The 69155-nt window shown below is 56.1% G+C and overlaps 1 protein-coding gene and 1 long non-coding RNA gene across 2 annotated transcripts; both read left to right on the plus strand.

The window, feature by feature from the left end:
• The first annotated feature begins 263 nt into the window (after positions 1 to 263).
• On the plus strand, positions 264 to 24132 carry GFRA2 (GDNF family receptor alpha 2). The gene is made up of 9 exons (XM_040538456.1): positions 264 to 798; positions 5336 to 5650; positions 9242 to 9325; positions 13073 to 13421; positions 20906 to 21015; positions 21112 to 21252; positions 21349 to 21524; positions 22419 to 22472; positions 22636 to 24132. The coding sequence occupies exons 1-9, from the start codon at positions 759 to 761 to the stop codon at positions 22762 to 22764; spliced, it is 1398 nt and encodes a 465-aa protein (XP_040394390.1). The 5' UTR covers positions 264 to 758; the 3' UTR covers positions 22765 to 24132.
• A 2256-nt stretch (positions 24133 to 26388) lies between these two features.
• Positions 26389 to 33570, plus strand: LOC121060593. Its single transcript, XR_005814885.1, has 2 exons — positions 26389 to 26671; positions 30696 to 33570. It is a non-coding gene; the product is annotated as an uncharacterized LOC121060593 (long non-coding RNA).
• Positions 33571 to 69155: the final 35585 nt, after the last annotated feature.

Consider the following 69155-nt stretch of genomic DNA (forward strand, 5'->3'; position numbering starts at 1 on the left):
GCTGGAAGGACACAGGGATGCAAGGACCCACGGATGAAGAGCCGTCCCTCCGCCACATCCCCCGGCCCGCACCCCCCAGCCCCTACCCCACCGAAGGGCGGCACAAGGGCGCCCGCAGCTCCTCTGCCCCCCTCCCGTTCTTCTCCCGAGCCCCGCCGAGGGGCGGAGAGGGCAGGGACGGGGAGGAGCGGGGCGGCCCCGGCGGCTCTGCCCCTTCTCCTCCGCCGGGGCTCGGCGGAGCAGCGCAGCCGCCCCTCGCCGCGCCCCCCGCCGGCAGCCAGAGGCGGGCGCGCAGCCCCCGCTCGGCTCAGAGCCGCCGGCAGCCGGCGGTGCTCGGTGCCCGGTGCTCGGTGCCCGGTGCCCGGTGCCCGGTGCTCGGTGCCCGGTGCTCGGTGCCCGGTGGCCGGTGCCCGGTGCTCGGTGCTCGGTGGCCGGTGCCCGGTGCCCGGTGCGCGGTGCCCCCCGAGCGCGGAGCGGGCCGGGGGTGCGGGGGGGCTCCGAGCTCCGAGCCCCGCTGCCGGGCGGAGCGCCCCCACACCCCCCCACCTCGCCTTTCTTCGCGGAGCCGTGCGGATTTGGGATCTACCTGCTCGTCTGGGGGCTTTGCTTCCTTCCCCGATCCTTTTTTTCCCCCTTTTTTTTCCCCCTTTTTTTCCTTCCTTTTTTTCCTTTTTTTTTTTTTCCTTTTTTCTTTTTTTTTTTTTTTTTTTTTTTTCCTTTTTTCCACCGCCCGTGGAGGAGCTCGTGGATTTACTAACATGATCTTGGCAAACGCCTTCTGCATCGTCCTCTTCGTAGGTGAGTGGCAGCCAACCCTGCCCTGCCCTGCCCTGCCCTGCCCTGGCCCGCCCTGCCCGCGGGCTGTGGGCGCTGCGCATCCGCTGGCTCTTCGTCCGGATCAGGAGGGGGATGAGGCGAGACACCGCACGGCGGGATTTCCACTAGGGCCAGGAGATTCTGCCTATGCTCTACCCAAGCTTAAAGCAGGGGGGTAAACCCCGGCCAACCCCTCGGAAGCCCCCCAGGGGCACCGACGGCGGGGACGTGGCTCTGGCCAAGGCACCGCGCAGGATCTGCGGCCGGTGTGCGGCAGCAGAGCCCCCGCACGATCCCGGTCCCCTCTCGCCTTGGCAGCACCGTGAGGATTTGCATTTCGGAGGATTTGCCCACCCCGAGCCCCCCAGCGCCCTTCGTGCCCCCCGTTCCCGCAGGCGCCTTTGAGCTCGGCGTGGAGCAGCGGGCTCGGAAAGTTGAGCTAATCGCATGTGCGTGTGCTCGGGGAATCGCCGTCCCCGCTGTTGCAATCCGTGCGCCTTGCTTTCGATCATGTGTGAGTTATTTAGGAGCTCTGGTGGCTGCCAGGAAGAACGCTTCGCATTTCTAGGGCAGCCTCCTGCGGCGATGGGGAAGGTGCAGCTGGAAAGGGATGGGAAGGGGAGAAGTCAGAGGTTGTATTGGTCACGGGGTGTAGAAGAAGCAGATGAGCAGGGTCCCGTTTTCCCCCCGGGAGGCCAGCGAGCTGCCCTGCTGTGTGTAGGGCTGCGGCTCGTGTGCTGTGTTCCAGCCGTGGCTACGGCAGCGCCTGCACCCCGCTGGCTCTGCGTGCGAGCGATCCCGAAAGCTCTACAGCAGCCTGGAAAAACTCCGCCGAGCTCGCCTCGGCTGCGAGGCCGAGGAGAAGGGACGGGGAGCTGCAGAGGGCTGGCACACGAACCTCCCGAAAGGGCACCCGCGGCGGAGGACCCACCCTGTGCAGGGTGCTCAGCACCTTCCGGGGATGCTCAGCGCCCTGGGTGAAGGGGGGGGCAGGTGCTCATCCCCTCTGCTGCTCCCCGATGTAATCCTGCTGGCTGGGGGGGGGATGCTGTGCCGTGGTGGAGAGGGGTCTGCGTGCCGCCCCCACGCTGGTGTGGATGCGGGTCTGGGCGGCGGGGGGCTGAGCCAAAATTTGGGGTGTCCTTCCCTGTGACCTGCTGGGGACTGTCAGGGTCCGGGCACAAAGCTGAGCCAGAGGGAGCGAGGTCTGGGGGCACGATGGGGGCTGCCGGGGGGGCAGCCCCATTTGTAGGCACGGCTGAGTCGCTGGTGGAGGTCTCACGAGGGGGCTTCAGGAGGGCAGGGACCGCCGGGATGCTCCACCTGAGGCATCCAAGCCGCGGTCTGTCCTCCTCGCAGGGCTGGCAGCCCAAAAGCCAGACCCCCAGCCCCTTCCCCGTGCCCCTGGGGCTTCCTGGGTGCGTGGCGGGGCCGGGCAGGGAGGAAGCCCAGCTCTTGGTTTAGCTCTTAACATCTGGGCTTTTCTTTCCGGAGAGACAAAAAAAAAATATATATATATATCCCTCTCAGCTGGGATAACGCAATTGCTACCACGACAGCAAGGCTGGGAGGCTGCATGCTCCTCAGCAATTCTTTTTTTTGTTGTTGTTTTTAGTCAAGTTGCAAGGATAAATATTTCCCTCTGCCTGTGGCCAAAGGTCTCTGGCACGACCAGTAAGAGGAAAAAAAGCATTACAGCTAAAAGGGAATGGTGGCTACGGAGCCTGATGCTGCCTCGTTCCCTGGCTGGCGGAGGTTTGTGCCTCTGCCTGCGAATCCGTGCTGCGCTCTGACCCCCCCGAGCCGGCCGAGGATTACGTTGAAATTCCCTGCGGGTGTTTTATTGATACGGGTTTAGCCAGTGGTTTGTCCGTGACGTGATTCGGTTTGGGTAGGACGAAGGCTCAGCCTGCCCCACCTTGCACCCCTGCAGGGTTTTGGGGGGCTTTGCCCGGCCTGGCCGTGCCGTGGGGCAGGAGGGGAGGGGGGTCCCAGAAATAACACCTTGATTCCAGCCTGTCCGGCCGGGGCTGAGCGTGTGGCTGGCTTTGGGGCAAAGATCCGGGCTGCTTCGCCCTTCCTCCGGAGCAGGACAGCTCCGTGCCCTGCTCCGCGGTGCTGCTGGCATCCACAGCTCGGACGTGGTGGTGCTGGCTGGATTTACTGCTGGCCTTCCCACCCCGGCACCACGCCGCCCAGGGTGCTGGGCCCCTCGGGAGGATGCTCCAGGAGCTCCAGAGCTTTTTGCATCGGAGCAAAGCTGTCTCCCTTCCCCGCACCCTCCCGGCACCTGCGGACCCTGCCCGGGAGGCGCACGGAGGCGGCGAGGAGAGGGGAGCGCGGCCGGAGGAGAGGCTCGGGACCTGCAGCGAGGCTTCGTGGAGGCAGGAGCACGAATTGGAGCCGAGCTCTGGGCTTGGGGCTGGAGCCAGAGGGATGTGCAGCCGGGATGAACGAGGAGAGACGGCGTGGTGCCGAGCCGTGGGATGGCTCTGCCTGTCTGGCAGCGCCCTGCAGGAGCAGCTTGTCCCAGCTCGCTGGGAGGCTCAAGGCTGTGGTTTCACGACGTGCGAGGATGCAGAGCCGGCCCCTTTCTTCTCGCAGCGCCACAACTTCACCCGTCTCGTGGCGAAGAGCTTGCATTTCGGCCCTGGGGAGCGTTTGGGGATGCCAGCTTCTCCCCCGCCGTGCACGGACCCTGCCTGCTTCCCCTGTGGAATATAATCCCGAGAGGCCGAGGAGAGCCGTGGCCAGGGACACCTGCCACCCCACCTTGGATCTAACACGGACAGAGGGGCCCTGTGGCTGCTCCTGCTCACCTGGACGCCCTCCAGACCTCTCCAAGCACACCGATGGTCTTTTGGGGCCACCAGCTGAAGCCCAGGAGGACGCGGTCCCAGCCCCGCGTTGCTCTGTCCCTCCTGCAGAGCCGCCCGAGCCCCCGGTGTCCCCTCTCGTGCGGTGGCAGGGGACGAGCCCTGCTTGCGTGGAGCTCCCTGCGTGGCCCCGTGGGTGGGGGGACACGGGTGGCCCTTGTCACATGCCTGTAGGTGTCACTGTCCCCACGCCGTACCCGGACGAGTGGCCACGGAGAGGGAAAGGGGCTTGGAGCTGGAGGCTGACATTTGCTGCTCCAGGAGCTGCTCCCCGTGGCACCACGGGCAGTGACACCCACGGCTCGTGGCGGGGGCGTTGCACGCAGTGGGGTGTCCCTGTGCGTCACCCCCTGGGGTGGCCGAGGATGCCCCCCACGTCCCACCGTGCCCGTCTTTGCTTGCTCCAGGGCTTTCCCTGCCTGCAATTGCAGGCTTGAAGATGGGGGCCCAGGAGTGGCAGGGGCTCTGCTGTCCCCTCCCTGTCCCCATCGCTCGGCTGGGGACTGTTGCAGCCTGTCCCCCTTCCCCATGCGCCCACAAAGGGACACCCGCCTTGCCCGGGGTTCTGCTTAGCCAGAATTTTTTTGGAAAGCAAAAAGCGAGCAAGCGATGGGAATAACGGGAGAGCTCAGGGAGTGCCTGGCAGGACGGGGAGAGCTCGGGGCCGACGGCCAAGGCAGGGCCCGCGGCGAGGGCAGGAGCTGGAGCACGGCCTCCTGGAGGGGTGCAGCACAGAGGCAGGCAGGAGGCCGTGCTGGGGGGAGAGCTCGTGCCGAGCTGTGCTGCTCTGCAGCCCTGCCGAGCCCGGGAGCTCAAAACCCATGAGTCAGACGCCCTGATAATCCCGTGGCCGGGCTGAAAATGCTGAGCCCCAACCTAAAAAAAAACAAACAAGCCAGCAATGCGCATGGGGAGTTTGGGTTGGCTTGCTCTGGAGGTGTCGTGTGCGGAGGCTCGTCTCCGCGGGCACCAGGGCTGGAAACACGCCGTGTTTGTCCGTTTGCTTTTTGCTTTTCATGAGGAATGGAGGGGCCGGTGTCCTCCTGTGTCACAGCCCCCTGGCGAGGCTGCAGCTGAGGGCAGGGGCTGGGAGCGGAGGAAGGATGCGATCCCTCTCCGGGCTGCTGCGGGGTTTTGGGGGGGTGCTGCAGGGTTTTGGAGGGTGCAGCTGAGGACACGTCCAGGCAGGGGCCGGGAGTGAGGGAAGGATGTGATCCCTCTCTGGGGTGCTGCATGGTTTCGGAGGGTGCAACTGAGGACACATCCAGGCAGGCAGGGCCTGCGAGCAGAGGAAGGATGTGATCCCTCTCTGGGGTGCTGCGGGGTTTTGGAGGGTGCAGGAGAGCAGTGGGGAGGTGCAGGGGAGCAGCGGAGAGGTGCAAGGGAGCGGTGCAGGGGTGCAGGGGAGCGGTGCAGAGTCTGCTCGCATCTCTCTGGATTTCGGGGCTGGCATCCCCCCGAACCAACCCCAACCCTTTTCCCTGCACCCACCCGCACCCCATCTGCACCCCGCTGCAGGGCACCTGGCTGGGGGCTGAAGTTCGGCGTCTCGGGGCGGGTGCGCACGGGGCAAGGACTTCTCCCCACCAACACCCCCTCACCTCTCTCTGCCCTCCTCTCTCCTCCCGCCTCCCCTGGGCCAGATGAGACCCTCCGCTCGCTGGCCGCCCCCCCGTCCCCCCCAGGGCAGGACCCGCAGGGCTGGCGGGCGCCCGTGGACTGCGTGCGAGCCAACGAGCTGTGCGCGGCCGAGCCCAGCTGCAGCTCGCGGTACCGCACGCTGCGGCAGTGCCTGGCGGGGCGCGACAGGAACACCATGCTGGCCAACAAGGAGTGCCAGGCGGCGCTGGAGGTGCTGCAGGAGAGCCCCCTCTACGACTGCCGCTGCAAGCGGGGCATGAAGAAGGAGCTGCAGTGCCTTCAGATCTACTGGAGTATACACCTCGGGCTGACCGAAGGTATGGGGTTGGGTGCTGCGGGGTGGCGGTGGGGTTGGGGGTGATGGGGCGCGGGGGTCCCGGACCTATTCGGGGTCTGGGGGGTCTGGGGGTTGCTGCTTTCTCCAGCAGAATGGGGCTGGGGGTTGCGCAGGGGTTGGTGCCCCCCTTGGTCGGAGGATGCTGGTGTGGGATGGGATGGGGGCGGTGTGCCCACGGTGGGCTTGGGGCAAGGGGGAAATGGGTTTGGGGGCTGTGCTGGCAGCCACAGCTGACTGCTACCACGTGGTGGGGAGGGAGCTGAGCGTGGGCGCAGGGCTCCTCTCCTGCCACTGCCTCCCTCCTGGTCCCGAATCGTGTCCCCCAGAGGCTGCGGGGTTGTTCCCCACGTGTGAGCAGGGTTTGCAGGCTGTACCGACCCCGTTCCCCCCTGCAAGAGGCTGGGGTGCGGGGGAGCCTTGGAAGCAAGCCCCACAGCCTCGTCTGCCACGAACGCTGGAGGAAACGGGGGCTTTTTCCTGTGGTTTTGGGCAAGCCCCAAGTCTCCTCTTCCCATCTGAAAGGCAAAGTGCTCTGAGGTCTGCAGACAAAGAGGGTAGGAGGGAGTTTCTTGAGAGCATCCGGCACTTCCCCTTCTGTCTGCCCTTTCCAGGGGCACCAGGACTGGCACCAAGGTCTTTGCAGCATCTCAGGGGCTGTGGGGATCCCCTTGGGGTGCAGAGGTCCTCGCTGCCCCCCAGACCCCCCCAGTCCTTGCTCCGGGAGGGCTGGCAGCAGGGCGGGCTCGCTGGGGTCGTGCCACGCAGGGGCGATGCTCCAGAGGCTGCCGTAACTGCAGCCTGGTGGAGGAGTAAATCAGAGGCTGGAGCAGCGCAGGTAATTGAAATTGGATTTGGCCAGGCCGGGGCTGGGTTGTGCATCGAAGGCAGGATTAGCTGCTGCCTGCGGGGGCTCCTCCTCGGCCCCTCGCCCCTCTGCGAGGCCACCACAGGGGCTGGGGCTGCCCCATCACCCGGCTGGCTCCTGGCCCAGGGCTCAGAGGGGCTGGGAACTGGTTGGAGAGGGAGAAACTGGTGGGGAGGGGCTCGCCTGGGGCTGGGGCTGCTGCTCACGGGGTTTGCTCGGCTCTCCGACCACCCCTGCGCAGCTTTGCCAGGCTGGGGACGGGCAGAGCCAGCACCAGCTTGACAGCACAGATCCCTCTAATGGGCTTACGGCCGGCTCTGCACATGGAAGCTCTTAAATCCAGCTCCAGCCTGTGCAAAAATCTTGCTCCAGAGCCGCCGGGTCACGGCACAGCCCATGCAAGGGCATGCACCCGGCTGGGCAGTGGCAGCTTGTGCGCAAGCACCTGCAGCACAGCGTGTGGTGGCAGCTTGGCCCCATTTCCACCGGGAATCTGGGCGTGGAAAAACTCCTGGTCCTCTGCTGTTTGATTGTCCTGGCTTATATCCACCTCCTCAAGAGGAGTGCAGGGGATGGGGGCACATTTTACAGCCCACGGAGGAGAATCTCTCCCTGGCAGGGGGCAGAGCATCCCCCCTGGCAGACCCCACAACCATTCCCGCAGTGGGCACGGGGCTCTGCCCACCCCCGGGAGCTGGGATTGAAGGCAGAGGAGAGGCTGGTGATGCTGGGAGCCTTCGGTGGCAGGGATGAGGAGTGCTTGCACCCCAGCACGCAGCCCCCTGCGGTGAGCCCTGCTGGAGTTGCCTTCAAATCTGGGTCAGCTCAGGGATGAGCGAGCCCCCAAACCCGCCCAGAGCAGGAATTAGTGCTTAATTGTTCTCTACCCCTCATTAGCAGCCTTCCTTCAGCGGTTTCAGAGGGCTTTGCAGACATGAATGGAGGGAGCTTTAGTGCTCGATGGGTACTCCAGGACCTGTGCTTTGACTCGTGAGGGAAAAACAGGAGATTTTACCAGGTCTAGAGACTCTGGGGAGATGCAGCAGCTCGTAGCTTAAAGATGCACAAACCAGCGAGTGGGAGAGCCACGAGGAGCCAGGGGTAGGCCCCGACCTCGTGCCTTTAGCAAGGATGCTGTGCCCCGGCCGCCTCCATCCAGCCCCTGGGCTGCGGGAGCGAGGCAGTCTTGCCATTAAGGAGGGCTGCTTTCACTCCAGCCTCGTTCCTGGAGGTTAATTGCATCTCAGCGAGCTCAAGAAAAGTCCTCTGCCCTTTTAATGCTCGGTAATTTTCCTAGCAAGCAGCAGGGTTCAGCTAGTATTTAATTATTTATTGCATTGGCAAAGCAATATACCGTGAGGTTACAGTGTTTCCTAAATGCACTTTAATAAAGGTGCTATTTGTCACTGGAGCATTAGGAAACCCAGCAAAACGGGAGGACACGCTGCCCGGAGCCTGGTTCCTCCGGGACCATCATCATCATCAGTCCCTGGTGGGGGCTCTTGCCCCCCCGTAGCATCACGCAGCATCCCCCTGAGCACGGCAGGGCTGGAAACCCACGGCCACAGCCCCAGCTGGGGTCTCCCCATCTCCCCTCCCGGCTCTGCCCTCCCCAAAATTCCCCAGGGACAGCGCTGAGGGGCTGCAGGGCTGGGTTCGTGCCCTCCCCCATCGCTCCCGACCCCATCACGAGCTTGTTTTCCAGCACGTCAAGTGGCTCCTTAATAATCCTTAAATATCCTTGAAATTACTGGGCTAAATGCTGCTGCCTTGGGCTAATGGTGGCCGGGAGAGCTGCAGCCGTGGGGCACAGCGGGGTTACCCCCAGCGAGGGCACCAGGGTGCAGGATCCGGCCCCGAGGGCTGCCAGGCACAATGGAAATCGATGCTCCAGGCTGGTGCTCAGCCTCTGACCGGGGCTTTCCAGGTCCGGCCACTGATTTATTTTTATATATATATTAAATATATAGTCTGTGTTGTTTTTTTTTTTAATCTTGCGGCTCATGGGGTTTGAGGAGAGCATTTCCTCCCCCGAGAGCTGCGGTTCTCCTGAAATCAAATTTCTCTGGAGTTACACGAAGGGCGCGCAGCAAAAGCACGTGGGCTTGTGCTTAGGGCAGGGGGGGAGAAGCGGCTGGGCTGGGGATTCCCCTGGCAGGTGAGGAAGGAGGAATTTAGGGTGGGTAGGTCGGTGCTGAAACGATTTGCTTCTCCGGCCAGCTCTGCGTCCCCCCACCCCACGACAACCATCCCATTTCTCCAAAGCGCACCAGAGGCAGAGCGGAGCGGAAGACATTTTTTACAGCCTTCTTTTTTAAGGAAATGCTTTTTTCGTTAACAAACAAACAACAAAAAATCCGGCCTTGAGTCCAGACCCTTAAAGCTCCGGCGTGCAGCTGGCCGGGGCTGTGCGGCCGTGCCGGCGGGACGTTGACCTTGTGCGTGTGAATTCGCTGAACCGTGGGGCTCAGCCCGAGCTCAGGCCAAACCCAGCTGGGGCAAGGAGCCGAGCTCATGGCAGCCAGCAAAAATCACCCAGAGCATGGCCCAAGCGGGCTCCTCCTGCCCCGCAGGGCTGTGCTTGGGGTGCTTCTTGCTTTGCCCTTCTCCAGCTGGAGGTGGCCGTGCCCGGCGTGGCCGCGCTCGCTCACTGCGCTCTTTTAATTTGCTTCCTCTTCCCCTTCTCTTTCCTCCCTCCCACTCCAGGAGAAGAATTTTATGAAGCTTCCCCCTACGAGCCGGTCACCTCTCGTCTCTCTGATATATTCAGACTCGCTTCAATTTTCTCAGGTAATAAAAGCAACATGCTTCCGCTGGTTTGGTTGCTCCTGCCTGGGAATACAAACCTGCAACCCAGCTCCCTGCCGGTGAAACCCTGCAGCTCCCTCCCCTGCAGCTCACTCCAGCACTCCCCCAGCCCACCTTTGGCCTGCCCAAAATCCCCCTGCCTGAAATTTCCCTGCCCGAAATCTCCCTGCCCACTTCTCCTCCATCTCCTCAGAGCTGGTGCTTGGGCATCGTCCGGTGCTGCCCCTGCCCGGAGCACCGACAGCGTCCTCCTGCTGGGCTCTAAATTCCCCCCAGGCTGTGATTTAGGTTTTTACCTTCTGGACTCTAGCCATGGGTGAATAATAAGTAGAGAAGGTGGGCTTTGGGATTTGTAAGTCACTCGTTTGTCTTGCCACATCCACTGGGGTTGTGGCATGAGATGGGGGAGGCTTGGACGGGGCGCAGAGCCTCCCGCTGCCCGTGGGTCCTGCATGAAAAGCCCTTTGTGTCCTGGGAGCCGAGGGATGCCCTGTCTGTGGCCTCGGAGGCTGGGAAGCCGGGGGGGGGACCCTGTTTGTCCCTCCCTGGGGTTGCTGGCCTGGAGCTGAGCCCTGGGATGCTGCTCGGAGGAGGAGCAGAGCCCTTGGGAGCACCTCTCCGCCCTACGCCCTCCTCTCCAAACCCAAACCCAACCACCACGGTCCATTAGGAACTTTTTTTTTGCCATCTATTTCCATGACAACCCTCAGCTCTGCCACCACCCCTCTTCTGAATTAGGTCAGCGATGCCTTGGCTTCTTTCTCCTCTTAACCCTTTCCCTGAGAGCCACCCAGGGGTTTCGGGGAGCCTTGCGCCCCCCCCGGCACCCCTCACCGTGCACCCAGCTCATGGGTGCACCTCGGGGAGCCCCTCGCTGCCGTCACCCGCCGGGTTTTGGCTCCTGGAGCCCCTCTCCGAGGCTCCCCGTGGGGAGTTCAGTGCCGGTTCGGGATGCCGATGCCACCCCCCTCCCATCTCCCGCGTGCCTTTTTGGATTGCATTATCGTCAAGGAAATATTTCAGCCGCTGGAAAGTCGGAAAAGCGGAGTTTCTGGAGCGGGGATTTTTAGATTAAACGCTCACGGCTTGATTTATTCAGAAATGCAAGGCGAGAGGGGAAGGAAGCCCCTCCGGCTTTTGGGGAAAGGGGGAACCGGGGGCTACGCTCCGCAGATGTGCCGTGGCCACCGGGGTGGCCTCGCTGCTGCTTCCAGCCCCTCTCCATCCCCCTCGTGTGGGGCTGGGGGTGCGGAGAGCCCGCCGGGACCCCCAGCCCTGACCCGCAGCCCAAGCGGCTGAAGCAAATGAGTTGTTGCTGTTGTTTCTGGATAACAAGGCTGAGCCGGCGCGCTGTTAATTGCTTGTGGGGATAGCGCAGGGATTACGTTACCTTGCGAGGAGGAAGGGAGGGAGGGAGGGAGGCGATGCTCGATGCTCGCGGCTGGGCTCTGGTTTCTCGCGCCCCAGCTGGGAGCACGAGGGGAGCAGGGGGCTGGGGGCAGAGCCCCCTGAGCTGCACGGGGCAGAGCAGAGCGTCCCGGTGAGGATGGATGGTGCAAAACAAGAGCCTTGCCCAGTGCCCTGCAGGAACAGAAGCCGTGGTGAAAGAGGCAGGCGTGGGCAAGAAGGAATTGGGGGAACTGGAGCAGCGAGATCAAGAGGCTTGCCCAGCACCAGGGTTTGCAGCAGCTCCCCGCCAGGCTCGGCCCCTTGCTTGGGAAGCACGGGGCCAGCACCCAAGAATTGGTGGGCACCGGGTGGCCAGGCTCAGCCCGTGCTGCCTTCCTCATTGCCCTCCTCCTCTTGTCCCCAGCCCCGTCCTGTTCCGATCGGGCAGGGACAGCCGGTGGCACCGCTGCTCCCGAAGCTCCTTGGCCCCCGTCTCCTGCCCGCCTCATGAAATTTTCATGCCTGTGCTTTATTAATGAGCTCCCCAGGAACCCTGCGCTCTCAAGCATCGGCTCTATTAAAATGCATCCAGGTCCCTGCAGGTCCGGGGCAGGGCAGGCGCGGTGCTCGGGAGGATTAGGCAGTAAGCCGGCACTTTGCACAGATCCCACGCTCGTGCTGGAGAGCTGCCGGCTGCGAAGGCTCCCTGCATCCCCCTGCAGAGCCAAGGGCTGCTTTGGACCAGCAGAAAGGAGAACTGTGCTCCTCCTTCCTCTTCAAACACTTCATCCCCTCCTGCTCCTCTGGCATCAGCCCTTGGCTGGAGGGACCCCGTGGCACCGCCAGGCTAGGGGGGCTCCTGCAGCCAAATTCCCGCCCCGTCCCCTCTTTGGGGTTGCACAGGAGGGCGCAAAGCTCCTCTTTGCTCCTTTCTCCCCCTCTCACAGCTTTATTCCCATCACCCTCCATAAAACATCTCTCTCAGCTCCGGCGACCTCCTTGCCTCTTGCACCATTTCTCGAGGCAGATGTGCTTATAAATCAAATATCACGAGAAGCACTCACTTTAGGTGTGTTGTATCAACCCCCCCATCTCAGGGGGCATTAACCCCACCGGTGATGTGTTTGACGACACGCTCAGAGCAGCTTTCCCAGGGATGCTGGCGGGTGGGCTTGGGGGCTGGCAGCACCCCTTCTGCACAGAGGGTGGGAGCCGGGGGGGTTGCACGGGACAAAACTGGGGAGAAAGCAGGTTTTGTCTTCTAATTAGGACCTATTAATGCAGGTGTTGCTGCTTGCAGGAGCTCCAGGCTGGGGTGCTCATGCCAAGCTGGATAAAACTGCAGGAAAATGAGCCCAGGTTGGGTCCTGGGCTGCAAATGGTGCCCCCAAAACTCTCCTCACCTGGGGAGCCAGATCCTGCACGCCCTGGGTAGCAGCAGGGCCATGGGCATCACTGCACTCAAAGAGGCAAAGCGAGGAAGGGGAACCATGCTCCCCAAGGCAGCTGATTGCCATTTGCTAATTACCAGGGCCTTACAAACACGCCCGGTAGGAAACCCTCCTCAGTGCTGTCATTTGTCTTTGCCAGTGGAAGCCAGGAGACAATGGAAGAATCCACGAAATTGGCTGGGCTGCGAAGGAGAGGAAATTAGGGAAGAAATTGCTGGTGCAGTCAGGTGACTTTTAAAATAGCACCTGGCCTGCCAAGGGCAATTCATCATTTTGACAAAAACAAAGCAAAAAAATAGAAAAAAATCAGCGTTTGTTCCCACTTGGTGGTTTGGCTCTGTCCATCCTCTCCCTGGCTGCTTTATTTGCTGACACCTGGGATTCCCAGGGTGGATGCAGGACACGGCTGGTGCCTAGCTCTGTCCCCATCGTCCCTGCCAGGGCAGGACTTGGCCCTTTTGGGGTCATGGCTGGGGGTGACCTGGCTTTTGGGAGCCCCAGGAGGGGATACAGGGGCTGGCTGGGCCCCGTGAAGCTCATCAGATTATTCTGCTTTGGAGCAGGCTGGATAATTAATAATTATTCTTCGAATAATTGACTGGAGGAAAAAAAAATGTTGTAAATTCATGGCATGAATTATGCACTGAGGATGGTTTAACCAGGTCCCCGTGTGTGCTTGGTGTGTGTGACCTCCTTCCTTGTTGGAGGAAGGCTTCCAGATCGTGCAGGGGGTGAAAGGATGGGGGGACCGTGGCAGTACATCCCCTCCCCACCTCCAGCACAGCAGGGACACGGCAGTGCCAGCCCCTTCCTGGTGGCACCTTGGGGCTCGAGGACGTGTCCCCAGGGACCAGGCTCACCTCTTCCCCTTCTCTCGCTCTCGGGGCAGGAATGGACCCGGCCACCAACTCCAAAAGCAACCACTGCCTGGACGCGGCCAAAGCCTGCAACCTAAACGACAACTGCAAGCGCCTGCGCTCGGGCTACATCTCCACTTGCAGCAAGGAGATCTCGGCCACCGAACACTGCAGCCGGCGGAAATGCCACAAAGCCCTGCGCCAGTTCTTCGACCGCGTGCCCAGCGAGTACACCTACCGCCTCCTCTTCTGCTCCTGCAAGGACCAGGCTTGCGCCGAGCGCCGGCGGCAGACCATCGTCCCCTCCTGCTCCTACGAGGACAAGCACAAGCCCAACTGCCTGGAGCTGCGCAACGTGTGCCGGGCCGACCACCTCTGCCGGTAGGGGATCCGCGACGGCTTCTGCTCGGTGCTGGAGGGGGATTTTGCACGGGGCCGTGGCTGGTTTTGCATTGCTTTCTTGTTGCACGGCTCCTTTCCATGTTTGTGGGTTGCCCCGAGGCTTTTGCATCCTCCCAGCTGTGTGTGTTCACTGGCTGGGTGTCCTCCATTAGCCCAGCTTTTTTTTTTTTGCCGTGTGAAATGGGGAGGGTTAAGGGTTTCTGGCCACTTGTGGCGAGGTTGGTGTGCTGGGAGGGGGCCCAGAGTCTGGTGCCCCCCCCCCTTGTTGCGGGGTGAGCCCACGGGTTTGTGCAGGGCTGTGTATGGTTTGTGAGCTTTGGGGGCTCTCCATCTCCCCGAGGCGTGGGGAGGACAAACATTCATCTTGAGGCTCTGTGACACTGGGGACACCCACACCCAACAAAATCCCTCGGTGTGCTTTCAGCATCCACAGCGAAACCCCATCACTGGCAAAACGTGCTCCTCTCCCGGTGCTGAAGCGAAGTCGGGGGAGATCAGGCTTTTTCTCCATTATGAAACTCATTATTCATAGGGCAAAAAACCTCCTGTCACCCTCCAGGGTCCGGATCAGCCTCGTAAAGAATAAGTTTGCTATGAGGAGGAGGGTCTTGTTGCCATCACGGTGATGGAGGTTCCCACAGCCCAGTGACAAAATAAATAACGGCGCTTTGGGTCCTCCCCCGGCTGCGAGCAACTGCGTTTGAAGTGTGGGAATGTGGCTTTTTATCAAAAAGTAATACAATACGCCAATGTCTATGAATAAAAGATATCAGGGCTGCACTGAGCCGCGGCCAAATTAATGGCAGCACCTCTCTGTCAGCAGGAGAGGCTTGCTCAGGCGTTAAATGCTGTGGATGTGCCCAGCTAGTGGCGGGGAACAACCCATTTTGGGGGTTTGGGGCTGTTTGCTCTATGGGGGAAATGCATTTTCCGGCAGTAAATGATGGTGCCCGGCTAGGGAGAGGTGCCCCAAACCCTGATTTATTCCTGGATCCAGCTTTGAGCATCGGTGTGCAGAGATTTTTGCCTTAATCTTGGCTGTTTTCTCCCCACAATGGGACCTGGCAAGGCTGTGCATGGTGCGCACTGGCCTGTGCTGCAGGAAGGTCCCATCCTGTCCCTTCTGCTCGGGGGCGGGGGGGCGCTCCCCAAACCTCACACCCCCATCACAAGCAGCTGCATTAACCAGGCTGCAGCACGGGGGTGTAAGAAGGGTTAAGAGCCTGCGGCGGGGAGCCCGGGGATGCTGGGGATGCTGACACGCTCCAGCAGCTCGCTTGACCTCCTCGGTTTTGCAGCTGCGAAAGTGTTTAAAAGCGGTGACCTATCCGGGGTGAGCAGTGCCTGCACCTGAGCTGAGCTCCCTCCCCGGAGGCCAGCAGGAAAACAAAACAAACAAAAAGGTTTTTTTTTTTTTGCTGTATTGATGCTGCTTTGCAAGTGAGAGAGGGTCTGGCTTTTTCATCCCAGGTATTTGGGATGGGAACAGCTCTGGCAGAGGCTGGGTGCGCTGTGTGTTCCCAGCGAGCAGGCGTGCACGCACGGGATGTGCTTTATTGCCCCGCTGCTGGTTTGGGGTCTCCTCCATCCTTCCCCCTCCATCTCTGTGCTTCTTCCCCTCGGTGTTCAGCCTGATCCAAGCTGAGTCCCAGCACTGCGTCCTGGGGCTGGTTTTGCAGGTGGGGAGTGGTCTGTGGGGCTGATGCTGGGGGCCTCCGCTCTCCTCTGCCTGTAGAAATAACGAAGGATTGGCGAGAGGATAGCGGCCGGGGTCATCACCGAGTGCTGGGATCGTGTCTAAGCAGTGTGCTGGCTTTGTCCTGCTTCCCACAGCATCCGCCCCCAGCTTGCACCCACCTAGAAGCAACTGGGCATGAAACCCTCTGCACCTTTGCGCCCCTGCCCGTGGGCACATGCAGCTTTCAGTCCCTTGTGGGATAAGGAAATATGCCTGCACTTATCAGATCAGGATCACAGACTGATGCTCATCCTTATTAGAGCATGGGACTGGCAAGGGCAGCGAACTCAGGAGCAGATCGGCTGCTGCTCCACCAGTGATGGGAGATGAGATAACACTCCTGCACGGGCTCAGACCCTAATTAGGCCTCCCAGCTGAATGCCTAATGAAGGGTGAAGCCCTCAGTACAGGGATGTGCCTTTATGGGGACATTTCCTCTGCACTTTGCAGTGATCAGCACCAAGCTGGGTGCCTGGGGATGCTCAGAGCAGGAGCACCTGCGAGGCCACCGAACCCCTCCATGAGGTTCCTGGTCCCCAAACCCAGCTCCAGCCACGAGGGCAGGGTGCAATCAAGCCCAGATGGCTGCAATTTGTGCAGCTTTTCGTGCGGGGAGCTCTTCCCGGCACAGCAGAGGAGCCTGACAAACTCCCCGAGCTCTGTGCCTGATTGCAACGGACAGGTTTTAGCTCCCAGAATATAAAAACCTTTTGCAAAACACTAACCTCAGCTAAGGGGAAAGGGAAGGAGAGGGGAAAAAAAAGAGCTGATTTCAGCAGCTGCAGTTTGCTGTATTTTTCATCTTGCATCAGCAAGTCGGGAACACAAATAATCTGGTCTTATATGCTTCACTGATGCTGGTGCTGAAGAATTTCCCAGCCTCCACTGGCTCTTGCTCCTCAGCATCCAAAGGCAGGGTGGCTGTTCATTTTCCTGACTTTTCTCTAGTTTTCGGTGTATTTCAGGCAGTGTTTGTGGTGGTGGTGGGGGATGGATCTTGCCTGGCTCCTAGCAGGACCCCTGTGTCCGTGTGTGTGTGTTGGTGAGGTTCATTTTGGTAAAACTGGGCAGAAATAGCCTCATTTTGGCTGTGGTTGTGAATCCAATTCCTGAGCTGTGCCCAGGGGAGGGGAAGCCCTGCTCCATCACCGATGACCCAAGGGGGAGACTTGGCTCCGTATCAATTAAACACCAAAACACGGGAGCAAAATGCTTTCTTTTAAGCCCGCGTCCTCGCCTTCACGCCCTTTGCTGAGCACAAAGTGCCATCTGTAATGGATGTCGCCTTGATAAACAGCGGCGCGCAGCTCAACTTTCTCATTATGCCACATAATGAGAGCAGCTCGGAAGCGTGGCTCAGCTGTCCGTGGTCGGGGAGGAGCAGGAGGAGGAGGGAAAAATGCTCCTGGATTTAGCAGCAGCTCCGGGAGAGGCAGAGGGGAGCAGTGCTAGCGTCTCAAGGGGGAACAGGGCATGGTCAGCGGGGTCCCCAATGTGGGTGCCTGCATCAGGGCTGCAATTACCTGCAAAAACCTCTGAATTGGAGCTAAAATATCAAATCTGTGAGGGCTGGGGGCTTTGGCTTCCCACCGAAGGAAGGAATGGGGAGGAGAGAGGATGTAAGTGGGGTGCCTCTCCCCGGGGACCCCGTGGGCACCCATGTGCAGAGGCAGCCGGGAGCGATCTCAGCTCCGTGGCCACCTTGCTCAAGGCTGCCCACACTCTTAACACAATAATAAGTCAATTCGCACTGAATAATTAAATAGAGAGCCTTCATAAGTATTGACTTAATGTGACAGCAAGTCTATACTGACTCAGGGTTTGCTTATGTAAACACAATCTCCTGTTCGGCTTAGTTAGCAGTTCAATGAAATAGAACAGTCCTTCAATTAAAATCAAATGATGCGTGTGTTTAATTCTTCCCTTCACTTACCGGGTAATGATAGGGTTTGAGCATAGGCAAGAGGATAAAAAAAATCATTCAACCACTCTTACCCGTGATGAATCAACACGCAGTGTCCTAAAATACATCTGGTAACTAAACTTCTTAACTAACAACTTCCAACCTAGCCCCTGGTCTCTCTGTCCTCGTTTCCTTTTTCTCAAGCTAGCTTGGCTCTTCTTACTCTGTAATTTTGGGGTTCTCCTTTGTTTTGTTCTCCTTTGGTTTGTTCTTTTTGCCTCTTTCCTGCTGTCCCCATCTCCCTGGGCAGCTTTGGGCTGGTTATGAGCACCGGTGCTCATCCTCCAAAGACGTGATTTTCACTAAATCAGGTATAAAGCCAAGTTGGCCGATAACTTTTCCTGGATAAAACAAGTATTTCCACCCATCCTTTTTTCCCCTGTGAACTATTTCCTAGCTTTTGTAGAGGGTCATCCAGAGCAGTGGAGTCCTGCTCTGGCTCCTCTTTTGTTCCCTTAGCCGATGCCATCCCCACGCCTCGCTGCGTTACCTGGCCATGCCGCCCTTGCTGTCAGATGCTCAGTTTTTATTTCTGCATCCCCTGGCTCCAAATGCATCCATCTCCAGCAGGACAAGCGACCGGGAGGAGGGCACCCAGTGGGTCCCGGGAGCTTTTTATGTCTTGCTGGGCTTTGTGTGTTGTCACAGCTCCTTGAACATCCACCGAGCTGTGGGGAGGGGGGGCAGGCATTTTTTCTATGCCGCCTCTCTGCGCTGATGTCTATTAAAGCCATTTTTCCTTGGTCCCTGTAAATTGCCTGTGAAAAACATGTCTTGAGTAATCTCTGCAGCTCGGACATTTTCTGCATGAAATATTCGAGAGCCTGATGCTGTTCGCTTTGATGGGTAGAGAATTATTACCAGCGCCGGGCTCGGACTTCTTATAGGCATGTGGTGATGGGAACAATTAGCACCCAATTAGGCACCTCGCATCTGTTCCGGGGATTTTTCTGCTCAAAAATCGCAATGTACCAACAAGTGGAGAAAAAAAAAAATCTGAAATTCTCTGCTGTGCAGGTAACTTTTAATGTTGGAGAGAAGGTGTCACGTTGGCAAGCTGCTGAGGCTTTCCTGCGTGGTACCAAGGCAGGAGATGAGTTATCTGGGATGGGTGCCCAGAAGGAAACCCCACTGGGGTTGTCCCTGGTGCTTAGGGACATGTGGTTGACGTTGGTAGCAGGGTGATGGTTGGACCAGACGATCTTGGAGGGCTTCTCCAACCTTCATGATTCTATGACCTTGCAGAGGGGCTGGCATGCACCTAAAATGAAAAATGCAAGTCCTGCCGTGGAAGGGTTGGCTTTGAAGGATGTATATCATTAGAGGGTTGTCCTGGAGGCCCTTCAGGAAAGCAGACATGGACGAGGTCATGCTCGGTGTCTTCCTTTTTTCCCCATCACTGACCCCAGCTGCCAGCCCCGCTCGCTCCTGCCCAGCTCTTGCGTATCGAGGCAGGGACTGGCTGAGCCCACCTGCACCTCGAGCCACGAGCCAGCAGTTTGGCACAAACTCCTCCTGTCTCTGCTCAGATGGACTTGGCTCCATCTCCTTTTTGCCCAGGCACTTAAAAGCAGAAATCTGAGAAGCCGTGGGCTGGTTCCAGTAAGGTTTATTCCTGGCAGTTCGAGCCTCATCCACCGACTGCGAACTCATTGTATACAACGGAAAGAGTGACATCTGGCTTGGATATTCTGGAAAGATTACCAGCTGGCTTGTCATGTATTATGAAAAGAATAACATTTGCCTTAGAGGATGCTACAAGCCAGGAGCAGGGCCCCGGGGAGCAGCGTGACAAATTTTCATGGCACTCGGTGATGAACTTGCCACAGTTCTTTAAGAGAACTGACGTGCCTTCGCCTCTGATTTGGGCAGAGGGAAATGCTGTTGGAAACTTTATCTCCCGCGGAGCGAGGGAGGGAGTCCAAAATACCTCCCTGCGGTGGGAACCACGAGCAAGGAGCAGAGCTGGGGCTTTGCTGCTGTGTGATGCCCACCCAGGCTCTCCCCTCTGGGCCCCAGACCCCAAGGTTTCCCCGCACAAGCGAGCAGACATCCCTGGCTGCGTGTCTTGGTAAAAAGGGTGCCAGCTGCCTTACTGCTGATTTTTAGCATTCCCCACGTCTAGCGAGCGGTGCCCAGGAGTCCCATCTTCTCGTCACGAGTGCTCCAATAACCCAGATGAAGAGGCCGACCTTGCCCTGGAAATTTGTGGTCTGTTGGGAGGCGCTAAGTGGGTCAGACAGCTGGTGGAAGCGGGGAAATAATCCAACTGGCACCGCCAGCCGCCGGTTGATGGGCAAAAGCTGCGCGCAAGCCGGCCGTGGGAAGCAGCAGAAGGGATGCTGTGGGGTGATGCTGGGGTGTGAAGGGTGGGGGAGTTCCCAAAAAGAGACTCAGCTGCTCCATGAGAGATGGATGCATCGGTGGTTTGGAAAAAGCCCCGGTCACGGGTGGCTGGAAACAGCAGAAGTCTCCAGGAAAAAGGCTGTGCTGCACCAAGCGCTGCGCTCCGGCATGGAGCAGCCGGTGCCCTGGAGCAGCCCCAAGCAGCTGGGCTTTGTTCCCTCCTCTGTCCTTCCCCCGGTACGTAACACGTGAAGCTGCAGCAGGCTTCTGGCCGCGTGCTGGTGAGCAGGATCTGTCCCCTTCCCTGGCACTGGCTGCGATTAGGCGGTGCCTGCGCCCTTTTCCCTTTAGTGTGCTCAAGAGCGGTTGTGATGAAAAGTGCTGGATAAATGTAAGGTATTGCTGCAGATCCCTTCTACCTCATTCAATCACTGCTTCATTTGTTCCTCCATTTAATTTGATCAAAAACCTCCTGAAAACAAATCATTCCTATTTAAAAAACAACAGTTTCTAGCCTTTACTTTCATCAGTTCTCGTGGCTTTAGGCAGGTACTGCTGGATGATTCAATCACCGGTTGGACAAAGATGACATTTAATTAAGAAGGAAGGAAAAGGAAGCTAAAGAAAATAATGTATGCTTTCTTCTTTCTATATGACGCGTGAGAAAAAGAGCCGAGGAGGTTTTCTGTTGTGAAATGCAAGGTCTCATCCACAGTGTCAGCAGCTTGGCCGCTTCGAAGCGATTGCTCCTTGTGATTGAGATCCAGCCCGGGCCACAGTTCAGCCTCGTGTCTATCCATCTAATGACCGAGTCAATTTGGAAAACTGCCCTCCATCCGTCTGTCTGCCCAGGCCATCTGTCCATCCCCTTCTACATCCTTCACATTTCTTGATCCTTCCACTGCGGTGACTTGGTTTGTCCCAAGGAAAGGGACGTGAGACTGTCCCAGCCCCTGGGCTCTCTGCGAGGCTCCCGTTTGTTTTTTTTTTCCCATCTCAGCCACAAAAGAAAAACATACAAACCCCAACCTCCGGCATTTTAATTGCACTCTGAGTTTTAACGTTTCGAGGGGAAGATAAAAACAAGCAGTCAAATTTTACAGTCGCGTAACGACGCCGGGAGCGGCGCAGCCAGATGAGGTGGGGAAGTTTTATGGGGTGGCAGCGGTGGGGTGGGGACTGGGGAGCAGCAGGGACAGGGGTGGGGGTCCCTGGGGTGGGGGGTACCTGCCTGGGGGTGGGCGCCTGCTGGGGTCACGCTGCAGCTCTGGAGCCTCCAGCTCTCACTGAGCTCTCCTCTATATCCTGTTCATCCTCTTTCGTTTCCTTTGTTTTTTACAAATTTCGCTGCTGAGTTGCTCGGTGCCGGCAGCGGAGGTGAAATCCCGTCCCTCTCCCTCCTGTTTCTGCCCCCAGGTCCCGGCTGGCTGATTTCCATGCTAATTGCCAAGCCTCCTTCCAGTCCCTGACGAGCTGCCCCGGGGACAACTACCAGGCGTGCCTGGGCTCCTACGCAGGGCTCATCGGTGAGTGCTCGGACAGGAAACGGCGAGGAGGGCTCTCTCCATCCACAGCCCATCCTCAGCCCCTCATCTCTCCTCCTCTTCCTCTCCCGGGCGCAGGCTTCGACATGACGCCCAACTACGTGGACGCCAGCACCACCAGCATCACCATCTCGCCCTGGTGCTCCTGCAAAGGCAGCGGCAACCTGGAGGAAGAGTGCGAGAAGTTCCTCAGGGACTTCACGGAGAACCCCTGCCTCCGTAAGGCGCTCCCCCATCGCCCTCCTTCCCCTGCCCGTCACGGCCAGCAACCCGTTCGCACGACCCCCACGTAAATGTCTTCTCCTGCCCACCCAGGAAACGCCATCCAGGCCTTCGGCAACGGAACCGACGTGAACCTCACCCCCAAGAAGCCCTTGCTCCCCATCACCGTGCTGCCCAAGACGGAGAAAACCCCGTCCCTGCCCGATGAGATCAGCTACAGCAACACCATGTACGACACGAGCGTCATCACCACCTGCACCTCCATCCAGGTAGGAGCCCAGCCTGGTCCCTGCTGCAAACTGGGGGTGCTGGTGCAGTGCTGGGCTGCTCTGGACCTCCAAAAAACCCTTCTGCAATTGGCACAGCTCAGTGCGAGCCACGAGCGCACGGCTTGGCTTGCATGGGCTGTTGGTACCCAGGTGCCTGGCAGGATCTGCCCCCCCGGTCCTGCTCCAAGTGGTTCTGCAGCACAGGCGGTGCTGTGCCCGCTGAGCACCCTTTGCACGGCTGCAGCCAGCACCGTGCCAGCGGTGGGTGCACGCAGCCGGGGGAGCATCGCCTCTGCCCGCAGCACGTGCGGGCAGCAATGTCACCCTTGGGCAGTCTCTAATTAGATCCAGCACGCTCGAGTAATTACCTCTTCTGTCTTCTAGTTGCCGCCCCATGAGACAATCAGCGGCTCCATTTCACGCTGGAGCACAGGGACCCGGCACTGCCCCACCTGGGGCAGCACCCCCCTCTCTGCTGGGTGGGACCGGGGGTCCTGGTTCAGGGAAGGGAGGACTTGCATCCTGCTCCATGCTCAGCACCCGTCCCGAGCCCCACTTCTGCCCCGGGCTTGTTCAGGGTGCAAACAAGCGATTGCATTCCATGTGGTTTTGGGAAACTGGGAAAATGAGTTTTCTCATGTTTTGCTGGGCTTGCGGCTGGGTGCCTTGCTCTGGGGATGGGGGCACCGATTCCTGTGGGTTTCACAGTGGTGCTGAGCAGGGTCATTTGCAGGGGGAATGAACCTGGAACTCAGATGGGGCTGCGTCCACGCTTGCAGCTTCAGTTTTGGTTGCAAAAACAAGGGGTCAGCAAAGACCCCAGGGAGCCCAGCCCTGGGGTTCAGCCCCGGGTGCAGGAGCCTGCCCTGAGCCTGCCTCCTTCCTCCCCTCCAGGAGCATGGACAGAAGCTAAACAAGTCCAAAGAGCAGAGCCTGTGCTACTCAGAGGTAACCTGGGGGCAGGGGAGAGCCTGGGGAGGGGGTGCTGCTGTGGGGACCTCATCCCAGGGACTGCATTTCTCACCGACCCATGGGCAAAAATAATAGGCTCCTTCCCCCCAGAAATAAACCTGAGGGTGTTGCTGACTGCCTGATCTTCCCTCGCCCGCAGACCCAGCTGACCACGGACACCATGCCAGACCAGAAGACCTTCGTAGACCCCAAGGCAGGCGGCAGCCGGCACTGGGCGGGCCGGATCCTGCCCGCCGTGCCCGTCCTCCTCCTGGTGCTGGTGCTATAGAGGGACGGGGACGCTCGCCCCAGCCTCGGCCACGCCGCCGGTGCTGGCTCGGGAGCATCGGAAAGCGAAGGCTCACCTCGGGCTCCGGACTGCAACGCTCCCAAACACCGGTGATGCCACCACGGCACGGCGGTGGAAGGACCCTTGTGGCGCTGGGAAACTTTTGGTGGTTTTCTTCCCCCCGTTGTGTTTTTTTTTTTATTTTCCTTGCCTTTTTTTTTTTGTTGTTCGTTTTACGGTGCGTTGGGTTTCTCTGCTGAAGCAGGAGCCCGATGGCTCGTGGCAAAACCCACCCGCGCCCCCCCCCCCCCCCCCCCCCCCCCCCCAAAATGGGGAGCCAAAGCTGTGAACGGCACCGGGGAGGGAAAACGAGCATCGAGCAGAGCTCGGGCAAGGGCTGGCTGCAGGAGCCACCAGCCCGGGCACGCTGCAGGGACTCCGTGGGGACAAGGGACGTATCCTCATCACCCTGCTCCGGAGGACGACCGTGCTACCGGAGCCTCTCCGTCTCCCTCCGGCCAGGGAACTCGCTCCAGCTCTCTACATCATTACTGCCTTTGGTTTTTTTTTTTCTTGTTCTTTTCCCGTTGTCGGTGAGAATTTTAAACCAGAAAAGAAATCGGTATCCAAGCGGTGTGAGGTTGTCCTGATGCTTTCAGTCTGTCACTTGGAGAGGGAGATTTTTTTTTTTTTGCATCTTTTTATATTCCATCCTTCGTCCTGTCGGATTTGGGTTGGGATGGGCTCCGACCCCAGCAGCGGTTGGAAACCTCTATATGTTACTCAGTTTTCTTTTATATATACATATATAGTGTATGTATATAGTGTTCACCTATACCTACATATATGTATGTATATACATAACCATATACATCTACAGTGTGGCTTTTTTAAATTTCATTTCCCCTTTATTTTTAAAAAAAGAAATGCTCAAGTGGCAACGACTACAAATGTATTATTGTAAAGTTTATTTTTTTTAAATGATGTCTATAATGGAGGAAAAAAAAAAAAAAGAAATAAATCAAGAACAAAGAACCAAGCAGAAGCAAGAGCCGAGCTCGGAGGGCCGGGGGACGGCCGGTGCTGGAGCTGTGGGGTGCAGGATGGGGTCCATGTCCTGCAGAGCACCCCAAATTCTGCTCACCCTGCTGCTGCAGGAGGGACACCGGGTGGGCTGGGGGATGCTTGGCTACCAAAACGCGCGGGTTCGGGTCAGTGGAAATGTTTTGCAAGGCTGCGAACAATTCCCTGTCTGTTTTGCTCCAGGAGACAAGCAAACAAGCAAACATTTCAAAGGAGCTGACACGTTCCCATGTGGCAGGGCCTTTTTTTTTTTAATGCGAAATAACTTTGGTTTTGAAAATATCATCTCCTTTCCTTTGTGTGTTGTGTTTCTTTTTTGTTTTGTTTTGTTTTTTCCACAGCCACCTGACAGCACTTAAAACCCAAATGAAAGCTTGGAATTTGGGTCATACAAAACCTCAAGTTTCTCGAGTCGGACGCCCCTTCTCCCACATCACTGCTCGTGCTGGGGAGCAGAATTAGGGATTTGCAGGCAGGGGCATCTCGGGGGGGTTGGAGGGTGAAGCAGGCTGCTTGCAGGGGCTGTGGTGCCCCCCCGGGATGCTGCCGAAGGGACCAATATTCCCCTTTGCGAGGCAGAAACCCAAACCGCGTTTGATGTGCGAGTTGGCGCGGGGAAAATAAACATGTCACGTCTCTCGCAGGAGCCGCGCTGCAAAGCCAGGCTGCTCTTTAACATATCCTCTCCTCTAACAGCCAGGAAAATGACAGCTCGGAAACTGAGAGCCAGATGTGCTAAGCTGCTCGGCACCGAAAAAACATCGGCACGGCTCGGTGTGCGGGGGGGAGGGCGGCGTTTGGGGGGGCTCTGCGGCCGGGTTCGGGGTTCCTGGTGCATGGGGTGTGCCGAAAGCCTGCTGCCAAAATCAGCCCTGGCTGGGATGTTTCTGCAGAGGGTGGAGGCAGTGTGTTTCTGTAGGAAAGGGGCTGAGCATAGATGTGGCGTGGAGTGCTCCTCTTGGCAGCGGCGTGATTTCCTCCGCTGCTTATAAAGGTCAGAGGGAAACATCTGATGCCACATCTGCCGAGCGTTTCCCTACCCTAACCCCATCTGCAATCCTGACATTTCTATCTTCTCCTTCTTGCTCCCTCCTGACTGCCAGCAAGGCATCCGTCCCGTTCCCTGCAGCTCTTTGGGTCCTCCATCCCCAGCACAGAGCTCCGGGTGTCCAGGCTATGGGTTGTCCCCCCTCTTCTGGTGGTCCCCAAGTGCCAGGGGGACAAGAGGAGGGCAGTGCTTGGAGATGCTCCGTTTGCTGGTGCTGTGCCCTTGCTGGCAGGGTGCGAGGCACTGACGATGATGATGAATATTCACCTGTACAAGATGAAGGCATCAGTGGTGCGGGTGAGCCCTCGCCCTGTGCCTCCGACCTCCGGCTGCTGGGAGCTGAGCTCCTCAAGGTGGAAATGCTGATGCTGGGCTGGGCACGCCGAGGCTGAGATGCAAAATCCCGTCGAGTTATCCTCCCAAAGCCTCGCTAAGTCTTTTTATTTTCTGAACACAAAGCCTTTCCTAGAGGGAGGGCAGTGCCAGGAGACACCGTCGGCTTTTGAAGCAGCAGAAGGCGGAGTGGGAATTGTTCTGGAGGATGCGGCGGAGATGATGCAGCGTGCTAAGTCGCTAACTTTCCTCCTGACAGCAGCTGCAGGATGCGTAAGGGGATTTCATTTGCATGGCGTTGTTTTGGGAACCTCCGTGAGGAGCAGCGCTGAAGGCACCGGGCGGGCGCGGGGTCCCCAGCCCCTTGCAGCCAGAGCCAAGCCTCACCTCACCTGGATCCAGAGCGACCCCAGGGGCATTTTGGGGACCTTGTGCAGGCTCCTCTGGGGCCCCCCAAATTTTGTGGTCTGCGTTGCAAACCCAGCACTGAGCTGCTCTGCACCAAGCCTCGTTGATGCAAGGTGTCCAGGCAGTATGGTGCCCACAGGCAGCACGGGCAGCAGGGATGCCCTGGTGGTTTTAAGCTCGCTGCAGCTTCAGCTCAACGGGAGGAACAGAACCCAGCCTGCAAAGCCCCTGCTGAGAAGCTACCACATTTGCTCTGATCTCCTTGCAGAAAGAAGAAAAAAAAAAAAAAAAAAAAGGATAAAGGATTAAGGGCTGTTCAGCTCCCTGCAAGCAAGTTCTCTAGTGTGCTGATTTGGGATTTGGACATCTGCGGGACAGCCCACTTGGATTTTGTCTCTTCTTTCACAGCAAAGGCAGCTGCAGCAGCGCTGGAAGACTTCCGACAGGAGAGGTGCTTAGAAATGGACGGGATGGCCCCTCTGCCCCCGGTGACAACTTGATGTTCTCCTTTAGGCACAGAGAGAGCACGGTGGGGCACAGAGGTGCCACCTTCCTCCTCCCTTAATTCACAAGTTTTCACCTCGGGGCTCTCCTGACACCTCCAGCTTTCCCACAAGCAGATATTTTTGCCTCATTAACTTTTCCAAGCTGATTCACTTCACAAAGAACACCCCCTCCAGACCCCCCATTGTACTGTGTTTAATTTTAAAGGCATAAAAATAACATCTTGCACTTGCGAGGTGGCCGGGGACATGCACAGAGTGGGGTGTTTGGGTTTGGGAACCTCTCCATGCCCAAGCTCTCAGCTGCAGCATTCCCCCATGGCCGTAGGAGCGGGCACGTTTCTCTCAATTACCTCCCCGATGGCCTCGTTCCAGCAACAATTAGCAGCCTGAGAGGGACTCTGGTGTCCTGCCTTACAGCTTCCTAATATAATTACCGCAGCAAATGAGCAGCGAATTAAATCAAGGAGAAAGGCAGGGGGAGGAACCCGTTGTGTGTGCTGCCAGGGGTCAGCGCTCTGCTTGTCTCAAGGTAGGCAACCCTCGGGGCTCGGTCAAGGCTTTTCTCCTCCAAATGTGTTGTTTGGATCAGAAATAAAACCCTCAGCTAGAGCAAGCTCCCGGCATGGGGTCAGCTTCCCGGGCTGCCACCGTGGGGAAAGAGCAGGGTTTAGCTGGTGGCTCTGAGCTGGCGATGGATGGATGGATGTGTAACACTACTGCGAGACCTTACAGAAGCAAAAGGGTTTTTTTTTTAAACTTTAAGGCAGATTTCACTCACCCACAGACACACAAGCCTCCAGCAAGGTACCCAGCCTGCTCAGCACCCACACAGCCCCACCGGTGCCAAACAGAGGGGCATAATCCTGTCCTCAAGCTGCTTTCTGCAGCTTTGCAAGAGCAATGTGCAGCCCCCTCTTCCTCAAATCTTGCTGGCATTTTCGCTTGTGTTTCCTTGCCTGCATGCCCTGACAAGGGGCTCTTGTGCATCAAGGTGTAATCGGGGGCTGGCACACGCAGTGCATTAAGGAGAGGAGCGCCCTGTGCTCACACGGAGCTCCATCAAGTGATGCTTGGTGTCCGTGTGCCCAGCACAGTGCAGGGGGAGCAGCAGGGAGCAAAGAACCGCAAGGTTTGAGTCCCTCCCTGCTGCTGGCGTGCTCTGGGACTCGGGACAAGAGCCGTGCCTGTGCAATCGGGGTTCCCTTGCACGGGGAAGGAGGCTGAAAGGATCCCTTCACCAGAAATTCCCTCCGTGGAAAGTGGCCACGGGCAGGGACGGCGTCGGGAAGGCTGCGTGCGCCCTCCTGGCTGGCGGGGCGCTTGGAAACGCTGGACCGGTGACAGCAGCAACTTCTGCTGCCCATATAACTCATTTTTTTGGAAACCCTAACTTTCACCAGAGCGCACAAAGGGCTGCAAGCAAGCAGACTGCAAGGCGTGGAAATCCCAGGGCTGGAAACCTGCCCAGGGAGTGCTCGGTCTGCTCCATTCCCCTGGTCCCCGTCCCCGCTGCTCGGGGAACTGATGCCTCCCCAAGCAGTAACCCCGGCTGCTTTCTGCAGTGCGTTCTGAGCACATTAATTACAGGAAAGAAAAATGCCTGTGCTTCCAGTTACTGAGTGGTAGTGAAAAATGACTGAGTGTAAAACATGTCTGCTAGATAATTAACTTCATAGATAATTTCTTCTTCATTTTGACTCAATTACTTCCTTGATATGAGAAAGTGCTGAAAACACTATTTTTTTTTTTTTGGATGTTGCATAAAACAATAATTGAAGAAAGCTGCTAAAGCTTTCCCAGAGAGAGCCTTCCTTTTCTTAGATAAAGGAGGCAGAGGATAAATTGCCTTTAATTCTTGCTCTGGAGTTACGGGGTACAGCTCAGCACTTCCACGCTCCTGCACCTCGGTGGATGAAAATTGCTCCGCATTTCTCAGAGCGGTGCCAAAATCATGGCAAGGGCCCGGAGGCACCACAGGAGGGTTTGCACTGAATGGCAGCAAGAGAACCACGTGCAGGGAAATGTTTGTGCTGGCCTGTTGGTGACTTCGGGGAAGAAAGGCTGAGCTGAAACGGAGAGTTTGCTCGTGTGCACGGCTGCTGCTGCTCCTCACCTCCTGACGTGCCCCTTGCACCCCCCGTGCCCTTTGCAGCCATCTCGCGGCTCCTCCGACTCCACACTTCTGCGAGCTCGGTGTCAAAGTGGCAGCAAATCGACTAATTATAACAGATTAATCCATTAGGGTTTCCTCCTCTGTTCACTGGATGGAAGTCGCCACTCCGCAGCTGTGCCTCGCATCCAACCAGCCAGCAGGCAATTTAAATATAGAAAGCAATTTAACCTAGTTGGAGACCAAAGCATCTTGCTTAATGCCGTGCATAAATTCCCCAGCTCTTTGCTCCTGGCCATCGAAGTCGCGGCCAGCTGCTCTGTGCCCCAGACACCGGCAGAGCAGCGAGTGACATTTGGGGACAGGGCAGGGCAGAGGGGACGGGATGCTCGTGGCTTCCCCTTCAGCCTCCTGGCGTGCTGGTTTTTTTTCTTTCCTTCCCTCCCCAGGGTGCCCACCTCTGCTCTGCCCCTTGCTGCCATAAATTGAGCTCCATGCTCAGGCTGGCATGAGGTCTCTGAGCCTGTTTTCTGCGTATTTTTTTTAAAGCACTGACAAAACTCTCTGAGCTACTTGCAGGAAATGCCAACCGGTGGGAGCGCTGAAAAAAAAAAAAATAAAGTGTTTTCAGAGATATTTTTAAAACTAGCTTCCGTTTGTACCAAAAATAGAAAAGTACAAAGCTAAGGTACCATCCGAGTTGGGGGACAGAAGCACTTTCTAGAAAACTGGCTTTCTGTGGGGAGCTGAAATTTGCTGGGATGGGGCCAGAGCAGAGATTTCTCAGGGGGTGGGTGGGCACAGGGCACCCCAGGGTGCTCTGAGTCCTGTGCAAGATGGTAACGGGGTAAAAAAAAAAAAAAAACGGAATGAATTTTCTTCCCTCCTTCTTCCTGGCCAGAGGGTCACGGTGGAGCCAGGTGTATGGGGGCTGGAAGGATGGATGCGAGGACAGGGAGAAGTGGGAGAAGGGATTTTAAGTCCCATAAAACTGCCCGCCTGGTGTCTGTGTTAAAAGCACGAGCCCCTCATCTTTTACCAGGACGAGTTACAAGCACCGAAGCTCTTTGCTTAACCTTTGGCTTCGGGAGGAGCTCGTTTGTACAGGAATTCCTTGGTTTTAGCTGGGTTTTTGCCTTAAAGGGCTGGATAATTTGGTAAAGGAGGCTCAAGAGCCTCTGCGGTGGTGGGTGTGAGGTTTTGCCGCGGTGCCAAAGCCGGAGCGGGGGCGATGCCGCGCGGTGCCTGCCCGACTCCCTCCTGCCCTCGGGAATTATTCCCCAACGCCAGCTCGAGTGCCACGTCCTCCCGTACGTTTAATTAGACTCGGCAGGTAAAATAAAACCGAGCAAAGGTTCTCCTAATTCCCCGTCTGCGCCTTCATTACTGAAGCAGCAGCAACTGGGATGTCAAGGAGGATTAAGTGGAGAGCCGGGAAGTCACAGGTGGTTGCAGCAGGCGTTGCAAAACCCTCCAGGCGTGCATGGGGAGCTGCTATGGGATCGTGGTGGGGCAGGGAGCAGCGAGGGCTGCCTGAGGGCCTCCCCCTGATGACCCTGGCAGCATCAGCATCACCCCATCGCCTCCCCTTCGAGGAGCACGGGCTGCTCGGGTCCCGGTGCCCTGCAGAAGGGGAAGCAGCAGCGCGCTGGTTAAGGTCACTTGGTTGCAGCCCGTTGCACTTGGCAGCCCCGGCGCTGACAAATGGGGCCGGGGGCCCCGTTCCCAGGCCTCTCCGCATAAAGGCAGCATTTTGTGGTGCGCCCGACCCCTGGCCTGCGGGGCGCACAATGGGGCCGATTCTTCCCCGAGCTTTGAGCTTTACTGGGAGCTAAAATGGAACAAGGGCTTTAATGTTTCCCTTGGGCTCCGCGGCCCCGGGGTCCTCTCGGTGACCTTGCACAGTCCGATGGGGAGAAAATCAAGTTTAAGGGGAAGGGGGAGATGATTCCCAGTGGGTCTGCCTCGCTCCCGTGTCCTTCCCATGCCTGGGTGATGCTGGGGGCACCCAAGGGTGCCCTGCTGGTACCCATGGAGCTGCAGCTCCTCTGCTTTTGGGGTGCACACACATCGCTCGCCCCTTCTAGCCAGGCATGGCCCAGCATTTTTGGGAGCCAAACCACAGCGGGACGGGGGCTGGAAGCCATCACCAGAGCCCAGCTGCGTCCCGCTGGCCCCGGCAGCGCGCAGGGGTCCCCGCGAGCGCGCTTGGCCGGCGTGATTTAATTAGCTGCCGAGCATGACGCTGGTTTTAATTCCGTGCGTTCGGAGACGCATGTTGCTGCCCACACATACCAGTTGCCATAACAACTTTAATTTGTTTTGTAGCCTCCGCTCTGATGGATTTGGGGATTTTTGTTTGTTTGTTAATCTCCTCGCTTTCCTCCCCGGTCCCTCCTTCTTTCCAACTGCACTTGTTTCCCCCTCTCTTTTGCATTAATAGGCAAAAAGGCACCACTTGGGCCCTGCCCAGCCAGGCACCCCCAGCCTGGGGACCCTCCTGCCGAGCTGGAAGGATGCTGCAGTGGTGATTTACCCTGGGCATCCTGCGTGCCATCATCCCCACCGCCAGGGGTGAAGCTGTCACCTTCCCAACTGGCCGTCCTGCTGCTGAAAGGCACAAAATGTGCAAGGCTTCCCCTTCGCCCACTGCCCTGACCTGCAGACCTTGGCTGAAAACCGTGAACAAACCTCTCGGAAGGCAGGGCTGGAGCATCGGGACCTCGGAGGGATTGTTTGGATTGTTTTACAGAGATTGACCATCTGCTGAATTATTTAGAGAAGTAAATACAAGGCTCGGGAGGGAGAGCCCTGCCCCTGCCTGCGCGGGGCTGGGGGAGCTTGGCAAAGTCTCCGTGCTTTCTGCAAGGCTTTGGGGAGGGGGCACCCAAAAAATGAGGGGTCCGTGGACCATGGGGGGCTGAAGCCAGTGACCACCTTGGGCAGCCTTTGCATTGGAATGGATGTTTAGCAGTGACAGGGGCAGCTCCAGGACTCATTGCTGGTGGGTGTCAGGCTGCCTGCCCCTTCCCCGTTCCCTTCAGCCCCTTCCCCTGCTCCTGCTGGTGCCTGACCCCATCCCACAGCATCTCCCCGGAGCCCTGGTGTGATGCCAGCCAGGGAACGAGCCAAGAACCTGCTGCCAGCGGCTCGGTTTGTAGTTCCTGGCTTGCTCTGGGATTTCTTAGGCTGGAGGCAGGGAAGGGCTATGCCTTTTTCTTGCATCAGTGCAAAAGGACAAGAGGTGCCTTGCTGGCCAAGTGGGGCATAAAGCAGGCTGTTCTCCCACGGGCAGAACAGGGAAAATAGTTCTCCACAGCCCCTCTGTTCAGCAGCTGGGACGGAGCTGTGCACCCTGAGGAAGAAGAGCCCTGTGGAGAGGAAGGTCGGGCTCTCGCTTGGACTTACACCGGCCGCAAAGGGGTCCGGAGCCCCTCGCTCCCCTTCCCCAGAGTCGTGGGCACCGGGAGCGCAAAGAAGGGAGCAAGTCCTGCGCACACATCCTCTGCCCCGCAGGTTTCTGCTCCCCGAAGGATTAATTTGCGCAGGGAGAGGTTTGCAGCGGAGCTGACGTTAATAACAGGCTGAGTTAGAGCCCCGCCGCGGAGCGGGATGTTAATGGCTCTGCGCGGCGATGGAAGGGGGCTGTTATTGAAAACGATCTCTGGGCTGTTGGGTTTTGCTGAACCCTGGAATTACAAGGAGTTTGTGGGGAGGTCAGATCTCCCCTGCCGCCACGGCAGGCAGGGGGGACGGATGGCTGCTGCCCCAGCCCGGCTGCACTAAGGGGTGGTCAGGACACCAAAACCCCAGGAAAATATTCATATCTGCAGCCTGGCAATGGGATAAACCTTGATTTTTCCTACTGGGCTGTGCATGTGCTCTGGCATAGCTTGGAAAATCACAGCATTGGTCCTGAGCACCTGTGAAGGTGCAGGGAAGGGGGGTGCAGGGGTGGGGGATGCTGCAGAAGGGGGGTGCTGCAGGAAAGGGGACACAGCACTGCTGGGGAGCAGCCCACCGACGAGATGCCACACATGCCATCCCCTCAATGCCATCTCACCCGCAGGTCCCCTCCCTGAGCAGAGCACCGAGACTCCTGGTGGCTGCGGTTTTTACGGCTGCCCATAAACAGTCCCCTCCATCTCTCTCTCCATTTTTAATTACCTAGAAAATAACCTCCATTCAATTTACAGCTCATTTGAAGCTACGAGCAAGGGCCCATAAATATTTAATGTGTTTAGAAGTGGCACCAACTGTCCAGGGTTTTTTTTCTTTTCACTTTTCCAGGAGTCGCCTTTGGTTTAGCATATTTACACCCCCCGTCTTTTACTTCTCCACCCAGAACCTCCTGTGAATAAAGAAGCAGGAGGTAAAAGACAGCTGGCCAAGGGCTCGACCCCCACGTTTTCTTAGGAGAGATGGACTGAAATTGGTGTTCAGGGCAGCTTCTCCTCTAACTAGGGCAATTAATAGGAACATCTCCGGGCTTCCTGAGCATCCCGAGAGCCCTCTTGCTCTCTGACACCTCCTCCCCGGGTTGTTCTTGGCTCCCCAGTGCACGGAGCCAGCTCTGCAGCCTGGCAGCCAGCGCCGCTGGGTTAAATGAGGTTTTGCTAGCAAAAGGGGATGGCACGCCGGGATTGCTGCCTTCTAATTGTGGCTGCGTGTAGGAGCCGGTAGCTAGCAGAGAATTCAGCCTGAAATCTGACCTGCCCTACTTGCAAAGCTGTTTTTTTTCTTTAAATTAATAGTTGTTGCAGCTCAGAAGAATGCCCAGGAATTTCTGTTGATGCCGTGGTTTCAGCCACCGGGGTCCCAGCAGAAGCTGGGAGTGGGGTGATGGGGTTGCCAGTTCCCAGGTTTTGCCTTCAGAAATCCCTTGGAAATGGGGATTTGCTCCTGCGTGCCACAACCCAGCACTAAAATCAAACATTTTCTGCCCAAAAGCAAACTTCTGCCTGCCTGTGAAAGTTTCTGAAGTCTTGACAACTGCTCCAAGTCCTGACTATTGCACCAAAAAGCAACTTCTGCTCCCGGATTTTTGTGGGCTCACCCAGAACATACTTGGGTTGCGTGTATTAATTACTACAACACATATTTTATTGTAACATAATAGATATACTTACTGTACGAGGAGTGACAGCATTTATTAATTATGCACAAGCGGGCCTAGGAAACAGATTTGTTTGCTTTGATGTCTAATGCGGCAGACTTTTTTTTTCTGCTTGTTAAACTTAATCAAAAGCAATCAAAACGCGCTCCCATAAATTATGGCAAATTAATTTCAAACAAAAGGGAAAAAATATTAGGTAACACAAATGGAAATAACAGAATATGCGAGATAGAAGTCATGCTAATTTAAATACCACATTCGGTTTCAAATCTTGTTTTCCTTCTGGAAGGACAGATCAGGGAGAGAAAAGGTGCAGAAAAGTGACACCGAGGGCTTTGGTTTTACCCTGAAACCACATCCCCCCTGACATCAAATCCCCAAAGCACCCTGAGGTCTTGCACTGCCCCTCTCCACCTGCCTACAACCAAAGCCTCCTCTCTCTTCTCCTCCCTGTCCTCATCCTGCAAAGTGCTTTGAATGTTCAGAGCTTAACAAAATTAAAATTTAAAAAATTAAAATTAAAAGGCGAGCATCTCATCTCGTCCTGTCCTCAGCAGCTGGTGCCAAAGGGCTCTCCCCTGGGCACCGCACCTCCCCACGGCACCAGCACCGGGCTCTATTTACGCAGTGCTATTGACTTTCCGAGGGTGAAATTACGTATGCCACTTTAATTCACTGTTAAATTAAATTATGAATGTTTGGAACGTAGTAATTTCTTTTGTTCTAGGAACAGATTGTTTTATATATCTGCCTATATTACCAAGTTATTAATTTAATGATTTCATAATAGCAGTTCATTCCTTTGGGTAATATAAAGAGAAAAGTGTGCTCAGTGCACAGCTTAGGCTGCCTTGCTTGTCCCTACACGGATTGCAGGGCTTTAGCAAAAAAGACATTGCTTTTGGCAGGGCTTAGGAGGTTGTGGAGCAGGATAAGGCACGCTGCCTGGTTCCTCCTCCTAGGAGGCATTTAGTAGAGCAGCTTTGGGATGCTGCCGGGCAAGGATGGAGCAGGAGCAGTGGCATCCCTCCTCTGCACCTTGGCTCCAGTGCTTCCACGTGCTCGGACACAGGCTCTGGGTTTGGATGCCCTCACAGCTTCTCCTCGTCCGAGGACTTTGGCTCACCCAGGTACTGAGCTACTTCTTGTATTTTAACTTGCTTGAAAGCCGGACCCGCACGAGTGATGCAACTCACAGCTTCCAAACAGTTTGACATTTCTTTATTGTTATTATTTTTTTTTCTTGATAAGTTCAAGTCTGTTGCACAGGTAAAATAGAAAAGTTTTGCTCTTCTCCATGACTTTCACCCTGATTCTTCTCAGCTGCCTCTCTTTGCTGCTAAAAATCTAACAAACGCCAGGGCTGGCACCGAGTGTGTCAGAGCATCCTCGCTGGGTCTCCGAGCTTGGTACCAAACCCAGCAACATTTCAGTGCATTGCGCTTAAGGCCTGAGCTCCTGGAGCCAAGTGACTTATCCTGAGCATGTATTTACATAGACATGCATCTTTTAATCCTCCCTGGCACCGCCTGCTGTGGTGCAGGGAAAATCTGGGATCATTTGTCCACCGACACGCTCAGAAATCAAGGAGCAGCAGCAGCAGCAAAAGCAGCAGCAAAAGCAGCAGCAGCGCCTGCCATCAGTTGTCCAAAAACAGGGCTTTGCAGCAAGAGGCTGGGGGCTCCTTCCTTCCCCAGAGCCCATCTCCAACACCCTTTGGCTTCCTTAAACACACGAGACCTTCTCTGATCCCCAAATTTCCCATGGGATGGAGCCCAAAGAGGCAAAACTCTGGGTTTCACAAGGGAAAAGCCCTCGCTGCCCAGCACCCCGCCTCGCACGCAGCTGTGTAAATGGCAAAGCAGCAAGTAAATCAATGACCCAGTGATGAAGTGCAGAGAATCGCTGAGCCTTGAACAATCCCTGCCCAGCCCTGCGAAAACTCCCAAATAATTTCCATTCTAATCTGTGCTGCTTGACTTCTGAGAAGGTAATGGCTCCTGCGGCGCGTCCCTGTCCTTTAGGAGAACAATTTATGGCCTCGGCTTCAGCTTCCTTGTGCTCCTGAAAGGCCCGTACAGGGGAAGCCTCTGCCTCGCTGCACTGTTGGTATTACCACACCATTGCACTCCTGCATGATTGCTTTCCCCTGGGCTTCCTGGCCCTGATCAGCAGGTCATCTCACCACCAGGTGCTGGCGATGCTGAGGGCAGGGATTTAAGAGGAGAGCTGGCAACATGCCCCAGATGTGGGGCAGGGTGTGTGCTGCAGGGCTCTGCCCTGGGCAGGGACCTTCTTGGTGCTCCTCAAGCAAAAGCAAACTGGGCTCCCTTGGCCTGCTTCTTTCCAAACTGTTTTGTTTGCTTGGATTTGTTTTACGGAGTTTTTTTTTTTTTTTTTTTCTATTTCTTTCTTCTAATCCTGGATGGAAAACAAGTTCTGCAAAAAAAAGGGGAAAATCCAACTTTCAGCTCCCCGTAGGCACCGAGGTCTTGCTGCACGTGTTGCAAGCAAGCCTGCTGGCACAGAAGATGACACCAGGGACCAGCATAGCCCCACAGGTCCCCAAGAAGTGTCTGCATGCGAGGGAGCCTCCTGGTGCTGCAGCGTGTCCGTGAGCACAGTGCATTAAATGCATTAAGCTTCTATAGGCAAGCTCGTGCATCATATATGTAACTCTGTGCATGTTGCATCTTTTTGTCCTGGGGTTTTTGGAGCCTCTGGGGTGCAGAACAGAGCTGGCTGTTATTCTCCTGTGTGCGCAGGGTGGGTGCTGGCTGCCTCCTGCCCCCAGCTGGCTCTGAAGCCATTAAAAGCTGAATAATCCCTCGATTTGCTGACTCTCTGCTCCCGTGGTTAACCAGCCTTGCTGCTAAAAACACGTGCCTTATTTTTCCAGTGGGAAGCCGAAGCCAGACACGATCAAACTCCTGGCTCTTGTTATGTCTTTCTTCACTAGATTAAAGATACTTCAGCCGCCTGTGTTTTCTCCCAGGAAGGTACTTACACGTGGCAATCAAGTCACCTCCGTTGTCCTTTTGATAAACCAAGCAGCCGGAGCTCTTTAAGCTCCTGCCTGCTCAGGATTTCTTCCAGCGCTTGCAACCTGTCTGCGTGTCTTCCTGGCATCCCTGGGGGCTGCGAGGGTCCCTGCTGCAGGTGGCTTTGTGTATGGGATTGCGGGCTGGGGACTTTTAGGGATGTCTGCTGCCTTGGGGACGGCTCTGGTCGCTCCCTCGAGGAGATCCCTCTGCATTGCCACTGATCTGGGGGTGCAGGGGGTGAATGTCAGCCCCTCCAGCTCCTTCAAACACCCACCTGATAGCCTTAATGATATTGAAAGAAATGCTCAAGTGGAAACCAAGCAATGCCAGTCAGTGCCACTCGCCCTGTAAGGGCTGGGATTTTTGGTGCCTCTTCCTGTAAGGTCTGTCTGGGATCATCTCTCTTGGCTCTGCGACACTTGTGTAACCTCCAAGCGTGAAGTGCAAGAATGGACAGAGCTTTTCTGCCTCTCTTACAGCTGTCTGGGAGAAAACAGCATTTTCTTGGTGGGGTTTGCTTGTTGCCGTCAGGGACACACCACCCTGCACGTGTCCAGCTCCTGTCTGCGCGTACGTCAGCTCAGTGCACTGCAAGCACAGGCTTGCACGAACGTAGACCTGCACTTCTGCTTACTGCCTGCTTCGGGGCTGAGCCCTGGGCGACAGCACTTAAGGAGAGGAGCGTGGCAGAATTGTCTGAAATGGGAACAACCAGCTGCTAATCGCCGCCCGGACCCGGCCGTGCCGCTTGCCGTTCAGACACGAAGCAAGGAAAGCTCTGAAATCGGAGCTCATGTTCTAATTTCCCTCACTGCGGCTCACGCCGTGGATACGGGGCCGGATAAATGAGGCAGTTCAGACATTAGAATATTTGCAAAGTGGTGCTCTCGAGCAACAGACACTTGAAATAATCTGTTTAGGCACCGGGTGAATTCGCTCCCACCAAAGGGCCGTCATCGGTGTCAAAGACACTTAGTGTCAGGCCGGGGAGTACCTACTCCTCGTTAGCTCCCTGACGCCCAACAGTAAACACATTTCCCTGTTTTGCCATCTTAAGGAGAGGAAAAAAAACCTTCCTGACAGCTTGGTTAACCTTTCCCCCATCCCTTTCTCACTTGTAAGCGCTGAAGTTCTCAGCTCAGGGCAGCTGTGAAGAGCAGAAAAGGAGGAAGGAGGTGTGGGGGGAAATGTGTCAGATAGCTTTTTTTTTTTTTTTTTTCACGCTGGCTAAAAATACAGAGCGTCTCACACGTTCTGCCTTCCCCCTTGTAATTAAAAAAATGGTGCATGCTGATGTAAAGGGTAACCCTAATTAGAAGGTGCCAAAGAAGGGAGTGGAGCTGAGCCCAGCACCTGGTCTTTGCGCTCTGGTTTTATGGATGCAGCAGAGCTTGCTGGGGGGTGTGGGAAAAGCTAATTTATTTTAAATCAGGAAAATATTCTGCTGGTTTTCAGCCCAGGAATTGTAGAAGGAAGCGTCCCATGTGGGATATTGGGGGGAAAAAAGTGGAGAAATGTTTAGGGGGAGGAGGAATTGAAGGAAACCTGTTAGCATCTCCCTGCGGGAGGATGGGGAAGCCGTGGCCAGGCAGGGGCCCCATGAACCAGATTCTTTTAGGTTTTGGGAATAAATGTTGGCACCTGCAAGGAGCGAGGGCTCGGGATGCGTCAGGGAGCCTGGTGCCAAAAAATGAAAATCTGGGGAGTGCAGGAGATTAATCTGCATTGCGAGCAGCGGGTTGCTGTGGTCACACCAGGACGGCAGAAGCACGAAGCTGTTTTGGGGAAGTTCTTGGCTGGACCCATGCACTCCCCCCCCTCCCTGGGGCTCAGTGCTGGGGACGCTCCCTTATGCAGGGAGGAAAAGATGCAAAGCAGAGGTTCCACGGCTAATTGTGGTTTTAAAGCAAATAATTGCACGAGTCAAAGTGGTTTACTAAATTAACTTGTTCTGCAGGGCTGGAGTTTTTTTTTTGTTGTTGTTGTATTTGTTAAATACAAAGCTTTAACAACTCCCCTTGCTGGTGGTGCACAGGGGGAGGCTGGCTCCATGTTGCAGCGGTGCTGGTTCACTCTGGGGTTAACCACCTCGAAATTTTGGCGATGTGCAGGGAATTGGGCACTGGGGACAGGAGGTGCTGGCGTGGCTCTGGCTGGAGCAAAATGTCCCCTTCCAAGCCCATGAAGCGATGCTGCTTTGGCCAGCAGTGCCCCAGCAGGTGGCCTGACACGTGTGTGCCCCTCCTGGGCGTGAGGATTTCGCCCTTTTCCCTCCGACTCCAGTGACTCACTCGGCTCTTCAGAGACAGCTCTGGCTTGTGGGAGCTGTAAAATCCCCAGCAATTGAGAAACACAAGACTTAAAACAAGGCTCTTCTGGCAAATACCAGGCTGCAAATCTGGACTTGGATTTTTTCAATTAAGCTTTTTTTTTTTTTTTTTTACCTTTTTTTTTTTTTTTAATTTTTATTTTTTTTTTTTTTTTTTTTTTAAGGCGAATTAATTGATATTTACTTAGTGTGTCAAAATAGCTCCAGTGCGTTGGAGTGCTGCTCGCCGTGCATTTGGAACAGGGTGCTGGGGAACGGAGGCATGAGTCAGTGGTAAATGAATTAAAAGCAGCAGCTCCCGATCAAGGCCAATTACATCCCGTCCTCGGGAGCGGGAGGGAGGCACGCGGGCTGCGGAGGAGCGGCTCCCAGGAAACCTGCCCCGGCCTCTCTGGAGGAATTTGCCTCTTTGTCCCTTTGTAGCACGATTGGGAGCTCGGTAAAAGTGGTGCCTGACTTCTACCTTAGGTCCCAGCCCCAAATCTGGTGGGAGACCAAGCTACAGCTTGGAGGCTGATGGAGGCTCCGTGGAGGGAGGCCGGGAGGATTTCTTTGTGGAGGAGGAGACGGTCGTGGGTCGCATCTCGTGGGGTTGGATAGACACGTCCTGTGCACCTAGACGTGTTTTCCTCCCTGCTAGAGACGTGTTGGCATGTCAGACGCCTGCTCAGTGAAGCATGGCCTCTTCGAAACCTGAGCTACACCTATCAGCTATATATATATGTTTTATAATACAGGGTTGTGGAAGCTGGTGGGTGAGGAGTTGGGGTGTAGGAAGGTGGCTCATTACTTACAGCAGCCCTCCCACAGCATCTTGGAGGGACACAGGATTTGGCCGGGGCTGTGCTTAATGCCAGCCCTCCCCAGCCCCCATTGCCTGGCAGTATATGAAAGCCATATTTCTCGAATTACCGGGGTTACAGCTTACACAATTAAAGCCCTTTCTTCGTGCCCTGCTGCCCTCCATCCTCCTTCTCGGCTCCCGTTTATCTCCTCTCATTTGTCATCTTTATTAGTTCTTAATCTCCCATCGGTGCTGCGGAGTTAAGAGCGGGATTAGGGGGAAGTTTAATTGGATGGCACTCCGCGGCCCTCCCGGCATCAGATTCAATAAAACTTTATGAAAAGATAAAAATCGCACCGGGTTTTATAGCTCTGGACAGAACAAAAGGGACTGGAGAGGAGAACAAGGTAACTTTTTTTTCCCCCTTCCTTTTTTTTTTTATTCCCTCCCGACGTCACACGAGCAGTTTCACTTGATTAAATGAGGAAGGAAGGATTTGTGTGCGCGAGCATCGGCGTGATCCCTTTTGCCGTGCGTAAGCAGCAAGCGGCCCCACCTCTGCCTGCGATCTGCCCTGGCAGCATGATGAATTGGGCTTCGGCACGTGAGAAAAGAGCAGTTATTTCACCCCAAAAACACGCTCCTTTGCCGGGGCAGCTGGCCAGGGAGGTTAAGGCCTGGGGAGCGGGGATGGAGCTGGGGCACCTCTGGGTGTGCAGACGACCTTGGTGTGCTGAGGCTCTTGCTTAGCATCTCTGATCATCAGAGGCTGAAATTAACTCTCTGTCCAGGCGTTTTGGTGGGCAGGAGAAGCTTTGGGTGCTCCAGTTGCTTTTGGGGCATCTAGGCCCTCTGGTCCCCCTCCATCCGGACCTGCATCCCCATCCCATGCCGCAGCACGCAGAAGGGACCCCGCTGTCCTTATCCGCTGCCTTTTTATCCCAAAGATAAGAGAAATGATTAAGGGCTTTCAGAGGAACCCCAGGGCATGGCGAGAGGATGAATGGGAGCTGATTGAGGCTGCCTCAGGGCTGCGTGCACGAATCCCACCTCGTCCTCTGCCACGGCCCCAAATCTTCCCCTTTTGGGCACTTTCCTTGCAGCCAGCCTGAAGCAGAGCCACGGCCCTTGCTCCGGAGCAGCGTGCAAGAACTGCTGGAGTGAGCAGAGGAGGAAAGGAGGCACGGGGCACGGCTCCTGCTGCACGCAGGCAGGCAAATCACTGCAAAATGCCACTCAGAGTTACGGGAAATATCTGCTCTCTGGGTTATCTGCTCTCTTCTCGCTGGTCTTTCTTCTCTCCCTCACGATGGAAGCTGTTATTGGTAGGAAAAAAAAAACACAACACAAGCTAATCTTCATTACGGCTTTCCATTAGAGTTGTAATTGTTTCCATTCCTGTTTAAAAAAAAAATCCTGGTGGCTGGTTTTCTCTGAAACACCCTGATACGCCTGTGTTTCTTCTTTTTTGGCTCCTCAGCCCAAATTTTTTTTTTTTCTCCTAAAGTAACATATGGGGGGAGAGAGTGGGGGAAAGTGTTAAGAAAGAAGGCGGAACAAAAGAAGGCACAAAAATAGAGGAGTGGAGGCTGGGTGGCATGGGTAGGATTAGAGGAGAACTCGCTGCTCTCACGCAGGTGTGCAGAGGGCAATAATTTTCCTGGGGGAGAAATGGCAAAATGCCTGAAAATAGGGGAGAAAATCACCCCGTGGGGCTGTAATGTGCATCCCTCTGGGCTGGGGCACTGATCCTCCCCACAGCCGAGCAGCTCAAGGGGTTTGTCCCGTCCCAACCTACCCTGCAAATCCCCTCCTCTGCAAGCCCCCATCGCGGCTCCGGGGAACGCATCGACCGGCGAGCTGAAGGCAATTACGGGCAGAGAGAAAAATCCTCCGGCTGAATCAAAGCGGACGTCTATTCGGTGCCAGCTCCTCTGGGGACAGCGCGGAAAATAAAGGGACATTGTCAAGTCCTTTCAGGCCCCGAGTCCAATTTGGTCAGAGGCGTTTTACAAAACCAAACGGGGCGGCTGCTGCTGCCCGGCTCTTGCACAGACCAAACTCCCGTGGCTGTGCTGGAGCAGGGCTGGCAGGAAGATAAATCTTTAATGGAGCTGAGCTTTCAAAACGAGCATTTAAATCTTCTCCGCAGGTAGAAGGGACGGTCTTGCTGCTAGGGCAGGGAGCTGCCACTTAACACGCTGCTGCTGGGCTTCCAGCTGTTTGCTTTTGGGGGGGGGGGTGGAAATGCAGAACTGCTCCGTGCCTCAGCTTCCCCCTCTGCTGGGCTGATTGCATCCCTCTCCTGCCCTATTTTCCTGTCTTTTCCCTGCTTGAAAAATCAGATTTTCAAGCACAGGTGATGAAACCATGAAGCAAGGTCCCTGGGGCAAGGGGCTCTCCCATCCCTCCTTTACTCCAGGGGCAGGGGCTTGCAGCTGGGTGCCTGCAGCGGGGTCTGCACCCCGTCCCCCCCACCTTGTTGCTGTCAGGGGCTTTTTGGAGCTGCTGCTGGGCGAGGGAAGCTGGGGCTGGGGTAAAGGAGCTGCTGCGTGCCTGGGCTTTGTGCGGGCTGCCCTCTGCTCCGCGGCTGAGCAGCGCCATAATGGACTATTTCCAGAGAGAATGAAATGGTTTCCCGTTCGGTGACCCCGACCGCTCCTCGCAGGCAGGCTAAGTACTGATTCAAAGGGAAAATCCCAATTTCCCTTGCCTTGTGGTGCTTGATACGAACAGCAGCGGAGCGGAAGCATTGTCAGACTGGATCAGACCAGAAGCCTGTCTAACCCCAGCTCCCCGCCTCGGAGAGTCACCAGTCTCAGCTGCTTTACAGAAAGATGTGGAAAATCAGAGCGAGCAAAGGCTGCTCGAAAACAAGGCTTTTTTTTTGAAAGCAAGGCTTTTTTTTTTTGGCCCTGCTTCCTTCTGCTGCTCTGCACGGGGGAGCTGGTTCATGGCGAGAGAGGGGGCCGGGATGGCTGAAACCAGCCGCGCTAACCCAAACCAGCACGAGGGAGATTAAAACCAGGTTCTCCGCGTCTAAAAATGACCGAACATCATCAAGAGATGAATTAATTGCTGGCGCATCGCTAATGAAGCATTATGAGTCAGCAGCACCGCTTGGCGCTGGCAGTTTGATCTCGGGCAGACGGATAGGAAGCTGTTTGAAATGCCTCCTGTGGGCTGGTTTGGAGGACGTTTTAATTGCTCCCGTCCCCCGTTTGTCACACGAAGGTGCCATGGGAGCACGGGGTGCCCTGCGGGGCTCTGCCCCATGCGATGCTCGTGGCATGCTTGGACCCGGAGCTGCCCCCAAGAGCTTTTGGATGCTGCAGTCTGGGGGACGTGGCGAGCACCACGCTGCTCCGGGTCCTTCGGGGATTGCTGCCAGCCCGTGCCCTGTGCATTACGAAATATGGAACAAAAGCACGGGGTTTCGTGGCCGTGCCTGGTCCTGTGTGCATCGAGGCTCTTGCTAAAGGCTGCTGCCCTGCCAGCTTCCTAAAATCCTCCCTATCAGGGGCATCGTCTGCAGGCGCTGCCCTTCCAGCCATGCCTCAGCCTCGCCCTCTGCCATAACAGCTTGGGAGAGGGGGAAGGAAAATAAAACATTAAGAAAAAAAAAAACAAAAAACAAAAAACAAGAGGCAGAGGGGGGGGAGGCTCTTTTCATCTGTATAATAGCCTGTTTCTGACAAGGAGCTTCTGTTCTCCTCCAGTGGAAAGCTTTTAAGAGCCCCGAGAAGGACAGGCAATTACAGGAAGGTTCGTGCACCTGATGGGGTGTTGTTACAAATCACTCAGCGTCCTCCCGGCGGCTTGGAGCACGGCCATCGTGGGCTGATTGCTGCACCAGGGAGGAGAATTTTGGGGGGACCGGGTCTGGGGGCCAAAGGGGGTGAGATCCCCCCAGCACCCAGCCCGGGCCCTGCTCTCACCCCGGAGCTAATGGAGCATCACCTCCTGGATGGAGGGCTCTGCAATTAGCGTGACATTAAGGCTGTTCATCAGGTGTGCGCTCCCAGCGCCGCTCCGAGGGGAAGTTAATGCTCATCAACAAGAAATGGCTGAGAGCTCTAAAGGGCAAACCTGGGAGAGAAGGGGAAGCGCGCTAATGAATTTGGGTTTGTGCTCAAAGAGCAATCACCAGCCGGCTCCTTCCTGGAAGGGCTGGGGCTGGGCGGCGGGGGCACCTCCGGGCGCAGGGGGGAGACGGGCGAAGGATGCTCTGCGGGGTGCGATGGGTGGGCAGCACCGAGAGGTGATGTGGATTGATGCTTTAAAGCACTCCCCGGAGCCCAGATGGTCTCCGCTGGACCCAGGGGAGGCGAGCAAAGCAAACCTGGCGGCGCCTCGGTGCGGCATCGGCTGCAGGGTTAATTCCAGCAAGGGAGCTGACACCACTTGTTGCTTTCCCAGTCCCAAGTGGGAGCAGCTGTGTTTGTTCCCAGTTAAAGTGGTTTGGGGAAGAGCTGTGGGGTGCAGGGCAGCTCCTCGCAGTGGCTCAGCCTCCTCCATCCAGGGCTAAAACCCTAAAAACCCCGCAGGAGTGCCTGGACCTGGGCATCGCCTGCCTTTCCCTGGGCACTGGGATGGGAAGGGGCACCTGGCGAGAGGAGCCTTGCTCTGAATTCTCACAGCTTTCGTGCTAATGAAACCCGTGGGCTCGGCAGAGAGGGGAGCAGATGGGGAGAGCACCCCGTGTCTCTGGCGAGGTTATTTCTGGCTCACCTTAATGTGCTTGAAAGCCACAGTAATACTGCAAAAAGCCTTGGCCATGGGAGAACTTAATTAAACTTTACTTAAGAGAGTTAAATATTCATTATTGGGCTTCATTTACTGCTTTTGCTGTGTCCCCCCCACGCTTCTGTTTTCACGGGGCCTGATTAGCCTAATGGCTGCTCCTTGTTCTGACCTGTTTCTGTTTAAAAGAGAAAAAGAGCAAAGTGCCACTGCATGGCGTGACTCGGGGCTCTGCACCGAGGGGCCGGGTCACGGCGTGGATTCACGGTGTCACGAGCCCCCCGTGCTGCTGCAGAGGATTAATGGGGTGTGTGGAGGGGGATTTTTGTCCTGGGGGGGATAAAAGAGCCGCCGAGGTGCCCTGTTTGCTGCCGGCAAGGTGGGCTGAGGAGTGGTTTTGGCACATCCCTGGCGTGGGGCTCATCCTGCCCGGGTGCTGTGCGGTGTCCGCATGGCAGTGCGAGCTCCCCTGCGGCAGGGCACCAGGAACAGCGAGGTATTTCCTTGGCTGGACACATGCATTTAAATCCGAGCCTCGGTGTAGAGTCCGTTCCCACCGGGGGAGGGTTTTTCCACCCCAGCTCCCGTGCCATGGCTCCGTTGTGCAGCCCCTTGCGCCGAAAGTGGAGGGGGCAGAGGAAAAAAACAAGCGATGTGCCCTCCCATCTGCCAGCACCACCTTGCCCCAAAATGCTGTGGTCACCAGGAACCCTTTGAAGGAAATAAGTGGGTCGGGATGGATTGCAGGGCTTGGGAAGCCTCCGTGTCCCACCGGGCAGCAGGGACCCTCCTTTCCCAGGGGATCCCAGGCATCTCTCGCTGCCGGTGCATCCCCAATTTTGGGGCTGGCAGCAGGGTGGCCGTCAGCGCGGCAGTGCTGTGTGCTTGGAAGTGCAGCCAGCGATCCCCTGACTGCCTCTGGGTTTGGGTTTTTGCCAAGGGTGCAGAATGAAGCCCCACAACCCTGCCCGCGTGGGCATCTCTGCGGCTCTGTATCAATAAGAGGCACTCAGCACCGTAATGCACCCGATCGATAGGTAGCTGCATCAGGGCTGCTCTGTCCTACCGCTGAGTATCGCAGCGGCGTTTGGGACCTGAGCACTTGGTTTGCTCCGTTTTTGGGGCCGGGGAGAGGAGCGGGGCTGCAGGATCGGCCCCTCCTTGCTCCGGCAGGGAGCAGCGGTGCGGAGCTGCGGGGGCACCCGGGAGCAAACCACCGGTGGTTTCAGACGCAGCTGGAAAAGGTGAGATTTGTATTTTGGTGACGCAGCGTCAGCGTAGGGCTGAGAAGCAGCAGAGGAACACGGATCCCCACAGGGTGCACCAGCAAAATTCTCTCTTCAGGCTGATTTTGAAGCCTGGGCTGGTTGGGACCAGAGCCAGCCCCCGTCTGCAGAGTTTTGCTCTGCTGCCATCGAGGCAGTGATATCCGTGAGAGCAGGGAAAAGTCCCAAACCCACAGAGCCTGCAAGTGGGGAGACTCAGGGGATGTCGAGGTGCTGCTGGCAGACAGCACAGCCGCCTGTTTTGTGGGATTTTGGTGCAGAGCACAGAGGCTGGCTGGGGGGATCGAGCAGGATCTGAGCGTGCAGAAAGCCCCTTGAGTGAGGTTTTCCTCCTGCAAGTGGGTCAGAGCCGCCCTGCGGAGCGGGGACATGCACATCAATTTTAATTTCCCACCGTGCGCCGTCTGCGACTGCAGCTGCTCTGTGCCTTTATTTATAAACCTTTATTTAAGGTTTCTGGACCTGCTGCTCCGGCCCTCCCCAGAGGACCGAGCGGGCAGCGCCGTCCCTGCCCGGGGGACGGAGCAGAGGCTCCTTGGCACAAGTGGCAGTCCTGGGGCAGTGAAAGAAAAAGTTGCTTTGTGGGTTTCTCCTTCCTCTCCCATGCACAAGAATCCGCGGTGGTTTTACGCATCACTTGGAAATGTTGCTATTTCAATGTGTTTTCACTTGAATCCTAATTCTGGAAAAAAAAAAAACAAAAAAAAACCTCTTTCAATACTGAGTTATTTAATTTTTTTTTTTTTTTCCCTCAGCTCTGTGTTCCATTAAAGCTGCCGTTGCTTTGTCTTATCCAGGATGGAAGAGTGTCTCAGAAATCCCCACGAGTCCCTGACATTTCTACTGGCACCCTGTCCTCAGAGGGGGGAAAGTGAGTGAGAAAACCCACTCGATTCCCTGGATAGGGCTTTTCTGAGCAAAACCAGCTCAGACACTGCACTGCATCTCCGCCAAGCTCCCATCCAAGCTGTTCCACAGTGAATTTCTTGCGTCACCGGCATCTGTGGGTCTCCGTGCACTTCTTGCCTTTTCCTCCAGAGGAGGGGACAAGCGGGGACACTGCCACCGCTGCCAGCCCCTGGTGATTGAGTCCTGCCACCGGCTGCTGTGCCACGCGAGCAGGTATCTCAGCCACGGCAGAAAATAAGATTATTTCTTGCGTCAGCCGCCTTCGTTGGGCTGCCAAGGACTGTGAAAACCCTTGCTGTAGAAATGAGCTTGATTCTGTAAAATAGTTACCATCAGGACAGCTGTCAGAAAATCAATAGCACGGTGTAATTATGCCCATAAATAAGCCGGAGGAACAGGATGGGTCAAAGGGAAACGGGGCGAAATGGCAGCTTTTGGGCCCGAGTGAAAATAACTCATTTTATGCATGTGTTAGAGAGCAAGTTCCAGGAAAAGAATCTGATCCATATGGCAGCTCCCAGCCACGGCTTGACGCTGGGGATGGGAAGGCATTTGTCTGGAGGTGGGGGAGCGAGTCAAATCTGGCTGATACGTTCGAACCCGATGTTTACCCTGATCATTTCCGTGTGCTGACACAGATCGTTCCCACAACAGGAAGGTGGCAGCCCGAGAGGTCCCAGTGCTCTTCCCAAGGAAAAGCCATGGCCCCGAGCATCAGCGGGCACGGCGATATGTGCGGGAAGGGCTGCGCTCCCCCAGGGCTGGGTGAAAAACTCCTTCTGGGTCAGGCAATTCCCAGGCTGGAGAGGAAGGGGAGGACAGCCCGGGGAGCGGCAGCAGGGGGGCGTTTGGCCCCAAGCCCCCAAAACTTGTAAGCAGGGTGCAGAGCTCCGTGACGCAGCCCTTGCGTGGGACGTGGTGACAGATCCGGGAGCATCCGGCTGAAGCAGCGTCTCCCCGAGTGCTTTTCGTCCCTTGTCCCCACGGAGCAGGCTGCTGCCTGTCTCTGCCGTCCGTGCTGTGCCACGTGGGGCTGCGTGGGCCACCGCAGCCTCATCTTCCTCTTCCTCCAGCACTTCTCCTCTGCCCCCTTTCACTCAAGGAATCTTCAAAGCCTCGCTGCCCGACCCCTTCTCGCTCCCGACGAAGCCCCAGAGGTGATTTATGACTTCTGAGCTGCCAGCTCTCCCAGTTTTACTACGGTGCTCATAGCATTTGCTATTTTTCCGGAGAGCCTCCCTGTTTGGGCTCGGGTGGTTTCGTGCCAATCACAGTTTTCTTTCCTTTTCTCCGGAAACCTGCTGGCCCTCGTCGTGTTGCGGAAAAGCTCGGAAACTCATCCCAGGAGAGCTGTACGGCTTCCAGGAGGAAAAAATGAGAAACCCAAAGCTGTCGGGTTTTAAGGCAGAAGAAAGCAAATGGCAGGGCTCTGGGAGGTGGGTGGCACCTTGCAGCCTTGTCCTCGAGGTGTCCCCAGCTCTGCCCGCTGGGACCGTGGGGAGCAGAGAGGGTTTTGCTGTCACCTCCCATTGCAGGCACCTAGGTGATGCCTCCAGATGCTGAACTGGATGCTCGCTGGCTGTCAATACCTCCTGAAACCCCCAAAATCTGCTCTGTGCCATATCCTGCAGGGCATCACCGGCCTCTTTTTGGGGTGTTGATCACCCCAGGTAAAAAAACAGAGTGCAGGGGCCAGATGGTGGGGCCAAGCATAGAGGGTCAGGGGGAAACAGAAGGGATGGGGTCATCAGAGCCCCCCCAAGCTGTCCCCTGCTCTGCTTCTGTGCCAAATCTCTGCTGCTGGCTCTCCTTGCTGGTTGCTTTCCGTTATTACTCTTCCTTATTAAATAATTATCTCCTCTGTTGTGCTTTACACTTTCAAAGCACTTCATAATCGCTCGCTAATCCTTGGACGCGATTGCTGGCAGCCAGGGGAGCTGCGTGGGGACAGCGTGGGGCAGGAGAGGGGACACGGCAGGGACAGCCCCGGGGGGTGGCCGCCACCGGCTGTCCCCAGCCCGGCTCCCACCTGCGCTCCTGGCGCGGCTGCGGCCAAGCCATCCCTCAATCTGCCACCCCCTCCGTTTCCCTGCTTTCCTGGTAGCGAGCACATAATACTCGTCCTGCGCTGTGCCACAGCTTGCAAATAAGCCTGAAAAACGGGCGCCGAGCCCGGAGGCAGATGCTTTCTTGGAGCGCGCTCGCTTGTGTTTTGCTCGCCTGCTTGGCTTCGCACCCCGCGCGGGGAACGCGCGGCTCCCGCTGGCAGGGCTGCTCCGTGCAGACCCGTGGTCTGCTGTGGTCACAGCAGTGGAACCACGTCGCCTCTCTGGGAATGTGCAGCTGCCCTTTCGGAGCAGAAAAGCCAAGGGCAGCCTGCTCAGGGCCAAGCACGAAAAGAAGAAACTTTGTGCAGACGGTCCCAGTGACAAAAGACAGCCCTAACGATGTGCTCAGCTGGGTTGGAGCTTGGAAAACAGATTTCCCTGAGCATATCGACCCCTGCAAGGTAGGGACCTGTAGCCACTGGTGCAGGCTGTGGCGGTCATGCTGCACCATGGGTTCACCTTGCAGATTTGACCCCACGCAGTCTGCCTTCACGGCTCCTCTTTGCAAAGTTCCCATTTCTCTTTGCTCAGCTGCTGTAGCATCCAGTACAGCAAACAGGAGCACGGGGAGGGGGCAATGCGTTTATGTATAAATGGGGTTGTTCAGGGGAAAAACAAATTCAGGTTTGCAGGAGAAGTGTCAGCCTCCAACGCCGGAGCAGAGATTTACAATTGTTCAGGTTGGTGCTGCTGCAGATTTACAAACGTGTTCAGGAGCTGGAGCTCTACGAGATGCATGCTCTGCTGGGCTGCTAAAAGGAGCAGGGAGGCAGCGTGCACGGCTGGAGGGAGGAAAACAGCGAGCGTGGGGCTGTGCAGAGCAGCAGCTTCTGGCAAAGCTCGGACTGGAGTGTGAAAACTGCTTTATTTCTTTTTTTTTTCAGTTGAAAACATACCAGCAAGAAGCAGTCAAACTGTTTCGGTGGTGGTGGTGTTTTGTAGGCCAAAAGCCGTTTTATAAATCAGGGTGGGGATTTTTAAAGACGAAATGTTTCATGTTTTTTGTATGTTTTGTGTTTTCAGGGTTTTTATAAGATGTTGCAAAATCTTAGATGCCTTCCCATCGCTTCCCTTACAAAAGCAACTCTGGGCTCCCAGACTGCAGGCATTCAGGCTTCCTAACGCATCTGTACGGGCAGGCTGGTGCCGTTGAGGCAGCAAAGCACCTCGGTGTCAGCCCAAGGTGCCCCTGAGGTTGGGCCTGACGGACAAATCCCAGCACGAGGACTGGGGTTTGCCCCAGCCCGTTCCTCCCTTGTGCACAGGGCTGCAGTGGGCTGGCACGGGGCAAAGCACCAGGGCAGCAGCCCGACAGTCTCTAAATGCCAATAGCGGGCAGTCGATGCAATCAATGCAGCGTCTCTCCTGGAAATCACCCTCTCACCAGGCAATTTTCTCCACCAAAGGTCCTCGTTAATAGGGCCAGCTGTCGCTGGCCTTTCACAGGGAGAAAAATGATGCAGGACGCAAACGCTGAGGTTACAACCACCACCTCCTCCTCCCGGCTTTCTCTCCTGTCCGGCTGTAGGACAGCAGAAATGCAAGGCAGAAATGATGGAGATTTGCTCGTGCATGGGCCCGCCAGGTCGCAGCATCACCTCTGCGTGCTCTCGGGCTGCTGACGTACCAGCCGGAGCTGCTTCGTCTCCTCTCGCTCGCCGAAAGCCACCCCCCTTTCCCCGAGACTGCGGAGGAAGGGAGCGATAAATTGCTGACTCCTCCGACATGAATATTGTTCAATTATTCACAGATGTGTTTTGGCCCCGGTTTGACAAAAGCCTCTGCTTCAGCAGATTTCTGTCTGCTAACCAAAGGCAGTCATGCTAATGCGAAATCAGCCGTCATTAGCACCGGCTCGCACCGGCTCCCAGCCGCTCCGTGCCTGCCGCTTTTATCCCCGCCGTCATTTCCTCTTATGATTTAATTAACGCCAAAGAAGCCTAGTTCTCCTGCAGCTCCAGAAAGGCCAAGAAATTTGCTTAAGGACCCCCTGAACCCATCCCACGAGGTCTGAGGTGCCCCTTGGATGTCGGTGTGAGCGCCCTGAGCTCTGCCAGGTGCTGTGGGTGCGCGCCCCACGGGAGCAGGGCGCAGCTCCCCCCAGCTCATCCACCCGAGTTGCTCCACAAAACCCCTTTTTTATTATTTTTTTTTTTCTCAAGGGCCTTGCATATAAAATGTTCTTGCCCCGTTGTGTGTACTCGTCTCGCTTGTCGAAGGTTTTACACTGCCAGCTTTAGATCACCGGGGTTAACCTCGGGCCCTCGCCAAGTCTGCCTCGCTGCCCTCGCGATAAGCACTCAAACAATCCTATCTTTAATTAAACTGCCCCGGCTTTCTTCTCCATCAAGTCCCTTTTGTGATAATAACCAATGCCAGGGCTTTACCATGCTCCTAAGGCTTGCACCTTTCCCTTGTTGGTGCCCCCATTTCGTGGGGTGACAGCTCCTGCCCGCCTCCACGCTGGATGGGGTGCAGGGGTGTGAAGATGCTCCGAAAAGCCTAATTTTGGGGAAGGGCAGCACGGGGTAGCAGGGAGCCATCCCATGTGCTCCCCATGAGCTTGATGCTTCTCAAAGGCTTCACGCTTGGGTCGAGATGGGAACAGCTTGCGTTGATTTCTGCTCAATGCTGGTAAAGGAGCTTAATTGGAAGGTTGAAAAGGCAGGGTAATGAAACCACTTTAAAATCTGGACGTTGGGATAAGCGACACAGCTTTCTATTAAATATCCCAACCCTCTGACAATGCTGATCCCGGCTTCAATTTACCCTGGGACTAATTCTGCCGACCCCTGAGCAGGACCAGCCGGGAGGCATTTCTCCCAGCCGCAGGGGGGGAGAAGCTGGCAGGAAAAATACAACAGGGCAGCATCCCCACCGCCCCCGCGTGCTGTCGTGGTTCGCACGCACGCTGACCACGTGCAGAGGTTTCTCCATCAAGCCGACAGGCAATTACGGCTGACAGGAGCAGGCTGAACATTTTAACTCATTTTCAGGATTCAATTAAGCACACAGGTGCCCCAGCCTGGCATCCGTCCGAGGAGCCTTAATTCTCTTCCTCCCTAAACCCTTCAAGCCCTGAACAAAGCAATAACTAACCGCAGCCCGACTTCTGCGCGGGCAGGGAGAAATTGAAATTCCTTTTGTCCCCAGGAGCTGCTCGGCTGCCAGCCTGTCCCTGTATTTATGGGACCGTGCTCATATATACATAGCTCCCCAGTGGCTCTGGGCTTCGGGGGACTTCAGTGTTATTAGGGACCTCATCTTCCAGCCCTGCTTCAGCCTCCCTAGGTAAGAGCAGGGACCCCGGTCCCCCTCCCCAGCACGAGATGCTCACAAAATGCTTTTCTGGTGCTCCGGGGCGAGCCAGGCAAGGAAATTGCTCCGAAGCCAGGGTGACCCCTAACTGGTCCCGAAATCCGGCACAGAGGCTTGGGGAGGCTGCCTGGAGCTGCTCCCATGCCAGCGCGGACTGCAGCGCTGCTAATTCCTGTACACTTACAGGCAGCCAAGCCGGCTGCTCTGGAAGCCGGGATACCTCCTGGGTTCAAAGTTAACCTTGCCAAAGCAGGAGAGGAATTTTAATGGAGGGGAGCTGCTGCAGCTGCTGCTGGAGAGGGAGGGCGAGAGAGGATGCGTCTTCCCTTTCATGGCTCCGTGAAGGAGATGCTGGTGGTAGTGCCTTGGTTATTGTAACAGATTCTTATTTAAATTATATATATGTATTTTTTAATAAAGGGAATGTTGTTTGCCTTTGCAGTGTTTTTCAATGAGCCAAGGAGTTTTTTTGTGTGTTTTTTTTTTTTTTTCCATATATTGTAATTGATTTATTCTGTAATGCAATATTGTCTAACATTCACAGACTCATTTGACTAAATTATTCATCAGCATATTTTTAAATAATGCAGCAACTTTCTTTTTTTGCAAATTCCTCTCTCATTCCCCGCTCCTTAGGCTGGGGCTGGAAACTAACCTGCACTAACAGGGCCTGCCTTGCCCCTCGCTCCGAGTGAAGCAGTTAGGGACGGATGGCTGAAGACTGATTAAAAAAAAGCCATTACCCAGAGCCCAGATTTAATAGCTGGCCCCATACCTCTCGGTGCTAACGGGGGAGCTCCGATGGCTCCAGGTGGGTGCTGGGTCCAGCATGGGGTAGCCGAGCGGTGGGGAAATGGACCTGCCCTGCTGCAAAGAGGTTGGACTAGGTGATCTTGGAGGTCTCTTCCAACCTAAATGACTCTGTGATTCTCTGAAAGAGCAGCGTGGGGGCTCGATTTGCTCCGGGGGAGCTGCTGGGTGGCAGCAGGAGGCGAGGGACCAGGGCGGTGGGGACCCGCAGGAGAGGGACGCGTTTGTACGGGACCGCGCGTGAATTGGCAGCTCCTTGGCAGGCGTTGTTGTCCCCGGTTGCATTCAATTATCCCACAGTGGCAGAAGGGGGGCGGGGGGGGGGGGTTCCAGGCAGAGATATGAGGAATGGTTTCTTTCAATGCTGTCAAATTTACATAGCATTAGAGATCCCAGCGGCAGGGAGACGAGAGTAATAAGCCTTTTGCCTTTGAATCACGGAGCCAGATCTGATTTGCTTTCATTTTAAATTGCGTTTCAAGCAACCATTCCCCACCCTGCCCCAGTAAAAAGAGTAGAAAGGAGTGAGATTTGACTGAATTTGTTTAGGTAAGGGGGGAGAGGGACCCTGGAGGGCTGAGGGCCGGGCTGTTCCCTGCCTCCACGTCGGTGGGACCCGGCCGGAGAGGTGCGCGCGGCCTCATCTGCATTCCTCTGCGGCTGCTCCTGCTTCCGAGTCCCAGGATGTGATGCTGATGAAAGACAGTTAATTCAATTTCAACAGAGAAATTGATTAATGGACTGGATTAAAATAAATCCCTGATGTCCCAAGGTCTCTGCGAAGCATACCAATTCCCCGCTATCTGCCCTCACCCGGCACCAGCCCTGCGCGCTCTGGAGAGGGGAAAGGGGCAGAGAACCAAGGGGTGGTTAGAAAAGGAGGTGAAACAGCAGAGGGAAATGCATCCACACATGGTTTGTCCAGCAGCTTCAAACAGTGCCCTCCCTGGACACGTTTCCCCAGCTGTGGCTCAGTCCCTGATGCTGTGCTGTGTTTTGGGGGGAAGATGATACAGTTTGGGGCCGGGATTGTGGGGACCTGGTGCATCCCACTCCTGCCCTGCTCCCCCTTCCCACCTGCCAGGAAGCTGAAACAGGGTGCACACGGTGCCGACTGACCTGGTTTCCTTCCCCAGGACCCCACTGGGGCTCGTCCCCATAACCAGTGCAGCGGTGGCAGGCACTCGGTACATGCTTTGGGCTCCACGTGCGGTCCTTTGCACCTCCCCAAAAGATGCACAGTCCTTTCTGCCTGCCTCTAATCCCTTCCGGGGTGGGGGGGTCTGTATGGTGGTATGCACATCTCTTCCCCATATATATGTATGTGGAGCCATGGCCACGTGTGAGCCAGGGTGGGCACGGGCGAGGAGAATAGCCTTGAGACGAGCCGAATATTTCATGCTGTCTCATCAGCCTCGGGAAAAAAAAGTTGAGGAAGGGAAAGCACGAAGAAACGGGAGCTTTGGAGGCTTTACCGTGTCATGGAGAAGAGAAGATTTCAAGATTTTGTGATTAGTTTTATGCCTGACGACTCAAAACGTCCAGCCCAGCAATACCCGCAGCCTCCCTTACAGTCCTTGAGTTCAAAGGCAATTTGTCTGCATAAAATTGGAGCAACCATTAAATAAGGACCTTTGATGCCATGGTGAGTGGCAAAGCACAGAAATGAGATGCGCTGAGACCCAGCCCGCTAGGACTTCCCCGAGCAAGGAGCCTGAATAATGCGGAGCCGAGATTAATCCCATGTTGTGGTTTATTGTGCTTTGGATAGCAAACACAGGCGTGCGAGCACTGCCCCGAGGGCTCAGGGGCCTCATTTCCCATTGCTCTGCAGTCATTTATACCCGTGCAAAGTGAATATAAAGTGCCGCTATTCTGTCTCTGCTGGCATTTGACATTCACTTAGCGCTGCCACTGCGCTGGAGATGGCTGCGGGTGTGGGAGCGGAGCCCCTCTGCCCGCCGCGCTCACTCAAGGCAGCCTCTCACGAGCGATTTTTTCCCTTACGGAAAGTTTGGAGGAGCCACTTGGCGTTTTCTTCCCTTTTTCCCTTGGTTCCAGCTGCACGGTTCATAGCTGTTATACGCGCTTTGTCTTCAAAGCGGTGCAAAAGCTCACGTTTAAGGTCAGCCGCTGAATCTGGAGCTGAAAGATAGCCCTAAAAAGTGGAACAGAAATGCCACTACAAATTAAAAGCCAAAAAGCAATCGGATTATAAAACCCCTTTCCTTCACTGAGAATACGAACCACTGGGAAGGCAGCCTGGAAGCTAAAAAGGACGATTTGGGGAGATGTTGGTTCTTTTTGTTGCTTTCCCATCATCTCTCCGCGGTTCAGGAGTGGGGCGATGCGGTGCCGCGGGTGTCCCTTCCCTCCTGCTGCTCCCTGAGCAGGGCTGGCAGCACCCTGCGGGCTGGCTGGAAAGGCTGCCGCTTCACAGCCTGCCTATCCCTTTGGAAATCTGGAGACTTTCCTATGATCTTATTTTATTTTCCTTAATAAGCGCAATCTGATCAAGGAACTGCTGAAACGTTTCCGTAATGTTGGATCATTTCGTTTCAGTGCTGTCAAAACAGCCGTTGCGCTCAAGCAAAACCATTTCATTTTGATAATGCCAAAATGCTGCAATCCAAGGTAATAACAGAGGACGGAGAGGGACGGCGGATCGGAGCTCAGCATCCCGAGCTCTGGTGCCCCATCGGGTGCCGCACAAATGGGGCCCCACGTGAAATATCCGTCCTTTGCGCCGTGCCTGGGATGCTGTCACCGCTGCAGGGGTGTCAGCAGCCCAGCTGCCATCTGCTTTTCCGCCACTCTTTGTGTCATTTTCGAGCCATTTAGCAAATTTTTGTCCTTGGGTTCCGAACGCGAGATATCCCCGGGGCAGGGCTGTGCCGGTGATGGGCTGTCAGGCAGCCGAGCCTCCATTTGCAGCCGGGAGGAGGAAGGTGCTGGGATTTGACTGGAAATTAGTTTGTGGCTAAAGTGCTTTTTATTGAAGCTTTCAGAAACGTAAATGTCATCGGTCCTGTCAAAAAGACACACGGGAGGAGAATAACGGGGGCAATGTGCCCCAGTCTGCAGGGACCCCGAGGGGCTCTGCGCACCCGGTGCTGCAGGAGCAGCATAAAATTCCTTCCCAGTGATTTCCATCCTGGGAGCTGAGCACCCAGGCGTGCTCTGCTGCTTCCTCTAAGCCCGGGAGATGAGTCACAGACGGAATGGGAGTCGTTTAAATGTTTAGGAATTCATCCACCTGAACAGGAGCAGATTTTGTCGGTACGGTGGATTTCTGGGTGGCTCTGCTCTAAGAGAAGTGGCAGGAGGAGTGCCAGGCTGTCCCCCTGTTGGCTGCAGTTTGCCCCAACCAAAATAGACCGGGATGAACACAGTCCCAAAGTTAGCCCTCGAGGAGGAGCACTCCAAGCCCTGCTGGGGCACGGTGGCTTGTGGATGTCTCCAACAAGGGGCAAAAAAAGCTGCCTGGCTCCACCAGGCTCACACCAAATCCCCGTCCCACTTGTCATCGTCACTGTGCCAGGACCACGAGGGGCACGGGAGGAGTGGAAACGAAGCTGTCACAAAAACAAAAAAATAAAAAATAAAAATTAATAAATAAACCCAACTCGTTTAGGGAATCCTATCCATCTAGCTAGCTTCCAGATATACCCATCTATCACTCAGCCCTCCCCATGCTCTCCTATCCATCAGAGAGAGTTGAAATGAAACATTTTTATTGATCTCGACTCTTTTTAATTCTCTGTGTTTCTCGGTAGACATTTCCATTCCTTCTGGCCTTAGCGGGCCATTTCCCGGGGTGCAGACCCCCGTGTTTCTGCAGCCCCTCGCTTGCGCTGTGTCACCCAGAGCAGGGGTAATATTCGTGTGTCCCCCGTGCCGTGGTCCGGCAAGGCTTTCTGAAAGCGCTTCCCTAAATATTTGAGAAAGAGAAAACAAAAAGGCAGCCAGGGAGGCTCTGTGGCAGGGTTTAACGCTTAGCCCCATGCCAGGTAGGGCAGGATTTGGGGAATGAAGGAGCATCGCGGCTGCTGCAAACGCAGGAGTGTGCACCGAGGTGTGCGGCGCAGACCGAGCCAGCGACGCCGAGTATCTGCTGCTGTCTCAGTGCTGTGATTCAGAGAACCAGCAATAATAATATCCCAGAACCAGCCCGTGACAAGTGTGTGTTTAATGTGTCAGAGCACAGCACATTAATTGGCGTGCTGGAATCGTGCACGTGTGGCTCCGGGAAAGGCTTGGGCCGCCCATGGAAGCATGTTTGGATCCGTGCTGAGATGCGAGCGCTGCTTCGCCTCGTGTTTCTGTAGAGCAGGCTGAGCCAGTGCTTCCTCCGCAAAATCCCTCGCAGCTTCGCCAGAGCTTTGGAGAGGATTGCTGAAAACCAAGGAGAAATACAGATGTGCTCTCAGATACGGCAGCCAGCTTGCTCGCTGCCAGAAGGGCTGACTCGGTGGATGCCGGCTTTGGGCTGGGATTTGTGGGGCTGAAGGGGCTTCCAGAAGGCAGGTGCTGGGTGCGTGAGGGGCACTGGAGATGTACCAGGGAGGCAATTTCGGCACTGCTTTTCCCCACCCAAACCCCACTGCCCTGCGCTCCCTGAGCTCTCCTCTTCCCGACAGCACCGTGCTCGCTCTCGGATCGCTTTCCAGAAAAAGCAGAGCTTTTTGATTTTGCTCAGCCTCTGCCTCACACAGCTCACTGCCAAAGGGGCCTGCGGGTTCCCCTCAGGCATTTCATTCCCTTACAGAAGTTTTTGCTTTCCCTTCTGCATGCAGAGCCAAAGAAACACTGCAAAACTCGCTGGTGCCATGGGCGAGGCCACCGGCGCAGCGGCCACGTGCCAGCAGCTCCGAGCCCGGCCTCTCCAAAGCTCTGCCCACCCTGCTGAGCTCCCGGAGCATCCGAGGGATGTTTTGGGGGGGATTTGGTCCCTATTTCTCAGCCTGATGCCCAGTGGGGACTGGGGGTGCTGCTCCCAGGGCTGCGTGCCTCAGTTTCCCCATGTGCATTGCCAAAGCTCGGCGGCATCGCTGCCCTGGGCAGCCCTGGGGGCAGGATGCTCTCCCCAGCAATGATCCCGTCCTCGGGGAGAATCCTGCCTCCAGCAGCGATCCTGTCCTCGGGGAAAATCCTGCCGTCACAGGTAATTTGCTCTGAGCACCATCCCCAAAGCGTTCAGCTGCAGGTTTGCTGAGCAGAACCTGCTCGGGGACAAGCCGAGCGCCGGCAGAGCCCATTAGCGCTCAGCTGCGTTCTGCTGCTCATTCCGCTCCCGTTTCCTTCCCAGAAACAAATTAAATCTCTTTTATTAGTTCTCTTTTTGTACACAACTCCTTGCACAATTAGTGAATAATTTTCAAGAGCACAAACTAATTGCCTTGCTCCGTCCTCGCCCCGCAAAGCTTTTTGCTTTCATTTCGCTTTCACTTAATTTTTATTAGGATCAAGAGAGAACAGAAACTCAACCAAACCGCCGGTAACAGCAAGAAAAAGGAGCCTGGTGCTCTGGAGCAGAGCTGGAAGGCTGCGCAGCCCCTGCAGGGTGACCAGCTCAGCCTGGACCAGTTTTTTCCTAGTGAACAGGACTGTGCTGATCTGCAGTGGGGATGTTTTGGCCGGGCAAAGATGCAAAACCTCTCCCTTTTAATTAGTTCTTAAGGACTTCGCTTTGCTAGAGGCTCACTTTGATTTCTCACTGCAAGTCGGCGCTTTTCCTTGCTGAGCTCTTCACCCACCTGCCTCGGCCATGCCCAGGTCCACGATGGGAGCACCAGCTTGGGGTCAGGACAACCAAAATCCGTCTGCCCTGACCCCAACCCAGTGCCTGGCCCCCTCCCACCCCTGCCTTTTGCACACTCGGGCACACGCTGGCTACATTTACAAGATATTTGCTTATTAACCATGGCTCGAGCTGCTGTTATTCCAGCGTGGGGCTCGAACCGACCGATCGATGCTGCCCCTTTTCCCTCTGATAGATTCCCGAAGCTCCGGGGACCCAATCAATTGAAGGCGACATAAATCACGCTAATTAAACCATCCTGCGAGCGCGTTTCGCAGCCTTTGGGGCTGGCAGCGGTGTGCACGTCCCCTTGGAAATCCGAGCATGGTTTGCTGGCTCCCCTCTTGTTGCAGCGTTTGGGGTAATCGATTCTGAAGCCCTTGTTCTTTTAGGATGTCAGAGCCCCCCCCCCTGCCCCGAGCTACCTCGTTGGGGTCAGTGGCAGCCAGGATGGGTTTAATCAGCTGCTCTTTTCTCCATACAGGTGCTCACAGGCTGCACTCAGCAGCAAAGAGACCTGAGCATCGCCCGCCTCAGCGCTGCTTGCTTGGGATCCTGCCTCCTGCTCCATAACCACCGGGAGCACGGGTGCTAAAGGAGCATTCTGGGGGCCAAAGGAGATCAGAAACCCAAATTACGGGGATGCTGTTTCCCAAGGAGCTTTGCCCGAGCTGTCCCCGCTGCGGCTGCTGTCAGAGGTGTGCCACCGGCTTCCCTTTGAAAGCAGCAGCACCGCCGGTGCCCCGCTCATGAATATTCACGCCGCGGCTGCTGTGCTTTCTCCCGTACTGTGCAATTATCATTTTAAAGGCTCGCAAATGCTTATCGGGCTGGAGCATGATTCAAGCAAGCGCTGAGCTGGTGCCTGCAAGGGGTTGGAGCTGCGCAGGGGCTCCGCTGAGTGGGCAGGCGCATCCGTCCGTCCGTCTGTCCGTCCGTCCGTCCATCCTCACCTGCGTGACAAAAAGGCTGGGACAAACGCAGTGCTGCTCAGGGACTTCATAACCACCTACGTGGGACAGGATGGCCACGGTGAAGCTGAGCCGAGGAGCCGCAGCAAGCTCTGGGGCTGACGGCTGCCAGCGGGGCAGGGGGGACCTCGCGGTGCTGCCGTTCCTGCTCCACCGTCATCATCCACGTCCTGGGAAACATCCAGTAAAAGCCTCTCTGCAGGCAGTTTCCCATCCACGCACGAGGTTTTTTTAATCACCGCTAAGACGAATTTAAACCACAGAGCAAGCAGAGAGATGCTGCATGGAGGGGGGCTGTCAGAGGAGAAATGTTCCCATCAGATGTCTGGCTACGCTCTGCGTGCTGAGCACAGACACCATGACGCTGCTTCTAGAGCCGGGGGTCCTGCCTCATGCCCGGGGCCTCTGAGAGCTTCTGCAAGAGGAAAAAAAAATAGAGGGGCATGGTTTAATTGTTAATAGCTCCCGAGCATAAAAGCCAGTTGCAGTTCACACAGGGAAGAGGGACCCTGGCAGCTCTGCAGAGAGCATGTGGCATCGCAGCTTGGCTCGCTCTGCAGAAGTGCTGAGCATCCAAAGCCGGGGCTGCTGAAGGCACGGGAAACGAGAACATGATTTTGCAAAAGCTACTGCTGCTTCAGGCTGGCTCTGCGTTGGGCCCTTTCCAGTGCTGACTGGGAATATCTTCTCGCCGGCTGCCCGCCCCCGCTCCGCGTTGCACATGCTGCTCAGCATATGCCGAGGGTTTTCACTGAAAAACCTGAAAATCAAAACCTGCGCGAATGTTTTCAGGCTCGGCTAACCAGAACCAAGGTAGTGTTTTAGTTTTTCCGTTTGCGCTGCAAAGAGGTGTTTCCCACAGAAACCTGTGGGAACTCTGTTCTCCTCGAAATCTCCGTCTGCATGCCCTGAATTTCGAATTTCTGTGCCTGGCCTTGTGCATCACGTACAGGGGAGGCTTCAGGCTCCACGTCCCTGCTCAAAAGGTCTGTAGCTGATGCAGCAGGGCCACCTCCAGGGGCTGTGGGACCTCCTGAGCCCCCCCACGAGGTCCTGCCGTCCTCTGGGGAGCAGCGATGGAGGGCAGTGTTTTGGCAGATTTGGCTCCATTGATTTTATAATTAGCACAGGGCCCGCGGAAAGGATGTTTGCAAATGGACTGTCTGCTGCCTTGGGTTTTTCTTCTCCCTTCCTTCACATCGGGTTATCTCCAGCCGTATCACGAGGGGGTTTGCTCCTGCCAAGAGTGCTGGATGTTACAAGTGTCCTCTGAATGTGCAATCACAGCAGGCGACTCCCCCTTCCCTCCCTTCCCGGGTGCCTGACTCGGGATCTTGTCGATGATTAAGCTCAGCGTCTCATAAATTATGTTTCACCAAATTGCTACATTAATAATGGGCCGTGTGTTCTTGGAGGATCATTAATTATAGATACATTTTTATTTTCCCTGCAAAATTGCCCGTGTCCCTCGCTGGGCTGATTATGCAGCCGCATCAGGTGCCGGGTAAGGGATGAGGACAGGCTCCAAATTCGGTGGCTCCTGGGGTCCAACATCCCTGGAGGACACCCTGGGACCCCCCCCCCCCCGAGCTCTCCTGCAGCAGCACTTTGTGCTTCAAAGCCGCCCAGGACAGCAGATCTGATACCATCCTATCAATAAGACGCCTCCCACAGCAAAGCTGCCCTGCAGGCTCGTATTATCATTATCGATTCGTTATTAGCAATCGTTTACGCGGGGCTAAAGGCTGGGGCTGAGCTCCCCGTGCCCTGGAGGGCACCCAAGGAGCACCAGGAATCGATGGCAGGGAGTCCCCAGGCGCTGGGGACACTCAGTGATGAGGGATTCCCTGGAGCCGGCGGGGAAGGGACGCCTCTACCGAGAGATGATAAATTCCCCATTTGCAGATTTATTACCGGCACTCGAAGGTGCGGAAAACAGGATCATGGGGTGTTTTCTTTTTTCATTAAAGCCGTTAAAGTTTTATGTCGTGCCGTAATGGTAAATGAAGTCAGCCCTGAAGTCTAACTAGTCGCTGATTAAATACCTTCTCTTCTCAGCTGCTCAAAAGCACCACGGACTCCTCCTCGCTGCGGGCTTCTGCCCATCCCTGTAGGGCTGGTGCCATGGATGGGGGCTGGCTCCTGGGGCTGGCAGAGCCCCCCAACCCCAACCCCAAACCCCAAGGGCTGGGTGCGGTCCCCGGGGGTCCCCCTGCACAGATCCCCTGCGAGCATACACGCGCATCCCTCTTCTCCCCTGATTCTCATCAAAGATTTAGCAGCGAAGAGACAATGATATTTGCAGGGAGCTCACAGAGGCTTCGTCCTCTTTGCAGGATACATAGAGCACACTTCCCATTACGTTAGGAAGTGCTATAAATATTTAAAGCTAAATTATCATTGCCCAAATAAATGAGCGAGATGCAGCTAGGAGGGGTGAGCCCCATGCCCTGTCCTCCTTCCCTTAGCCCGGGCGGTCCTGCAGGGCTTCCCCAGGGAGAATTGAGGGGATGCTGCTTCACCTGGAGCTGGTGGCAGCTAAAATACCATCTTCCCAGAGAGCTGGAAGAGTTTTTACTGGTAAAAACCCATCTTCTGAGACGGAGCTAAGTATTTATGGGGGGAAACCTATAGATCGAAGGGATGGTCGAAAATTGGCAAGGCTCAGTAAGCTCGTGCGCACAGCTCAGCTATACATCAGCAGCAAAATAAATACATCGAGAGCTCCCCTTTGGAAAAACGTCCATAAATTATGGTTGCTTGATGTTGCTAATAAGGCAGTGGGCAATGCGATCAGCATGTTCGACCTTGGCTCCCGAGGCAGACACTTGCAGACCTTGCCTCCATCCCCTCTGAGAGAGCAAATCCCAAACCCAGGAGCAGTCACTTCCCTGCCCCAGGGCACGGCAGGACCCACAGAGGGGCAGCTTCTCCTGGCGCTGCTCGGTGCTGTGATGGTACCACCGAGCCTGTTTCATATCGAGCGATTTCCTGCTCCAAACAACACTTAATGTCAATTATCGCGTGCGGCGCAGGCAGTTTTTCAATTAACTGCCCTATATAATTTTATGTTTCCAGTCTACTCGTATGTGGTTTGTGCATAAACCTTGCGAAATGATGGCCCAGGCAGGCAGGAGCCATGAATTTATTTTTAAGAGGACGCAGCTGAGAGCCACAAAACCCAGCTCTTGTTCTCTGCAGTCGCCTGGGGCCTCGGGGCTTTGTCCTGGGCTGCCGGCCCCTGGGGACAACGGGGTCCCTCCGAGGGACCCCCACCTGCCTCCCTGCACCTGCGCTCAGAGCCACCTCTGGAGCCCCTTTTTGGGGTATAAATGGTGGGTTTGAGCCCATTCCTGTGCCCATGCTGAGACGTACCTGGAGAATGTGGGGCAACGGCGCAATTTGGGCAGGAATCACTGCATTTAGCCATTTACACTCCCTCTTGTGACCAGAACCAAGCTCATTTTGCAACTATTTGCCATTAATACACAAGCACCGGTTCATATATGCATATTTGCCCTAATAAAATCCAAAATGCTTTTTTTTTTTGTTTGTTTAAGAAACCAAAAAGGCTCCCAGCAAAGGAAGGCGTGAGACCCGTGCTCCGCCTGTCGACTTGATGAATGCGCCGCGGTCCGAGGCAGACCACTCAGCTTCCCCTCGTGCTCCCACTAATCCCCGTGCCCATCAATCATCGGGGGAAAAGCCTCGGCCCCTCGTTTATTACGGCTCCAACCAACACGCGTGGCAGCGGCGGCTTTTCCCTACAGCAGAGGCGCAAGGGAGCGGGGAGGAAGGAAACCTTTTTGCTCCTCTTACCTGGAGTTATTTCCAGCCTCCCGAATATTCGGGGGGGGGGGGGGGCTGGGGGAATGCTCTGCCCCCCCTTGCAGCAGCCGAGGGTGTAAAGCAAATAACCGAGTGCTCAGGAACAAGTGTACAGAGCAGGAGCCCGCGCCGGTGACCCGCGGTACTTAAGGCTCGGTAAATATGTTCCTGATAATCAACTGGTATTTGTTTAACGCACAGTAATGCTGCTGCAAAGCTCCGGTGAAATACAGAGTTAATTAAAAATGTCTTTGAAACGGGGCCTCTCGGGAGAGCATTTTGTGCCCTCCGAGGTGGGTTTTTCCCCTTCTCGCTGCCCATCCCCGCCGTTAATTTGCTAATTTCCTCGTTTCCCTGCAATCCGGGGGCTGCCTGCGGGTGGGCACCGGGGGCTTGGCTTTCACCCCCCCCACACCCCCAGGATGGATTCGCCTCCCTGCAGCAGAGCAAAACGAGCTTTATTTAAGCACAAAAGCTGCTGGGAGAGGCCGTGGCACCGACGGGCACGGGGACAGGGAGCCGACACCCTCAGGTGCTGCACGTTGTCGAAGGTTTTCCACGTGCAGGGGGGGGCACCAACGGTGCTGGGAGCGCAGGACCCCGCTCGCCACAGCCGCCCCTTCCCCGGCACGAAGGCGAGGTGATTAAAAGTTAATATCAGGCCGCGGCTGGAGGCTGTAAGCCGGCTGTAATTACTCGGATGTGGGGATATTAAGGGCCGGTGTAATTATAATTCCAAGGTAATCGAGAGAACGCGCTCGAGCGGGCTTTGTGCTAATGTTGTGTTTTACATCGGGCTGCTCAGCGCGGTCCCCACGGGCTCTGCCACTCGTCCCTGGCAGGTTTTGTCCCCGTGCCACCCTGGCATCTGTCCCCTCTGGTCACCTCCAGCCCAGCCCTGGCACCGGGACGGGAGGTTTGTGCTGAGCTTGGCAAGGGCTTGCTGCAGATGGGGGGAAAAAATAGCGAATAAAAAGCATCTGATTGATTTTTTTTTTTTCATTTTTTTTTTTTTTAAACTAATGGAAGGGTTGTGCTGGGGAACAGGACACATTTGTGGCTGGTCTCAGAGCTTCCTACAGGACCGTGGAGACTGCGGTCACCGTGCTGGAGGACAGACCTCCCCCCCCAGGGACCTGTGCTGCCTGTTCTCCACCAGTCAAACTGGGAGAACTGGGAGGGAGGCTTTTACGAGCTGAGGGTGCTGGTGTCCCCGAATGAAAGCGAATGGCATGAACAAGAAGACGGGGGTGGGAGTGCGGGGGGGAAGAAATGAGGCTGAAGCCTCTGAGCTGCTGCCTCCAGTCCCACCGTCCCCGGATGAGGCAGGATTAGCGACACCGCAGCCTCGGAGCCAAGGCAGCTGGTCTGAGCCTGAAGATAAGGCACAGAGGGAGAGAGGGGGAGAGGAAATCCTCTCCGGGCAGCCCAGCTCAGCCGAGGGTGCAGAGGGGGAGCCAAGCCGTCCTGCAGAGCCCCCGGGCTGCTGCTGCTCTGCCTGGGCTGGGTGGATTTGGTGGGGAGGGTTTGTCTCCTAACCGCGTGGTTTGCGCTCGTTTCTTCCTTCCAGCACCTCGGCTGCAGGAGCAGGAGATGCTGCGGGGAGCGGAGAGGGCGAGATGATTAGAAGTCGTTTGAAGAGTAATTGGGGTTGATCCGGGACCCTTTGGGATCGCAGGGCTGCTTCTGCCGCTCCCAGCTCGTGTTGGTTTAGCTCCTGAAAGGCAGCGTGCCAACACAGGGGCGCTTTTGGGATGTGTGTATTCCTGGGGCAGGCAGGAGACCCCCATTGCATGAGGCACAGGCTGGGACCACCGGCAGGGGGGCAGGACACCTGTAGCTCACCCTATATGCCCTAGGACAGGCTGCCTGTGCGGCCTGCTTGGCTATTGTCTCCTCTGGAAGGTTTCCACGTCCTTATTTACAAGGCCTCTCCAGCCCAGAACAACCCCCTTTGGAAGATCAGTAGCGCAATCATCGCTGGGCCATGAAATAAGACCTGAGGAAGTACGGCGGAGCGTAATTTACCTACCACACGGCTGAACCTGCTGAGAAATAAACCTCCGTCCGCAGGGAACGAGGCACCGTCTCTCCGATTGCTCTCTTAGATCACCGAGCCATCCCCGCAGGCAGCCAGCTCCTGTATATTTGGCGCAGCCTCTTCATCCTGCGCCGAGCATGATTCTTCCTGATAGTCCCTAATGCCCTGCACGCAGGATTTCTTCCCCCCCCCCCTTTTTTATTTCTCCATCGCCTCTTGTTTATATCAGGTGTCGCCTCCATCCCGGCGCTTCTCCCCAGCCCTTTCCATTATGCATGAGCACGGGCATCGCGGGCTGGAGCCGCGTCCTCCTTCGTTAAAAACCCCCCCTGCTTCTCCCCGTGCTCTCCTTGCTGCCACGCAGACCTGCGGCAGCTGGAGCCCGAGCATCACCTTCTGCCTCCGCCGGCTGATCAGAGGCTTTTTGTTGACAGCCAAAGCCTCGCCTCGCACCTGCACGGGGAGCACGGAGGAGCGGAGCAGCTGCGAGCCAGCTGCTGCGGGTTACGGCAGCGAGGGGGATGTCGTGGTTTGGGCTTTGACTGCCTTGCATCCCTGGTCTGGCACCGGCGTGGCATCGCCTGCCCTTGGCGGGGACCGTGAGGACAGCCAGGGAGGGACAGAGGAGAGAAAGCAGTGGAATCACCTTAGCACAGCCCGATAACCCCGCTCTGCCCACGCCAGCCCTGCAGACCCCAACACGAGGGGAGCTTGACCCTAAATCTGCACTGAAACGGAGGCTTCACATTCACAGCAGTGGCTCAGCTCCCCGTGGGATGTGCACTGCAAATAGGCTGGGGGGGAAATCTGCCTTCTTTTCTCTGCTCTTTCCTTGTGCTCAAGAGAGAAGAAAAGGAATAAAAAAAAAAAAATGTTCAGGCTTTTTTTTTTTAGGCTTTTTTTTTTTTTAAACTCCCCACTTTTTTTTTTTTTATCCAAACACTTTCAAAGTTAATTTCAAAAAGCTGGGAACACTTGATAGTTTTAATTAATCTGCCGCCTAGGGAAATACAATTTGTGTAGCCAGAGCCTTTCGCCTGCCTCTGGATAGCTATCTCGCTCCGGGTAGCGCTGACGGTGGCAGCGTGGCAGCGATTGCAGCGGTGGCTCCGGCGCTTTTATTCCACTCGATCTGAGAGCGACGTGCGGCGCGTTCATCCTGCCTGGGCTGTGCTCTGCCGGTGGGGCCATGATCCTGCACAGCCCTGTGGGATGCTGAGCCTCCCCGCCTGCCCGCAGCAGCCCCCCTGGTGGAAACCACGCGGGAACAGCGTGTTCGCCCCGTTCGGATCAATGGAAAACCAAATATTGAATGATTTTCTCCCCCCCCCCCACCGGCTACTGGCCAGGTCTAATTCGAGACGCACGCTCAGGAACATGTTAAAAGCATTGTGATGCGTTTGAAATACAATGTCACGTTGAGGATTATTTATTTATCTGCTAACTCATTTCAATGAATTAGAAGCGAGTAAGAAGCAGGGCAAATCACGTTGTCTGACTCGCTGCGTGCCACCGGTTGGGGCAAAAGGAGGGGCTCAGCACCAGGGGAGCCCCGACCCCTGCACCAGCTTGGTGACCCAAACAGCCAGCACTTTCCAGCCCAGGGAGCACCGTCTGCAGCCCCAGGTCCTCGGTGGGCACAGGGCAGCGAGGAGCAGGGCGCTGCAAACCCCGGGAGCGAGGCGGCCGGGCTGAGGTCCACGTTGCTGCGAGCCCCGGCCCTTCTTAGCCACACTTGGTCTCCCACGTGGAAACTCATCCCCAGTCTCAAGTGTTTGCTAATGCACCGTGTGCAAGCAGAAAGGGGAAAAAAAAAAAGAAAACAACAAAATTCCCTGGGCGCACAGGGCTCCCTCCTGCGTGGGGAGGCAGGATGAGGGTCCGGGGTGGTCCCTGTGCATCTTTAGTGACGGTGGAGAGAGCGTGGCCACGGAGAGCCCAAGGGGCCCTTTGCTTTTTGCAGTGTCCCTGTCTTGCTCCCATCAGGAGGTGAGCGGTTCGGGCCCATCACTCCCCATAATCGAGCATAAACACTGCGTTTTGTAGCCACTTAGCTGGGGCTGGCATTTGGAAATGACATTTAAAGGTCACTGCCAATCTTCCTGCACGGGAGAACGCGGAGAGGAAGGGGCGCGGAGGAGCGGGGCGCCCGGCGCGTTTGCGGGGCTGGGAGCTCTATGGGACCAGGGGCTGATGCAGAGGATTTGGGCTGAAACACCCCAAATCCCTGCCCAGCTCCTGCCTGTCAGTCCTGGGCACGGTCTGCTGGTGCCAGGGCAACTCCCAGCCCTGGGTAACGGGACCGGGGGTGCAAGCAGCTGCCACGTGCGAAAGGAAAGGTGCTGAGCTGGTCCGTGCCTCCCCATCCCTCCTGCCCTGCTGCTTCGTGCTGGACATCTTTCTCCCTGCCCTGCCTCTGTTTCCAGCTAAGGATTTCTCCAACCCTCTGCAAGGAGGATGCTGTTTGAGGAGATTCACAGCAGGATCTCCAGGGGAGAGGTCTCCATGCCACGATGCCGGGAGCGGAGCCCCCGGAAACCTGTGCCCAGCGCTGCAGACATCATGCAGGAGGCAGCTGGGGGGACTTCAAGCAACCTTGCACCATCAAAATTAGCATTAATTGACCTTAGCATGACAGGGAGCTGCCGCACACATGGGCAAGCACGCGTGTCCTGCGTGGCACAGCCGTGTTGCGTCTGCCAAAGCTCGCCTTGGGCTGCCGAAGGTGATCCCCAGCAGCTGGGGCGCCCGGGGAGCCTTTGGGAAGCGTTGGTGCCGCGGTGCACGGCGCGGCGACAGCCCTGACATTTGCCTTATTATTATTATTGTTACTATTTCGCTTGCATTCGGTGCGGCGCATTTTCTCTCGTCTAGCCCACTTCACAGCAACTCCTCAAGTGGGGACATAATACACATTTTAAAGCACTGAAAATCACACTCCACGTATTCAGCTCCCAAAAATAAAAATGAAGAAGTCAATACAAATTAAGTAAGAAAGAAGAGACAGTCTGTTTCCATTCTTTAAACCAGGTTTCCAGGCAATTATTCTCCTATCTCCCCCATAAAATTAATAAGAATTCTGCTTGAACATTCAATAGGCTTTGGTTTTGCATAGCATCTTTGAGGCAAAAGGAGGACAGAATGCTTAATTAGTTTCCTACAGCCTCTCCTGCTTGCACAATATGTAGATAGCGTTGCCCGTAGGAAGCTGTACACGCACAGGGCAAAGCCTGCCGTGCAAGGGGGGGCTGCCTGGCTGGTTAATAAGGACAGGGTCGGGGCAGCAGGGGGAAAGAAGGCGAGTTGGGGCTCAGGACACGAGGAGCGTGATCGATGGCTGCCCATCGATTCAGCCTTCCCGATGGGGGAAGGAAAGTGCTCCCGTATCGACGGGCGCTGCCGTGAGCTGCGTCCCCGCGAGCAGCCGGCCCCGGCGGAGTGAGCTGCCCAGAGACTGCAGGTATTGACCCTGTCCCCGTCGGTCCGAAGGCTCCTGTACGCCTATCGATAATCGAACGGCACAGGGAGGTCATTAAAAGATACGCAAATGGTATAAAACACCCTGGCGGCGTTGGTTGCTTCCAGTGTGCGCTGCCAGGTTGCATCCTCGCAGGGCTGCGGGTTTCCCAAGCATCGGCTCAACGCCCCAAACTTTGAAAATAAAACTTTGGAAAAAAAAAAAAGAAAGAAAATCTTTTTTCTCTGTTCTTCCCCTTTTTTTCCAGAGGTGTCTTTCTCCTCCCCAGCTTCCTCTCTCCCCGTGCCCACGTTCAGCCTCCCCTGCAGGAGCTATCTTTCCTGCCCGTCTGTGCTCTC

This window comes from Cygnus olor, chromosome 27, assembly GCF_009769625.2.
Source record: "Cygnus olor isolate bCygOlo1 chromosome 27, bCygOlo1.pri.v2, whole genome shotgun sequence".
Taxonomy (NCBI): domain Eukaryota; kingdom Metazoa; phylum Chordata; class Aves; order Anseriformes; family Anatidae; genus Cygnus; species Cygnus olor.

Coding starts and splice junctions, on each gene's coding strand:
- GFRA2 (XM_040538456.1), top strand. CDS start 759: ATGATCTTGGCAAACGCCTTCTGCATCGTCCTCTTCGTAG. Junction 13,422..20,905: donor CGGGCCGACCACCTCTGCCG/GTAGGGGATCCG, acceptor TTCTGCCCCCAG/GTCCCGGCTGGCTGATTTCC. Junction 21,016..21,111: donor CTCCTACGCAGGGCTCATCG/GTGAGTGCTCGG, acceptor TCCCGGGCGCAG/GCTTCGACATGACGCCCAAC.